Here is a 72,089-nt window from a genome sequence, read left to right on the forward strand (position 1 = left end):
TTTACTAAAATGACCTTCTTATTTTTTATTTTATGTTATTTTTATTTTTATTTTTTTGAGATAGAATGTTGCTCTGTTGCCCAGGCTGGAGTGCAGTGGCACGATTTCGGCTCACTGCAACCTCCACCTCCCAGGTTCAAGTCATTTTCCCACCTCAGCCTCCCGAGTGGCTAGGATTACAGGCGCCCACCACCACGCCTGGCTAATTTTTGTATTTTTAGTAGAGACGGGGTTTCACCATGCTAACCGGGCTGGTCTCAAACTCCTGACCTCAGGTGATCCGCCTGCCTCGGCCTCCCAAAGTGTTAGGATTACAGGCATGAGCCACCACTCTCAGCCCTTTTTTATTTTAGAATAATTTTAGTTTTACAGAACAATTAAGATACTACAGCATACCCATTTACCCTGCATCCAGTTTCTCCTATTATTAACATTTACATTAGCATGGCACATTAGTCATTACTAATTAACCAAATTTGATACGTTTATCATTTTAAAAGTTCATACTTTCTTCTTCTTCTTTTTTTTTTTTTTTTTTTTTTTTTGAGACAGAGTTTCGCTCTTGTTGCCCAGGCTGGAGTGCAATGGCGTGATCTTGGTTCACCACAACCTCCACCTCCTGGTTTCAAGCAATTCTCCCGCCTCAGCCCCCGGAGTAGCTGGGATTAGAGGCATGCACCACCACGCCTGGCTAATTTTGTATTTTTAGTAAAGATGAGGTTTCTCCATGTTGGTCAGGCTGGTCTTGAACTCCCAACTTCTGGTGAAAGTTCATACTTTCTTTAGATATACTTGGTTTCCCCCTAATGTCCTTTTTCTGTTCTGGGATCCCATGTAGATATTATATGATATTTAGTTGGCATGTCTCCTTACGCTCCTCTTGGGAGTGACAGCTTCTCAGACTTCCCTTGGTTTTGATGACCTTGACAGTCTTAAGGGGCACTAGTCAGGTCTTTCATAGACTATCACTCAATTGAGGTTTGGTCTAGTGTTTTTCTCATGATTAGATACCAAGGGTATATACTATAATCTGATTTATGACCATGATGTTAACCTTGATCACCTGGCTCTGGCTGAGGTTGCATTTATCATGTTTCTCCACTATAAAGTTACTCCTTTTTTCTCCTTTCTGTACCATAGTTTTTAAAAAGTCGCTATACACAGCCTATAGTTAAGGAGCAAGGATTCGTGCTCCACCTCTTTAAGGGTGGAGAATCTAGATAACTTATTTGGAATTCTTGGAATCTTGGAATAGATTTGTGTATTCTCTCTTATTTACTCAATCATAAATTTATTTATTTTTAGACTTTGGCTATAATCCAATACTATTTTCTTTATTTTCTTGCTCCAAATTTTCTAGCTTTGGCCACTAGGAGTTCATTCAGTTGGCTCTTGGGTCCCTTTGATCACCATCATGGTTTCAGTCTTTTGTGTTTTTAGCTAAACATTTTTAGCACTTTCTTACTTTCTGGTACTGCAGGATGCTTCGGGGTCATCTTTTACATTTCCTGCTGAAATCTTAGAGCCATCTATTTCTCCAAGGACCTCTCATTCCTTTTATTGGAGAATCGTATTAGTAATCAAGATCTGGGAGCTAGATGTGCTTGACACTACCAGGTTGTTGTTGCTTCTAGGCCTTCTCCGCTAACAGAGCAAGGAAATGTATGTGTGAAAGTGCTTTCTTTTGAGCAAGTGGGTATGTATATGTTCACACTTTTATATATTCTTAAATCATTTCCTTATGAATTTGTGTATCTGTTGAAAGGGGATTACTCAGACTGTGGGCTCAGCTCCCTCTCTTGAACTGGAAGCCCATTGGGCACCAACTAGATATTCTCTAATATGTTTAAGTGAATTAGACAACTTAATGGTTTCTTTTTGTTGGGAGAAAGTTCTCCATGGGTCTTTTGTGTATATATACAACTTGCAAGCAGAGGCACTCTATTTTATGGATGCTTGTACAGTGAACAACAGCTTTGAAGATAGAGGTTGTCTCCTTCCAGAGTAAAGGGCAGATTCACTTACTGTCCAGTATAATAAAGATACGGTCTACCTCTGAGACAAAGTTTGGGCAGGTTTGCTTGCAGCGCATTACAAAAGATTCATGTTCCCTAAGCTCTGGGTCCTCAGTTATGATGCAAACCCTCCGTATGTGCAGCATCCATCTAGGCTGCTCCACTTTGTCCTTGGTAGACTTAGGGCCAACAAGCATCAAGACCAATATGGAGCTCATTCTGTTTACTGTGCTATGAGTAGCAAAGTCCTTTGTCTTACCCCAAACCCCAGAAGTCTTGTGTCTTCTGTGAGCATCCCTGAAACAGGCAGGCTGACTTGTTAGCTTACAAGTAGGGTAACATCTCAGACTCTTCTCACAGGTTTTGACACCTTTTACTTAATTTGTATTTAGCTCTAGAGGTGGTCTGATATTTCTCAGCTAAATTTAATGTCTCTTTTGAATTACCAATGCTAAAGAATAACTTTTAAAAAGATAAAACTATGACTCTTACATATAATAGAATGAAAACATGTCAAAATTTTATTTAACTCATGAATTAAAGGCGAAACTAGCCAGAGGTCACAACCGATTCAAAGGAAAGGTCAAAGGCCAATTTATATAGAGTAAAGCAACGTTGAAATTCATTTACCAGTGGACACAAAATTGACTTTTTCCATGGGAGGTGGGGTGGAGCGAGGGTGTGGGGTGAGGTGGAGTCTACTGAACTTCCATCAGTCAGAATTTATTTGCATGTTTATAGACAAGAATTATTCGTATTTATCCACAATCTACAGAGTTCTAAAATAACTCCAAGACAAGAAAAGACACAGACTCCATAGAAACAAATAACTTAGAAAGGTGTGCTGTAAAGAATGCATAGTTTTCCATTGGAGATGCTAAGTAATCATTTTTGCTTATTCAGAAGTCTTAACTTTCCCTTACAGCAATAAAATGTACTACAAGAATAATGTTTCCAAGGTTATTGATCAAATGTGTACAGAAAGAGATCTTAAAAAGTCATTCTAGGCTGGGTGTGGTGGCTCACACCTGTAATCCCAGAACTTTGGGAGGCAGAGGCAGGCAGATCACCTGAGGTCAGGAGTTCAAGACCAGCCTGGCCAACATGGTGAAACGCTACTAAAAATACAAAAATAGCTGTGCATGGTGGCATGTCCCTGTAATTCCAGCTACTCGGGAGGCTGAGGTGGGAGGATCACTTGAACCTGGGAGGCGGAGGTTGCAGTGAGCTGAGATCGGGGCCACGGCACTCCAGCCTGGACGACAGAGCAAGACTCTGTCTCAAAAAAAAAAAAAAAAAAAAAAAAGTCATTCTAGACACACACACTAAGATATTGGAAGAGGTTCTAATGATCTGATCTGGGAGAGGGATCTGACACAGCAGGAGAAAACTTGCTCAAACTCTATTGAGAGCAAGTCCTAAATGGCGTCATTGATTCAGATAGTTCTCTTTATTGACCACTAGGTGTCGCTAAGCAGGCGCGATGACACGTGGCAGGCGGGGGGGGCAAAGGCAGCATCATCTAATCCATCAGTGGTGACGTTCAGCAGATTCACAAATGCGGGAGGTTCCTTGGTGGCAAGACATTTTTACCCCGCACCTATTCAGGCCCCTGGCACATAGTAAGGACTTAATACCACGTTTCTTGAAATGAATTATTCGGAACGCAGGGGTGCTTTTACACGGTAAGCATCCAAAAACACTATGAGGTTTCTAAGTGAGGGTTCTTTAAAGCCTTCCGATCATGCTGGGACAGACGGTGAAGACATTCCAAATTAGAAGTCACTTGGTCAGTTAAACAAAGGGAGATACGTTTAACTATGAAATCAGACTTGGTAAATCTATGAGTGGTTTCCATTGACTGTACAGACGTAGCAAAATACTTGTTTGAGTGCAGATACAGAACATTACCCTTTTATTTGTTCCTGTTTTGCTCAGGTGACATCAAATGTTGATCCCTCTACTCTCAGCCCCCAACACTTTATAGTAATTTCTAATTAATTTTGGTGCGATGAGAAACTGATAAGAAACCATCAACGATTTTATGTAATGGATATTAGCATAAAACGAAAAGTGAGAAATACAGGGGCAGTGACTGTTGGCTGGAAACACAGCTGGAGGGAAGAGGAGAGGGAATCAGGAAGCTCTCAGAAAACCCCAAGAACAGAACTTCTTTCCCCTAACTTTCCTGGCTCCTCAGATGCCCTCCTGGATGTCTGTCAGTTTTGCCTTTCTCGAGGCCATCACTCGTCTATTGTTAATAGCATCTTGGTTTTACTTTAGGGGACACCCTCCCTTCCCCCATTGAGCATGGTCTTGCGAGGGCTGTCGGTTCATATGTTCCCCCTCCAGATACCCAAGAGAGAAGCTGAGTTAGGCCAATCAGAGGCCTGATCCCTGGAGACTACTGCAGAGTCTGAAAACCACTGGCATTCTTTCATCTTGGTGTCTTGCTTCCTGGAACCCTACAACTGCCCTGATTCCTGTCCTTTCAAAGACCCCAGTCTTCATTTTTCCTTCAGTCTGTGGGCCACCCCATTCTCTTCCAGTAAATTCCTATTCGCCTCTATTAGCCAGAGTTGTTATCTGTTGATTGCAGTGAAAGAACACCGACGGGTGTAATGAGGAAATTCTAGCCCTACGATTGCTTTTATCATCTCTGTTGAGGTTATCATTGAAAAGGATCAGCTCTAGGATAACGGAGATTTGCCTTGAAGATGAGGAGTAACTAATATTTATGGATACTAGTTACGTTTCAGACACTCTTCTAAATACTTCCATGTGTATCTTATTTAATCTTCAGAATGACCTCATTGGATAAGTGTTATTATCCCCATTTTACAGATGAGAAAACTGAGGCACAGAGTAATTAATGAATTTGCTCATTTTCACAGGGCCAGATTAACGTATCTCAAAGTTTATTCTATGGAATATTGGTTTTTCAGGATTGTATTGGTTTCCTGGGGCTGCCATAACAAACTACCACAAACTGGTGGCTTAAAACAATGGAAATTTATTCTCACAGTTCTGGAGGCCATTAGTCTGAAATCAAGGTGTCGGGAGCACCATGTTCTCTATAGCAGCTCTAGGAGAATTGTTGCGTGCCTCTTCCAGCTTCTGGGGGTTGCCGGCCATCCTTGGCGTTCCTTGGCTTGTAAATGCATCACTCTGTTGTCACATGGCTGTTTTCTGTGTGCCCTTTTCTTATAAGGACACCAGTCACATTGGATTAAGGGCCCACTTGCTTCAGTATGACCTCATCTTAACTAATTATATCTACAATGACCCTGTTTCCAAACAAGGATGCATTCTGAAGTGCTAAGGGTTAGGACTTCTTTTTTGGGAGATCTAATCCAATCTATGACAAAAAATGTTAATATAAATTGTGCAGAAAAGAATTCTACAGCCAAGTCAGTTTGGGAAACACCATTATAGGATTCTTTGCTATAGTACTTTGGCGGGGTGAGGGTCTTTAGTTTGTTCATCGTTTAGAGGAGTTGCCAACCTGGGATTATTATGTGCAGTTTCTCAAAAACCTGTTTGATGATGAACTTCTTTTTACAGGCTGATTGTGGGATCAGCAGTCAATGTGGAACACCTGTTCGCATGCCTGACGCGAGGCAGTGGCACCCTAGCACGTCCCTCCCTGGTCTTCTGCTTTCCCCTGTGACCTGCAGCATCAACTTGGGACAACTTTTCTTCTCTGAGCCTGTGTTTCCTTATCTCTAAGATAAGGAAAATAATATACTTTCCCTATGGGTTTCACGTGTGGACTCATTTTTGTTGTTGTTTGTTTTGAGACGGAGTCTTGCTCTGTCGCCCAAGCTGGAGTGCAGTGGCACGATCTCGGCTCGCTGCAACCTCTGCCTCCCAGGTTCAAGTGATTCTCCTGCCTCAGCCTCCCGAGTAGCTGGGACTACAGGCGCAAACCACCATGCCTGGCTAATTTTTATGTTTTTAGTAGAGACAAGGTTTCACCATGTTGGCCAGGCTGGTCTTGAACTCCTGATTCCAAGTGATCCATCTGCCTTGGCCTCCCAAAGTGCTGGGAATACAGGCGTGAGCTACCATGCCCGGCCTATGTGCAGACTAATTTAGTTTTAAATAAGTAGGCTGAGAAACACTTGATACAGGGCTTGGCATAGAGAGAAGTAGGCATTCATTTAGTAGTTAACTTTGTTATGCTAACCAGATGGTTCTGAATTTCTTGGCATTTTTATTAAGCATTTCCAGGATCTCAAGACTAATCCCTAATCAGGACAATTTCCACCAACAAGTTTTTCTTATTCATCTTCCTCTTCCTTTCATCACTTCTTTTTCTCTTTAAAAGAGTGAGTTTCTGTATAGTACTAAGAATTTCCCTTAGGTAAATATTCAACCCAACTGTGGTTTTAATAAGTCTCCAGGATTAGCAAGGAATGGGTAGTTTACTCTGCAGTTCCTTGTTCTGATCTTCCACCCCAGTGAGGGGAAGAGGATGTGATCATGCGACCGCCAGCAGAAGGGAAATTGTGAAAGCGACCCACTGTAGAAAAGGCAGCCCACAGCCACCTCAGTATGCAGAGGAAGCCCAGCTGCTGAGAGGAGGTGCCGGAGAGTGACCTTTGCATCTGCCTGTCCAGCCAGCATGGAACCAAAGCGGATCAGAGAGGGCTACCTTGTGAAGAGGGTGAGCAGAGGTGCCACTTACCAGGGTGTCAGTGGACACCGACTGGGGAGGCTTGGGTCCAGCTCCACGGGCTACCTGCTCATTTAGGAGTGTTTCCTGCTCAACCAGTTGGGTTGAAATAGGGGAACATGGTAGCACATAGAATGTTGGAGTGGGGTTAGGGGAGCGGGGATACTCATCCAGCCCCGGCTTCCTTACAGTTTGATTTTATGGGTCTGAGAATTCCAGATGGCAGGGCCTGGAAGGTGGGGGTCTCAGGTAACTCCCTCCAGATTTAGAATATCCTTTTTAAGAGGCACACAGAAGCCGGGCGCGGTGGCTCACGCCTGTAATCCCAGCACTTTGGGAGGCCGAGGCGGGCGGATCACGAGGTCAGGAGATCGAGACCATCCTGGCTAACACGGTGAAACCCCGTCTCTACTAAAAATGCAAAAAACTAGCCGGGCGAGGCGGCGGGCGCCTGTAGTCCCAGCTACTCGGGAGGCTGAGGCAGGAGAATGGCGTGAACCCGGGAGGCGGAGCTTGCAGTGAGCCGAGATCGCGCCACTGCACTCCAGCCTGGGCGACTAAGCGAGACTCTGTCTCAAAAAAAAAAAAAAAAAAAAAAAAAAAAAAAAAAAAAAGAGGCACACAGATGTGTTCTGTCAGAAGATATACTCCTCCTCTATAGAGGTTACTTGGAGAGACTATCCATTTTTTATTGAAATCTCCCTTCCCCTCAGTTCTTTTTTGGGGAGGAAAGGGAGAAAAAGTGATTAAAGAGTTGATATAATGATAGAGTAATTACGGCTTGTTTATTGGGCCGTCTCCTTGGAATTGACAGGTAAAAAATCCTTAGCTTTTTAAAATTGGGCTGAAATCTCTTCACTCACAATTCTTAGTAAATTTGCATAATGTGGCATCGAGGTGGTAGATGCACCATTTTAAAGATTAGTGTACTGAAAAAGGCTTAGCCTCCCTGGCATGCATCAGGAAAATTGAATTTTCTTAGTGTTGGTCTTTCTTCAGATGCTGAGTGTGTGCTGTGTGGTTGTGAAAGCTCCCTGGGATGTGAATTCACACATAGACTTGGCGTCCTGTGGGCAACGCCTGTGTACACAGATATGCTCACACTAACCTTAATGAGTGGATTGTTTCAGAAATGAGCTGAATGTAGTGCCTTCCTTCAGGTGCTTAGCTTTTTAATTGAATGAACAGCGAATGTGTGAGTCTCTTTTAGGCTATTCATTTGTTTCATGTTTTAGCCTACAATGTTCTACCTGTGAGGGGGGTTAAATAGCACACATTGCTGCCTGCTTCCATTTTGACTTCAGGCTGGAGAGACCCTAGGTCATCTGGCCTAGTTCCTTCATTTGCAGAAGAGGAGACAGACCCTGAAGGCTTGGCGATTGCCCAAAGTCACATGGCTATGACAGTTGTGACCAGCCACTCCTCTGATGCTTAGGTTTCTGATTCATGGCACTGAACTTTGTTCATTACTCTAGCATTTTCTTAAAGCAAATTTATTCCAACTTAGGATTTGTGGTGTATTTGTGATGGTGAGAGCTGAGTTGGTACTGGAGAATAAGTGGGTTCTCAGCTGCTAATCTCTCTAGCCAGCTGTACTTTGAAACATCCTTTGGAAAAGACACACATATACATAGAGATGTAAAAGATTCCTTGCAATAGGCACCAATAATAATTGGTGAGACCTAGTAATAATTCATGTTGACTTACTCCTTTCCTGATCACTTGTGCTAGTATCCTGAGAAGAGCAAGTGAATGGAAACATTTCTGCAAGTTTTTGTTTGTTAAACAATTAAAAACATCTTGCAATGAAAATTGCTGTTATAAAGTTTGTATGCTCATATTTTAATCTCCCTAAATTACAAAAATATGAAGACTAAATTTCTAATAAGTGAAGCTGTCTCACTAAAAAGTGGGGATGATAGAGTCAGGGTTGTCAAGCACATGGATTTAAATTAATAAATAGTTATTAATTAGTGAGAGTAGTTCTCTCAGATTGTAAAAGCCAATCTAGAAAATGGGCCTGGAATTAAATAGTGAAATTTTGTATTGATAGTTTTACAATTTATATCTTCCATAATTTTCATGTTTACAAGTTACATCTTCCATAATTACTGCATTTTTCTCTGGAACCTTTTGAACACTCTCTGATATAATGCATTAAGAGTCTCTCTTTTTTTTTATTCTAAAATTTTATTTTAGGTTCAGGGGTATCTGTGCAGGCTTGTTATATAGGTAAACTCCTGTGACAGGCATTTGTTGTACAGATTATTTTGTTACCCAAGCACTAAGCTTAGTATCCAATAGTTATTTTTTCTGATCCTCTCCCTTCTCTAACCCTCCACTCTTACATAGCCCCCAGCATCTCATTTGATATTTTTAAGAAATGTTTGGTTCAGAAATATTCCCTTTGTCAGCTGTAGAACTAAACCTAAAGACAGAATTTCCCAAGAAGATATTGAAGTTCTTAACTTCTGTAGACATTAAGTTTCCTTCAGTTACCTCATGTGTGGGTTAAAAACTGTATATGTCAGGAATCTGACACATAATTGGTGTACACAAGCTGCATGAGACACTGATTATTTGTATCAGCATCAGTATACACTTTAGTAGGTGGTGGGGCCCCTCCTAGATGTTAATGGGGTCATGTACTGGTTCCTGGGTTGGTTGCCAAATTAATTATGAAGGAAGGGCCATAAAAATCTTTGAAAAGGCTCTTAGAAGCCTTGGCTATGGTTTTTGATGTTAAAGCATGAAAAATAATAATAGTGAATATTCCTTCATTCACCTTTTTCTCTTATGCAGTTCAAGATACCTGGGTAGTAACAGAGAACATCTTTGTCCTGTGTCTTGTTTTATGAAATAATTTTATTGCAGATAAGATGTTTTGGGTGGAAAAAATATAGCATTAGGAAATGCTGGTGCAGGAATTTTGTCAAGTTAGAAATCTTGGGGTCAATAGCGTTAACTGTAAAATGTTTCTGCTTTTCTTCTGTGCAAGATAACTGTTGACATTTCACAATCCAGGTTTCCTCTTTTGCCTCCTGAATAAGATCTCCAAATAAAGACAGTGGTTAAGAGGCGGAGGGAAAATACACGATTCTGTCATTTTCCAGCTTTTTCATTCCAAGTAATACCCATGTCTCTTTGCCTCAGACTCTTTCAATTTACTTTTTTTGTTTTAAAAAACAGCCCGTCTAGCCAACCATGGAGCAGCAAGCTGCTATACAAACATGACTTCATTTAATCCTAACCACCCTCTGTGATCCTCATCTTACAGACAAGAAAACTGAGGCTCACAGAGAATAAGTGACTCGCCCACAGTCAAACATGTGGCAAGAGGATGACCTAGGATTCAAACCCAGGCCTGCCTAACAGCAAAGCCTACCATCTCATTAATCCCAGGCAGCATTCTGAAAGGCAGCTTACCCTGGCCCACAGAAGAAAGGTCAGATGAACTCACTAGAGCCAGAGCGAGGCATGAACAAATTGTTTTGTGGGCAAGATTGGGCTTAATAACCTCAGCCTCCCTTTCTCTCTGTTTAGGAGGTTTCTTTCTGGCCAATAAACATGTTTGGAAGGTCCTCGAATACTTGCTACTGAATTAGATATGTTCATCATCATAACTGGAAAAAAATGAGAGAGGAGCAAACTATATGCTCTGCATAACCTAGACTCCTCCAAGTCATGTCTCAAACCAGCCTCGTTCCTAGAGGTTTATGGAGCAAGCTGTTGTTGCCAGGACAACCAAGCTCACAAGCACTTGGTGCAGCGGCACTGACTCAGAAAGTGGCTGAGGGATCTGGATGTCCATTGAGGCTGAGAGAAAGCAGAGGAATCAGGGTGATGGGAAAGGGAAGGGCAAGCGGCAGGGACAGGAAAGGAAAGGGCTGAAGAAAGTTGTGGTAGAAGTGGAAGAGAGCAGGAGAGTCAGGGTCCTGGCCCAGAAGTTCTTTCCTGCATCTACCTTGTCTTCTAGGCAGGATGAAATAATCTCAAGCGATTTGCACCTACTGATTCATCATTGTAATAGCTAATGCATGTGGTGTTTACCCTGAAGCAGGAAGAGTTCCAAGCATTTCATGCCTTAATGCATTTATACAGCATACTTATGACAACTCAACAAAATGGGGACAATTATTATCCTTACTTAACAGATAAGGAGATTGAGGTACAGAGAGGCAAAGGACCTTGTCCAAAGTCACACAGTTAATAAGTGGGAGAGCTGGTTTGCAGTCCAGCAGTGTGGCCTCAGCATTATGCAGAACCTAACCACTTTCTATGTGGCCCTCATGGGCTCGTATTGTAGTGACATTCTTTTCCAAAGCACTGTCAGGATGATGGGGGTACCCAGGGGAACCTTATGCCAGAGCGACTCCACAGTGTTGCCTACAAAACTGTACTATTTTATTTTATTTTATTTTGAGATGGAGTTTCGCTCTTATTGCCCAGGCTGGAGTGCAATGGTGAGATCTCAGTTCACCGCAACCTCCTCCCCCAAAACCATACTCTTACCTGTCTCTGTGGTCGCCATTTTTCAAATGTATACTGCGTGCTGGCCACTGTGGTGAATGCTTTGTATATATTATCTCATTTAATCTTCACAACAATAGGAAGCAGGTACTTTGTTACTTTCATTTTACAGATGAGGAGACTAATGCTTGGAAAAATTAAGTAACTTGCCTAAGATTACAGAGCCTGGAAGAGGCAAAGTTGAGATCTGAACTTAAATCTAAGGCTCCAGAAATCATGCTGCTAAGCACTCTCGGTGCCATTTCTGTATTGCTTATTTAATATGTTTTCACTGATAAATTTTCCAACCTGGAAGAGTTCACTTACGTAAAAAATACGCTACTGAATAGACTAGTTCCTTTGCCTTCAGTGAGTTTATATAGGCACAGCACAACCATTTGTTTGGGGTGCTATGTCAGTGATTTGATGGATCAGATTGGAAAATTAGATGATGTGATTTGTGTTGTAGCCAACATAAGGGCTTAATTGAATGCAACATCAACTTAAAATAACATGTCCCATGGGTGTGCAAGAATAGATAATAGTAACTGACAGTTCTGCTTTAGATATGTAGTTTTGATCACAGTGTAATTTTCCTTTGAATTCCAGCCATACATCAGTATGTGAAAAGAGAAATTTGAGGGAAAGGGAAAGTTAAAAGAGATGTCTTCAGTTTGTAAGGAGTGTCTGAGAGGGGTTCTAAACACAAATATCCGATTGCCCCAACCCTCAGCCATTGGTTGTGGCTTCTTTCTGTGATGCTGGGTGTACACAGGAAGGCACACTTCAATTTGTGCATTCATCACACTGACCTGGAGGTCACTGTCTCCCATGTGAGATTGTGAACTATTTGAGAGCCGAGACAGGGTCTTGTTTATTTTTGTTATTATTTTTATTTTATTTATTTATGTATTTTGAGACAGAGTCTTGCTCTGTAGTCCAGGTTGGAGTGCAATGGTGCAATCTTGCCTCACTGTATCCTCCACCTCCAGGGTTCAAGTGATTCTCTTACCTCAGCCTCCCGAGTAGCTGGGACTATAGGCATGTGCCACCATGCCCGGCTAATTTTTATATTTTTAGAAGAGATGGGGTTTCACCATGTTGGCCAGGCTGCTCTTGAACACTTGACCTCAAGTGATCCACCCACCTTGGCCTCCCAAAGTGCTAGGATTACAGGTGCGAGTCACTGCACCTGGAGTTGCTTAATTTTACACCCCAACAACCAGGCCAGTGTTGAAAGCATAAGAGCCATTCTATCATTATTTGTTGAATGAACATGTCCCAGATAAAGAAATTTGCCTAAAATAGACTTCATAGAGACCAAAGTAACTTCTTAAGTCTTAAGAAAAGTAATTTCAATGGGGGTAGTCAGTTTTAGATGATCATATAGAATATATTTCAAAGATGTATTATTATTTTTTGGCTTTTAAGCAAACCCAAGGATTGGCAGGGACACCTGGAAATAGAAGAATAAAGGGGGAAAAGAGGGACAAAAGGCACCTTGGAATAGATGTGTAGGATCTCAGGGTAGAAATAGATGTTACAGATTTAATCCAACTTCTCATCTGTGGCTTGCATTTCTTTTATTCATCTGTTAAGAAGCACGCTTGAATACTTCTCTTATTAGAGAACTCACTAATTAAATTTTCTCCCTTAAGTTATGCAGAAAACTGTTTTCCTGAAACCTCCACCTGCTGGGACTTCAAAATTATCCAGGCGTTCACACCTGCTCTACCTGTTCCTTTATGGGCTAAAACCTAGTCAGTTTCTCCAACAGTTAGAGAGATGACACCATCTTGGTGTTCTGCTTTGAACAGGCTCTGGTTTCTCTGCAGCTTTGAGGTCCCTTGAACTCAGTGTAGGTCTCCAGGGGCATCTGATAAGCATAGAACTGTAAGGAATAGGTACCATTTAACAAGTGATTACCATATGCCAATTATTGATTTAAGCAATTTACATGGATTGTTTTCATCTCCCAACAATGCTAAGAAGTAGATATCATCATATCTGCTTGCCAGATGGAGAAAATGAGGTTTAAAAACTTGCTCAAGGGCCGCATTACTAGAAAGTGGCAGAGTTGGGATTTGAGCCTGAGCCATCCAGCTCCAGACCCCATGGTCACGTGCAGGCTATGCTTTGTTTAAAGACAGAATTATCATTTTCCTTGCTTTCGATCTTACACTTCTATTTATACAAGCACAATGAGTTTAGATTTTTTTTTGACAGCCCACATCAAACTACTGACTCATAGAGCTCCTTTTTTTCCCACATGCTCATTTCCCACACCTTATAAGTCTTTAAAAAATATTATTAGGGGCCGGGCGCGGTGGCTCAAGCCTGTAATCCCAGCACTTTGGGAGGCCGAGGCGGGCGGATCACGAGGTCAGGAGATCGAGACCATCCTGGCTAACACGGTGAAACCCCGTCTCTACTAAAAATACAAAAAACTAGCCGGGCGCGGTGGCGGGCGCCTGTAGTCCCAGCTACTCGGGAGGCTGAGGCAGGAGAATGGCGTAAACCCGGGAGGCGAAGCTTGCAGTGAGCTGAGATCCGGCCACTGCACTCCAGCTTGGGTGACAGAGCAAGACTCCGTCTCAAAAAAAAAAAAAAAAAATATTATTAAAGACTGTATCTTATTTAATTTCAATTTGCATTTCTTTGATTGCTGTTGAAGCAATCAATTATATTTTACTGGACCCAGGTATTTGTTCGTTTGAGAATGCCTTATTTATATTATTTGCCCATTTAAAAAATTGGAAGTGCTTTTATATTTCTTACTGGTTCTAAAGAGTTTAAAAAATTAAGGATATTAATTTTTAATCATATGATGATACAAATATCTATGCATTTTCATTTCCTTTTCAGTAGTTGCAGTTTTTTAAATACAGAGAAGTTCATTTTTTTTTTTTTTTCTTGAGACGAAGTATCACTCTATTGCCCAGGCTGGAGTGCAGTGGTGTGATCTAGGCTCACCCCGATCTCCACCTCCTGGGTTCAAGTGATTCTCCTGCCTCAGCCTCTCAAGTAGCTGGGACTATAGGTGTGTATCACCACACCCAGCTACTTCCTGTATATTTTTAGTAGAGACTGGCTTTCACCATGTTGGCCAGGCTGGTCTCAAACTCCTGGCCTCAAGTAATCCACCCACCTCAGCCTCTTAAAGTGCTGGGATTACAGGCATGAGTCACTGTGCCCAGCCGAGTTTATTTTTAATATGGTTAAATCTCCCATTCTTTATGATTTCTTCTTTTGGTGTCATGCAATGTCAGACTCTTAGGTGCTAAATTATACCAGTCCCATGATGATGAACAACTATTTACCAGAAAACTTTAAATCTGACTCAGCATCCCATTGTGGAGATGCACAAGTTTTGGCATATAATGGGTGAAAACACACATATGCTACACACACACACACACACACACACACACACACAGCATATGGATATCTCTATCTCTATCTCTGTCTATATCTATATCTGTATCTGTATCTCCATTAAAGTGAAATAACTAGCTAAGTGGTCTAAAGAAATCGATTCAGATTCCAGAATGCCTCAATGTTATGCAAGAACCAAAATGAAAATGACATCTGAGGGGAAGGGAAAGAGCATAAAACTGAGAATCAGGAGACCTGGATTCTACGTTAACTGGTCAGATGTACTAGGTCAATCACTTAACATTAATTGGTCAGATGTACTAGGCCAATCACTTAACTGGGCCTCCACTTTTTTTTTTATCAATATGGTGACAGTGTTGGTAGATGATCCTAAATTCCTCTATCATTTGGACATTCCATAATCACACTTCCAGGTTTGCCCTTGGGTGAGCATCAAGTGGGTCGGGGCCAGAAAAGGGAAAATTTAGGGATGGTCAGGGAGAGGTGCTGCCAGGTTACCCGAGTGAGAAACTGTAGCTGCAGTAGTGGTGAAGAGGAGAGAGAAACTTCCTCAAACTCCATCATCCTGACCTAAATCAGCACTATCAGGCGTGGAAGAATGTTTAAGCTTTATAAGTGGTCAGATTTCTCTTGTTTCATAAAGTATCGGCCTCTTCATTATGCCTAATGACCCTGAATCCCAAACAACACATCCTCCTCGGAGTCAGACCCCTGAGGCTGCACTTGGATTAGAAAAGCACAGACTCATTTTGGACAGTTGACTCTGGAAGCTTTGTCTACTGAAGGAATGCAATGCTGGCTTGTTGCTGCTGATGCATCCCAATGTCAAGGTCAAAAGCCCTGAGTGATGATGGCAGTTAATAATCTCAGTGAGTCCTGAGGTTGAATATTAAATATTAGGTTTAAAAGGGATTCTGGCAATCATCTAGTGCAACTTTTCGTTTCTAGCTCTGAGAACATGTCTTTCTTTTCTTGTTTCCAGGTATTTTTAAAATTTTATTAAGTAGATTTGTCTATCCATTTCCCTGAAAGTATATTCTAAATTTTAATACATAGCAGAGTCATATGCTATTCATTCATTTAATACTTTTCCCAAATTATTTTAAAAAGTCAAACCCACAGAAAACTGAGGAAACTAGTACCATTATTCATATACCCTTTGCCTAGATTAATCAATTGATAATGGATGGGCGCATTTGCTTTGTCTCTCCCTATCTCTATATTTTTATGTAAATATACACACGTATCATTTTAGGTTGAGATAGTTGAGAGCAATTTGCAGACATCATGCTATGCTACGTCACCCCAAAATGCTTCAACATACATCTTCTAAGAAAAAGGACATTTTCCTGTATAATCACAATGCCATTATGACACCTAAGAAATTTATTACTGATAAAACGCCATTATCTAATACACATTTTACGTTCAAATGATGCCAGATCACTCAATAATATTCTGCATAGTGACTTTGAAAAGAATCCACAATTCAATCAAGGACAATTCATTGCATGAATATGCTGTTTTTCTAGTGATTAAGTGAGAAAAGTAACTAATGCGGAATAGTTTCCTTCTATAGAAGCAACTTGAAGGGTGGTGTTACTATAATCACTGTATACCCCTCCATGGAGTTAATTAACAGGACCTGGAGTTAACAATTTTGTTTTTTAATTGAAGGGTAACTTACATACAATAAGGTACACAAAGTGTGTCATAATTTTTTACATACCTATACCTCATGTAAACAACACACAGATAAAGATGGAGACATTTCTAATATGCCATAAAGTTCCATTGTTCCTTTCCTAGTCTATACTCCCATCCTCGGTAACCATTACTGTAACATTTTCTCATAAGCTATGCCTGTTGTTGAACTTCATGTGAATGCACTCATACTCTGAGTACATGTTTTGCCTGTTTGCTTTTCACTCAACATCTATGATATTTATTTATAATATTCCAGGTACTAGCGATTCATTTTTTAAAAATTGCTAAGTTTTTTTCCATAGTATACATTTACTGTGTTAATAATGGGTTCGTATATTATATTATACAGTTTACTTATTCATTCTGTTGATGAGTATTTGGGTTAGTCTTTGTTTCTGGCTATGATGAATAAAGGTGTCATGAACATTCTTGCATGTAACCTTTGTGGCAATATGCATTCATTTCTCTCAGATCTTTGCCCAGGAGTGAAATTGCTGGTGCAAAGGACATATATGTGTTTAGCTTTAGCATAAAACCACCAGATATTTTTTCTGAATTGGATGTGATAATTCTGCACTCCTGCCAGCTATATTTGGGACTTCCAGTTATTCTACCTCCTTGTCAAGTCTTATTCTTCTCTGTCTTTTAAAATGTTAGGTACTCCAGCAGGTGCGTACAGGTATCTCATTGTGATTTGAATCTGCATTTTCCTGATAAATAATGATGTTGAACAACTTTTCATAAGTTTTGGATGTTTTCTTTACCAAAGTGCCTCCTTGATAATTTTTGCCCACTTAAAAATAGGGTTGTTTGTATTTTTCTTATTGATTTGCAGGAGCTCTTTGTATTCTAAGATATGTTTCCTTCAGATGCAAAACAGAAAGACATTTGACTGGAATTATTTCATGTGTTGGCACAGTGTCTGATCTTGCTCATTTTTAAAAGGGGAAATAATCCAGTGTTGGTCTGGAATAGTTATTCTGCCCAGGCAGAAAAGAGATAGGGTATTTTAATTTAGAAAATTATTTTAGTAACTAGAGCAAAGGAAATGTTTGGACAAGCAAAGTGATAGTCCCACAAGTATTTATCTTTGCATAAATAGTCTTCCTTTTGGGCAACTGGACCTTTATATAGAGGCCCTTTGTATTTTGAGATAAGCAGTAGGGTCTCTTGGGAACTGGATGATAATTCTATTTTGTGGTAGTCATGACAGGGTGACACCATGGGTTAAAGAATAGGCCTTTGCCAAAATTCTCCCAAAATATAGACCAGAAATAGAGACTTCCCTGTTTTAATCAGGATGGTCAATTTATTGCTAAAGGGGCATGAACCCAAACTGAAAACATTTTCATTAAGGATTTTCTTAGGGGCTACATTGATGTGGAGATCCTCATTCTGGCATTATAGACCTTTTGCAAGTGATTTTCATACGACTAAGGCATGCCTGCCCACAAGGCTGCTGTCTGAGTTTCTTTTTGGCATTCATATTCAGATAAAATCTGATTAGCCCAAGAAATGGAAGCAACTGCAGGGTGCATGCCACCACTTATGGCTGCTTTGCCCATGGGAGACACGGCTGTTGGATCACGACACTTTTCCACTGAGTCCAGCCTCAAGCATCCACTACTACTCAGTCTGAATTGACAATTGAGATAGATTCTGCTTGCCACTCTTGAGTTGAACTGAACTCAATGGACAGGTTTGGGAGCAGAAAACAAACCACAGAAAGCCAGCCTGAAATGCACCAGATGGAAAGTAGAGATCCATGAGGAGCTTATGGTCGACTGTCAATGTATATACATTTTATCTTAATTTTAAAAAAAATTCCGGTAGAATGACAGTCCTCCTCTCCCCTGAAGGCATCTTTCCTGCACAGCCTTGTTGTGCAAATGTGAACCACCTGCCTCCACACTGGCCAAAGCTGCACTACATATTGTCCTGCAGAGGTCTATAGGATCATTTTAGGAAATATTGTCAGACTTATTGTGTCTATTCTTATGTTAATCATATCATTATGCCTTCTTTATTCAGTCCTATCTATTAATTAATACATAACGTGATCTTATTTTTTATTTTTAAGTTTTTTAAATTTTTAAAATGTAAATTTTTCTGGGTGCATAGTAGGTATATATATTTTTACGGTACATGAGATGTTTTGATACCGGCATGCAATGCGTCATAATCACATTATGGAGAATGCAGTATCCATCCCCACTAAGCATTTATCCTTTGTATTACTAACAATCCAATTACCCTCTTTTAGTTATTTTAAAATGTGCAATTAAGTTGGCAATAGTCACACTGTTGTGTTATGAAATCGTAGGTCTCATTTATTCTTTCTGTTGGCTTGTTTTTGATACCCATTAACCATCCACACTTCCCCTCAACTCCTCTACTTCCCTTCCTGGCCTCTGGTAACCATGCTTCTACTCTCTGTGTCCATGAGTTCAGTTGTTTTGATTTTTAGATCCCACAGATAAGTGAGAACATGTGATGTCTGTCTTTTTGTGCCTGGCTTATTTCACTCAACATAATGATCTTTGGGTCCATCCATGCTGTTGCAAATGACAGGATCTCATTCTTTTTTATGGCTAAGTAGCACTCCATTGTGTATATGTACTACACTTTCTTTACCCATTTATCTGTTGAGGGACACTTAGGTTGCTTCCAAATCTTATCTATTGTGAACAGTGCTGCAACCAACATGGGAGTGCAGATATCTCTTCCATATACTGATTTCCTTTCTTCTCAGGATATACCCCCCAGTGAGATTGCCGGGTCAAATAGTAGTTTTGTTTTTAGTTTTTTGAGGAACCTCCAAACTGTTCTTCATAGTGGTTTTACTAATTTACATTCCCACTGACAGTGTACAAGTATTGCCTTTTCTCCACATCCTCGTCAACATTTCTTATTGCCTGTCTTTTGGTTAAAAGCCATTTTAACTGAGATAAGCTAATATCTCATTGTAGTTTTGATTTGCATTTCTCTGATGATCAGTGATGATGAACACTTTTTCATATGCCCATTTGCCATTTGTATGTCTGCTTTTGCCCATGTTTTGAATGGATTATTAGAGTTTTTTCCTCTAGAGTTGTTTGAGCCCCTGATATATTCTGGCTATCAATCCTTTGTCAGATGGGTAGTTTGCAAATATTTTCTGTCATTCTGTGAGTTGTCTCTTCACTTTCTTGACTGTTTCCTTTGCTGTGCAAAAACTTTTTACCTTGATGTGATCCTATTTGCTTATTTTTGCTTTGGTTGTCTGTGCTTGTAGGGTATTGCTCAAGAAATTTTTGGCCAGACCAATGTCTTGTAGATTTTCCCCAATATTTTCTTATGGTCATAATGTGATTTTAATTACAACCATTCATTCCACAAATTATTGATTGAACACCTGGCAATATCATGGTGAAGTAAGTTCTTGCCCTCCTGGAACATATAGTTGGGTGGCAATAGTTGACAGAGTGATTTTACACACTTTATATATAAAACATATGTATACATATGTATTTAAAAATATATATAGTATAATGCATATGTACATTGTTCACATATAAGCATATCACATGCATTATATACTTATATATATATTTTATACATGATCTAAATCTAATACTTATTTTGCTTTAAGATGGAATTATTGTCTCCTTCTTAGAAAATAAAAAAACTATGGCTCAGAAATACTAAACATTTTACCCAAAGACATGTATAACTAATAAGTGATTGACATGAGGCTCAAATGTGGTTCAAGGTTTGACCCCAAATCATAGCATACATTGAAGCATCCTAAATACTTCAAGCATCATTGTATGACTTGTCATACAATAACGGAGGAGGCCTGCAAGTCTGAGGCAGGCTGGATTATTCACAACCCCAAACCTTATTCCACCAGAAGAGAAACCAAAGGGAGGTGTGTTTCCTCACAAATACATTCATGCAGATCCTCAGAGCCTTCAGCTTTCCCATTCATTACTCCACATGGCAACTGGCTAAATATTTTTGACTCTTCCTCATTGGGATGATAGTGATACCAGTTCATTATCATTTTTCTGAGAATAGGGAGGATGAAGGAGCAGCTGTTCATTGTGTTGGAAACTCAAAGCATGGAAGACATTCATACATGGCCATCTGTGAAGATATTTAATAATACAACCTCTCATTTGTAGAGCACATTTGAACTTATAAAGTCTTATCCAAATTATTTCATTTCATATGTGCTAGAAATCTCGGAGGTAGTCATTCTTATCATTTTAGTGCTGGGAACTGAGCCTTAGAGAGGGCAAGTGGCTTACACAAGTGTGGGCAGTAAGAAAGCAATAGAGCCAGCTGGGCGCGGTGGCTCACACTTGTAATCCCAGCACTCTGGGAGGCCGAGGCAGAAGCATCACTTGAGATCAGGAGTTCAAGACCAGCCTGGCCAAGATGGTGAAACCTTGTCTCTACTAAAAAAATTAACACAAATATTAGCTGGGTGTGGTCATGCATACCTGTAATCCCAGCTACCTGGGAGGCCGAGGTGGGAGAATCGCTTGAACCTGAGAGGCAGAGGTTGCAGTGAGCTGAGATTGTGCAATTGCACTCCAGCCTGGGTGACACAGAGAGGACATGTCTCAATAAAATAAAATAAAATAAAATAAAATAAAATAAAATAAAATAAAATAAAATAAAATAAAACAAAATAACAGAGAGACAGAGAGAGAGACAGTGCTTGAGCTAGATCATCTAAGATTCAACCAGCCATCTCAGCAGCGTTGCCAGAGCTTATAAGTGAAGGCAGATTTGGGGTAAAACCAACTTTTATTTATACCTGTCTTCAGTGAGTCAGATTAGTTGGTTTGCAGGCCATATTTTGAAAACCACTAGGCTTTAGGATATTTAATTCTTTCTCCAATTCTGACTAACCCTCCCAAGAATTGAAATGTTCTAAAACCCTTAAAAATAAAACCCTTCCAACCGAACACCAATAATTATCATTTTTGTGTTTTTTCTCCTCAAAATAGGCAGTTAAACATGTAAAAATACATGATATAGTTCGAAAAAAGAACTATACTCTAAGATCATGTGTAAGATGTAGTTTCAGAAGCAAGATCTGCCGGCAGTTCTTACACATAGCGGGGGTGAGAATGTTACTATGAGGTGGCTCTTTTGTGGTTCTTAATGGTGTGAACCAGGCATGAAAAGGAAGGTGCAGGGGAAATCATAGCAGGAAAGGGTTTGGTTGGGGATGAAGTAGACAATAAGAAGGACTGGTTGCTCTTTTCAATGAAATGTGATAGCTGCTAGCATTTGGCAGTTTCGGAAATGATCTTCTTTTGTATTATTTTAATGAACATCCCCTGTGTGATCAGTATCATGAGCCAAGGAAAGTACCTGATAGTGCAATTGCCACGGAGAAGGAAAGATCACCATACTGAAGACAACTGAAGAACTATATGAGGAAGTATATAACCAAGTTCCAGGACGTGTGGCACATTCAGTGAGAAAAGCGGGAGGCGCCCCTGAGATCAGGGTCGGTCTGTGCAGTTTGGGAAGCCTCATCCATGAGGTGGCTAAGCTGAGCCCTGAAGGATGGGGAGAGGTTAGGCAAGGGGAGAAAGAGGAGATGGCAGAGTTGGGAAGGAGTATTCCAGAGAGCGGGGTCAGCTTGGGCAAAGAACTGGGAGTAGAAATGAGAATGGCTCCCCAAGAAGCCACTGATTTCAGAGGATTTGTGTTGAAGGAACAGAGATGACGTCACAAAACATTTTAAAAACCAACTGTAAGTAAATATAGAATCTTTCCTGTTAGGAAGAAAATACAGTTTGCAAAGAGCCCTGCCCATCTCAGCTATTTTGGTTGTCATTACAGGGGAGCGTGTTCAATACGTGGAAACCCATGTGGGTTGTACTGTTAGAAGATGGAATTGAATTCTATAAGAAGAAAAGTGACAACAGCCCCAAAGGAATGATCCCACTGAAAGGGAGCACTCTGACTAGCCCTTGTCAGGACTTTGGCAAAAGGATGGTGAGTTGACATCAAGAGCTGCCTGAACCCCTGGTCAGGCACTCACCTTTTGGTGCAAGCATCGCCTACAATGTGGGTGGTGCTCCTTGGGCTGGTCCCTCTCACCACCACCCACACCCCACCCTGGCATTTGGGTTTCTCTTGACCAGAACCGTTTTAGGCCAATGGCCTCTGCTTCATGAGGGGCCCCAAGCCCTTGAAATAAGTCATTCCTAATGGGACATGTTTTGATTTTCAGTTTGTGTTTAAGATCACTACGACCAAACAGCAGGACCACTTCTTCCAGGCAGCCTTCCTGGAGGAGAGAGACGCCTGGGTTCGGGATATCAAGAAGGCCATTAAATGCATTGAAGGAGGCCAGAAGTTTGCCAGGAAATCTACCAGGAGGTCCATTCGACTGCCAGAAACCATTGACTTAGGGTGATTTTCTGTGTTTACTTCTCTTTACCCGTTCCTTCTGATAGACACAAACATAGCAGATCCCGCTCCAAGGCTTGCTCTGGCTGCCTCTGATGTTGTATCCACTCTGCCAGGTCAATACTGGCACTTGGTGTACTAAAATGTTTACCTGGGTCTGAAGGAGTGATCCAAGGCCTACCAGCTGAGGAGAGGAAGCTAATGGAGTACAAATTCCCTCACACTGGGTATGAGAGAGAGAGAGAGAGAGAGAAACATAATCATTGCATTTATAAAGTAGCCATAAGAAGTTAGTCTTGAAATAAAGCTTTAGGATCTTCAGGTAGAAAGGAAAAGGCAGGGGCTATGCATCCAAGCAAGCAAGGTTTCAAGTTCAAGTTCACGCATTTACACACTCAGGAAAGGCCAACCAGGGTAAACAGCCATCCTGGTGGAAGCCATTTATGTCCTGACCTGGTTTAATGGCCTCTGATGTTGGCTGACTTGGAATTGCAGGTGATAGTTGTAGCCTAAAGGTGGTCAGAGGCCAACAGGAAGATCTAGCCCCTGACAGAGGTTGGGAATGGGATTTCTTCCTTCCTGGATATCTCACATCTTTGTCACATGAGCCCCTTTCTTTAGGAATCCTTTTCTTCTAGGTGGTTTTGCTTTTTTGTTGAGCATTCCCTGAAACAGGAGACCTGTCGGGAAGAATCCCATGCTGGCTGCTTAAAATGTCCAACAAGAATTTTGTTTCTATGGAGGGCGGGGTGGGGAGAGGCACTGAGAGGAGCCTAAAGACACCCCTTCTGCACTTCTGCATGACGAACACAAGACTTGGCATGGCACAGGAGTTTGACAGAGTTTGTGAACTGAGCTGAATAAGACTCAGCAGCCCCCCTCATCACAAAAGTTTTTTGGCAAAGAGCTCCAAGGAGGCACCCAGTATAGCTGCAGCTGCTGACGGGGGCCATCGAGTGACCACAGTCCTGGCCAGGGCTGTCAGAACTAAGTGGGAAAAATGCTGGGACTACAGGGAGCCACAGGCTACACGGAAGGGGCCTTCTGTTTTGTTGCTTAGAACTTCTCTCGTTAGGCTATCTTTGATGTATTACTTCAAGGACAAAAACGAGAACTTCTCACCGTTTTGCCTTATATCTCATCATTTTAAAGATAAGACATATGCTTAGTGGAAGCATTCGCTTTCTTAAAGGCAAATGTCTACCACAGATGGTCCCTTGAAGAGCATTAAAGAATTGGGATATGAGGTGAAGGGGTGGCCTGCCCCTCCACACCTGTGGGCGTTTCTTGTTAGGTGGAACGAGAGACTTGAGAAAAGAAATGAGACACGGAGACAAAGTATAGAGAAAGAAAAAGTGGGCCCAGGGGACCAGTGCTCAGCATACAGAGGACCCACGCTGGCACCGGTCTCTGAGTTCCCTCAGTATTTATTGATCATTATCTTTCCCATCTTAGAAAAAGGGAAGTGGCAGGATAATAGGATCATCGTAGGGAGAAGGTCAGCAGTAAGACATATGAATAAAGATCTCTGGACATGAATAAGTTTAAGGAAAAGTGCTGTGCCTTGATATGCATATGCAAACATCTCCACAAACCTTTTTAGTGCATAAAGAGCAGCATTGCGGCTAGCACATCCCACCTTCAGCCCTAAGGCGGTTTTCTCCTTTCTCAGTAAACAGAACATACAATTGGGTTTTACATCGAGATGTTCCATTGCCCAGGGATGGGCAGGAGACAGATGCTTTTCTCTATCTCAATTGCCAAGAGGCCTTCTTTCCTCTTATACTAGTCCTCCTCAGCACAAACCCTTCACGGGTGTCAGGCTGGGGGACGATCAGGTCTTTCCCTTCCCACAAAGCCATATTTCAGACTATCACATGGGGAGAAACCTTGGACGATATCGAGCTTTCCTAGGCAGAGGTCCCTGTGACCTTTGGCAGTGTACGTGTCCCTGGGTACCTGAGATTAAGAGAATGGTGATGACTTTTCACAAGCATACTGCCTTCAGGCACTTGTTTAACAAAGCACACCCTGCATAGCCCAAAATCCGTTAAACCTTGAGTCACCACAGCGCATGTCTCTTTCAAGGACAAGGTTGAGGGTAGGGTCACAGATTAACAGCATCTCAAATACAGAACAAAATGGAGTCTCTTATGTCTACTTCTTTCTGTATAGACACAGTAACAGTCTGATCTCTCTTTCTTTTCCCCACATGAGGATTGTGGGACATTAAAGATCTAGAATGTATAGAAAATGGACCCTGAGAACCTTTCATCTTTGACCTCTAAATTGGGGCAACTTTCCATCCCAGGCGCCAATAATTAAATCAACAAAGAGCTGAATGAATTTAAGAGAATTTAGGAGTCGTTAAGTACCTCCCAGCATTGCTAAACACCGTGCAGGCTACAGAGTCGTGCAGATATGAATGCTGCCCCTCCACTATTTATGATCTGATGGAGGGAGACTAAGCTCAGGGGATACCTGGGGATGGGGAGCTTGTGTTCACCTCCCAGACAGAACTTACCATTCTGAAATGTTCCCCACTCATCCAACTGGGTTTTCTTTTCTTTCTTTTTTTTTTTTAATCTCTGTGCAGTGCCTTATATTTGTCCATGAAAGACACTGAAAAAGGAATAAAAGAAATGAATCTAGAGAAGGACAAGAAGATTTTTAATCACTGCTTCACAGGTAAAAGCACTTGCGGGCCTGAAATAGGGCAACTGGGAAGGCGATATGGAGTCCTCCTTTGGCCTCGTCTGTGAGGTGGGGGTATGAGGTATGGGGGTTGGAAGGGGTCCCAGAATGCAGCCTGGTGAGCCTGAGAATGAAGCTCCTGCAGAGTGAAATAGAAAGTTGTTGTTCAAGCTAACGATTTTGTTCAAGCTTTATTTGTTCAAGTTAACATTTGTTCAAGCTAACGTTCCGATCAAAGGATTCTTTTCCTCAATAAATGGCATTATGTTGAGGCTTACTAAAAATAGACACAGAATTGGATAAGATGCAACCCTTACTACGATAAACAGGGATTAAAGCATACAATGTAAGTTGTAAATGACAATATTAGGGCTATCAGAGGCTGCACAGGGTCAGGTATTAGGTGCTATGAGTTTAGGTAGTATGGTGTAGTGGTTAAAAACATGTCCTTTAGAGCCAGACTACCTGGGTTCAAATCCTGGCTCTGCAACTTACTAGTTACAAAACCTTGGCTCAATGACTTAGCCTCTCTGTGCTTCACTTTCTCTGTCTATTTAGTGGGGATAATCACAGTGCACCTACCTCACAGGCTTGCCATTATGTGTGTAGAGCAGTTCCTGGCACACACTCAGTGCTATATGGTGCAAGCTCAAGCGGTTATTGTGTTTTAAGGGGTCACATGTCTGTACAACCAATTCCAGGGGTTCAGAAAAAGAGAAAGAACTCAGGGGTTGATGGGATGAATAGGATGTGGCACCCAAATTTGACCCTGAAAAATGGGTAGAATTTCATTAAATACTTTTGAAAGGATTTTTGATGAGGTGGCAGGGCAGAGGATGGGCAGAGGATGGTGAGGACAAAGTTATGAGACAGACATGTGCGGAATATGCATCTAGAAAAAGAAACTGACCAGCCTAGTAGGGCTGATGGTTCATCAGGGGGAGCAAAATGGGATGTATAATTTGGTACTGAGTTTGTCAGATACCAGGCCTGGCTTTCTTATGGTGACAAGAGAGATCAAAGGAAGAAAACTCTGAGCTGATACAGCAAATGTGGAATCTAAGAGGATGTGCCGTCAACAGATAATCCATGAAATTGGTCCAGGTCAGGATTGGCAAGGCTAAGGAGAAAAGGCTATGATCAGTCCTCCGGGGGAATGAGCCTCAGAGTTAAGGCAGCAGCCCACGAGCATCAGACAAGGCAGGGCTGAGATTTGGGATCAAGACACCAAGCTGTGGGTGGTGGTATGAGAAAGTGACAAGAGCAAGGCAAGGTCCTAACTCTAGCAGGACCGAGGTCACTGCAACCACTTTGGGCAAAGGGAACAGGAGGGGATCTCAGTGTCACCTCGGGCATACAATCCAGGTCAGATTGATTTCCTGTGTAATGTGTTACTGAGTCCCAGAGTATTGGGTGGTTTCTGCTGCTGCTGCTTCTTCTTCTGCTTCTTCTTCTTCTTCTTCTTCTTCTTCTTCTTCTTCTTCTTCTTCTTCTTCTTCTTCTTCTTCTTCTTCTCCTTCTCCTTCTCCTTCTCCTTCTCCTTCTCCTTCTTCTTCTTCTTCTTCTTCTTCTTCTTCTTCTTCTTCTTCTTCTTCTTCTTCTTCTTCTTCTTCTTCTTCCTCCTTCCTTCCTTCCTTCCTCTTCCTCTTCTTTTTCTTTCTTCTTCTTCCTCTTCCTCTTCTTTTTTTTTTGAGGTGGAGTTTCACTTTTGTTGTTCAGGCTGGTGTGCAGTGGCGCAATCTTGGCTCACTGCAACCTCTGCTGCCCAAGTTCAAGCGTGATTCTCGTGCCTCAGCCTCCTGAATAGTGGGATTACAGATGTGCACCACATCTGTAATTTTTGTGGCTAATTTTTGTATTTTTAGTAGAGATGGGGTTTCACCATGTTGGCCAGACTGGTCTCAAACTCGCAACCTCAGGTGATCTGCCCTCCTTGGCCTCTGAAAGTGGCCTGTAATTCCTAAGATTCCAGGTGGGCTAGTACCTCTTAAATCCCTCTTGTTGAAGATCAGGGTGGATTCTGGACATTTCTATGGGTGGAGCCTTCATGGGGGAGTCAGGTGGCCTCGGCTGGGAGATGAAGGCTGCAGCAGAGCCTGGGACCCAGCAGTGCTGACACGTGATGGGAGACCTTAAATGTCCGACGACTGGGAGACTAGACCAAACTTATCTTTCAGGCTTCAGCATGCCTCACCGAGTGGGCATGGATGCAAGGGTTGGAACACTTAAAAGTGACAGCCCAGGGTAGTTGTGACTTTGGTCTAACTTGATCACTCAAATTCCTTGAGCCTTAGTTTTCTCATCCTTAAAATGAGGACTGCACTTACTGCCCTGCCTCTTTACAGGCTGCTATGAAGATAGAAAGAAGATAGAAAGAAGAAATGCAGTGTCACTTAGTTTATCCTTGTACAGAAAGAAAAGCGAGCAAAAGCCTTTCATATATGAAATTCACGGAAGGCTCGCTATCCAACTGCTGTCACTCCTGTTCTGAGGGCGGCATCCCTACTGCTTTTGCCTGGATGACAGGACAGGCAGGCTGTCATGCTGACTCCCTTGTTGGCTACATTTGTAAGGAACACACTGCTTTTTATTTTTTAGTTTTTAAATTGACACATAATGGTACATGTTTATGGGGCACAATTATGTTCTGATACACATATACATTGTGCAATGATCAAATCATGGTAATTAGTGTATCCATCACCTCAAATATTTATCGTTTTTTTGTTGTAAGAACAAACATGCTGTTTTTAATAGAAAGCTTCATTGTAACCTGCTAATAATCCAAAGTATGGGTCAATTTCATTTTCTTCTCTTTGCAATCATCTCTTGAGGCAGAAGGTTGCTTAAATGATTTCTCAAGGTCCCTGCTAGACTCTGCAAAGGCATGACAATCAGTGCAGGTGATGTCATCAAATTTTAATTTAGGACATATAGCCATCACATTATTTCCTATTTAAAAACTTGCAATGATTTCCCATTAGTCAAATTTCTTACTGTGCCATCAAAGCTCTCCCCACCCACCCTTCACCTCCCTCCTCCTCTTGTTTCCTTTTGCCTTCTTTCCACCAACTCCTCCCCAGCCCCGTGGGGCTGCTTTGTGCCTGAGTGCATCTGTTCACACTGCTGCCCCCTCAGCCTGTGTTGGTCCCTCTGCATCTTGCCTCACATGCTTGGCAAACGCCTACTCATGTTTTAAGCCTCTGCCCAGTGTCACTTCCTGTATGAATCTTTTCCTGATGGTGCATGCACAACCCTCTTCTCTCACCTCCTCCACCTCTTTCACACCTTCAGATTAGACCCAGTAGTCTCGCAACTGACTTATAGCAGAGTACTTGTTACAAGACTTATTTATTACACCCATCATGCCCTTTTACAGTCCTTGAGGGAATTTCTCCAACATCCAGTAGAGTACCTAGCATCTAGTAGGTACTCAGTAAATGTTTGTCCATTAATGGGATAAGTGAGTGGGTTAGTAAAACCCATTTCCTTGATGCATGTGTTGCTTTTTTTTTTTGACAAAGACTTTTTTATTTTTTTATTTTTAAAGTTATTATATTTTGAGATGGAGTCTTGTTATGTTGCCTGGGCTGGTCTTGAACTCCTGGGCTCAAGTGATCCTCCTGCCTCAACTTCCAGAGTAGCTGGGACAACAGGTGTGCCACCATACCTGGTCGTGTGTTTCTTCTTAAGCAGCATGTAGATGTTCTTAAAAACCCTTTACAAAGTTTTGTTTGCTTGTTTGTTTGTTTGTTTGTTTCTAGTGGGTATCTATCCCACTGATTTTGTTTTCTCTTTCTTGAAATAACAGGGGAGACAAGACAAGTCAGACCTGTGGGTGCGCTGGAGTCAGTTCAGGGGTGATTGTCAGGGGCTTGTTCTTCCGTAAGGAAGAGTTAACCTTCCCTGTGCTTGTCCCATGTAGGTAACTGCGTCATTGATTGGCTAGTATCCAACCAGTCTGTTAGGAATCGCCAGGAAGGCCTCATGATCGCTTCATCACTGCTCAATGAGGGGTATCTGCAGCCTGCTGGAGACATGTCCAAGAGTGCAGTGGATGGAACTGCTGAAAACCCTTTCCTGGACAACCCTGATGCCTTCTACTACTTTGTAAGAAAAGCTCCCCATCTCTTCTTCCTGTTAAGGGAGGCTGCCCTGAGCAGATTCTAGATTGATTTCAGGTCGTAGACGTCTACAGAGCGCTGTTAGGCAGCGGGTAGGGACGTCAGCCAGGAAGAACAAGGAAATACCTGAAGTTTCCAGGCCCATTTAGAGCTTCTGTTATACCAGCATTTCCCAACTCAACAGCTGCCCTCTCCACAACACTCGCCCTGTCCAAGTGAATTTGTTATTATAAAAGGATACTACTGTTTACTTGAAAAAAAAATTTTTGATGGATATTTTAAAGTTTATTATTTCCTATCTATTTATTTATTTATTTTAGACATAGTCTCACCCAGGCTGGAGTGCAGTGGTGTCATCTCGGCTCACTGCAACCTCCGCCTCCCGGGTTCCAGCGATTCTCCTGTCTCAGCTTCCGGAGTAGCTAGGATTACAGGCATGCACCATCACACCCAGCTAATTTTCCTATTTTTAGTAAAGACAGGGTTTCACCATGTTGGCCAGGCTGGTCTCGAACTCCTGACCTCAAGTGATCCACCCGCCTCTGCCTCCCAGCTATCTATTCTTATTCTAAGCAGTAATTCATTTATAAAACTGTCTTAGACCCTAGTCCATGGCAAGCATTCTCTAAGACAAGAAGATACAGCCATATAGACAAGCGTGCTGGGGGGACAGGCAAAAATCCCACCCTCCTGCAACTTCCTTTCCAGAGGGGAAGCTATAAATCACAGGTTTGATGTGTTAGGTGCATTGTTCCAAATGTACATTAAAACATGTGACTCTTAATTCAAAATGTGTCCATAGATGTCACTTCCTGCAGTCATCTTGTGTACCTCCCACAGTATGCTTACCCAGGATTGGGAAACACTGTATTATACAATGTCAACCTATTCTTAGGCCACCTGAGAAATTCAGCAATGGTGGATTTCTTGGGGGATTTTGGCAGTTTTGTTTCTATTTTGGATCAGAGCACAGAAGTTAGGAAGTTGCCTAAGAGAACCATCCTTCTTATAAACATGAAGTGAACACCCTAGAGAGTTTCATTTCACTTTAGGGGAAGTTCCACAGTCTGTTTCTGTTTTTTTTTCTTCGGTCCTTTGATCTGGCCATTTACAGCCATTTCAATGCAGGATTCTAAAAATACCCATCACAGTGGCTCCTCTTCCTCGGTCTGATTCATCATCCACTTTTGCTGAGCGAGTCCCAATTCCCTCATAACCTCAGGGGAAGAGGCTGGACACGTGCTTTCACTTTTCTCCAAGAGGGGCCTCAGTGGCTAATGTTGAGCTGGTGATAGTATTGTGAATGAGAAATTAGCCTGTCCTGCTTTCAAGGATGTGACTGTGATATCCCAAGAGAAGGAAGGCTTTGAAGGCAGACATGTGCCTGGTTAGGAAGATGGAGCTAAAGTTAGTATACAGCTTGGGAAACGCTCCAGAATAAAAGGATATTGACAAAATCACACCTGAGTGGAGGCAAGAAAGGAACAACCCCTGAAACAAGTAAAAGGAGGAGGAGAAACTCGCTTATCAAGGACCTTTGAAGTTCAGATTGGGATGTACACAGGAATGGAGGAAAATGAGGAGGCTGCCCTTATGGCTGGAGGGGAGGGGGGAAATGGAGATGGCACAAGTCGCAATGTGCCAAAGACTGGCGACGTCAGCTTGCTGTTTGATTTCCCAACAGCCAGACAGTGGGTTCTTCTGTGAAGAGAATTCCAGTGATGATGACGTGATTCTGAAAGAAGAATTCAGAGGGGTCATTATCAAGCAGGGATGTTTACTGAAGCAGGTGAGTGGCCACCACTGCTCCCGTCTAGCCTTCTCCCTTTACAAGGTCCTTTTTGTTTCTAAGTTACCCAGTGACTTTTGGTTTGTTTGGTTAATAGTCAAGCAGAAAATGAAACTCATGGAGTGAAAGACGGATGAGTAGCTCTGTAGATATGAAAGTGGCTTTAGGTGAGGAAGATTGAGTTTGACAGGGCAGAAGATGTCCCTGCAAGTAGGAAAATGCCTCTTTTATCCATATCATAGTGAAAAAAAGATGTTTCAAGAAAAATATGGCCGGAGGAGATAAATTGTCTAAGAGAAGGCATCCAAAAGACAAAGCTGTCCCATGGCAAAAGTACTTCCATTTTACCTGTCCCTCCTCCCTTCAAAACAACCAGGAAAACAGGAACAGGCCACGCCCAGAAGAGGAACAGAGTACACCACTGAGAGCAGAGAAGAGTCATTCCAGTCTGTGGGCAGGGCACGGCAAGACCGAAACCTGGGCGTGCAGAGGCCAGTTCACAGGAACAGCAGGCAAAAGTCAAATGCAGATTGAGGGAATGCACAGAGTCCTGGGGGGATGTCCAGGTGTCCAAAGGTACAGGCCACCATCAGTCTTGGAGGCAAGGGCTGGGGAGTGCTGAGGAGCCCCAGTCGGTTACCAGGTGCCAGAGCCTATGATGCCAAGAGGTAAGAGATAGACAGGGGCCGAGATGACTGAGGAAGCCAGGGCCAGCACCTGGTGGAGGAAGTCGCAGGAAGACATGAGAATATTCAGGGGGAAGCTAGTTGATACTAGTACAAGGCATCTTAGAGGCCAAGGCTGCTTTGCAGGACCAAGGTCTTGCCTTCCTGGCTGCACTGTGAGCTGCCTTAAAAGCGCTGCTCAGTATATAATGGAGAGAATCGGTTACCATCAGGAGATTTCCACGTACTGTCTATAGGCTCCATGGGACTCGGGGATTTGATTTACTTCATGTTAGGACCCTGAATGTCCATCTTAGTGATTAATGGAATGGGCAAGGAGGGAAGAACCAGAGAAGAGCCCATATTTACATTTATAAAGAGGGACTCTGGGCTGGGCTAGCTGAAAGGAGGTGTAGGTATGGATTTTGAGTTTCACTGGGGAAGTGGGACATTCGAATGGAAAAATTACCTTCACATCAGGTTTTAAGAGAACAGTATCCTAAGAAATATATGGCAAGGATTTATAAAGAATTCATGGACTATTGTAATATTTTTGATGACAGGGTGACCAGCGGGCTAGATTAAAGGAAAGGCGTGGGGCAGGGCCAGCCTTACACCGGGAAGGCTCGGGCAGTTGCCCATGGACAGTTTGCCTGCTGTTGCTTTCTCGTTGGTTCTGACAAACATTCCTATGTTCCTGGTTCTTTGATTGCAGGTGCTGGAATGTGGCTATTAAGCAAGAACAGTAACTTGGGAGAAAGCAAGAACAGTAACTTGGGAGGGAATTTCCTTATTTTGTTGATTTCTTCCATCATTCTATATTGTTATCAGCTATTTCTTGAATTAGTTGATTGGACAAGCCCTAATCTAGAATGGGGCTCTTGGAAAGCCAAGGAAGAAGGTTAATAAAGAGTAGATAAAGTTGGACTGGAGCCATGTCTCAGTGAAGCAGCCCAGTAGGAGACCTGGGATGGTCAAAACTTGTGTGTAGGTAATGGTGGCTCGAGGTATTTTGAAGACAATAGGGACAAGGATTGAACTTACGTGTTTTCCTTTGCCTTCCTTTGCCTGGCCTTTGATAGGTACAATTTTGCCTTAGCTAGCTTAGTTGGTGCACATTTGAATATCCCAGGGAACTGTTAAAACTGCATGCCAGGCCAATTAAATCAGAGCCTCTGGATTTTTACAGCTCCCAGTTGATTCTGATGTGCAGCCAAGGCTGAGAACCACTGAGCCAGCCTTTTTCTTAAAAGCGAATTTATTCTATTATCAGTATACAAGTTAAATAGTCTTTCTTAGAAGCTTCCTTTTTATGTGAAGAAAACAGATATCTATGTGCATTCAGGAATTTTGTTCTTTTCCAATATTCTTTCCTCTGAATTTTTTTTTTTTTTTCAGGGAATGGGGAGCAAAAACCTTTTCAATTTGAATTGACACTTCCCCTTGATGTTTCTAATCTCTTAGCTCAGTGGTTAGTAACCATGGTTTACATCAAAATCACCCAAGGGAATTCTCAGAATTTTAAAACTTTGTTTTAAAATCCAAAAGTAAGCCTCCCTGGTGTTTGCTGCTGGGAGTTAGCCAGGATTAATCTTATAGAAGCCTTGTTATAATGAAAAAGGACACCTGTGCTCCACACCTCACAGATAGGAAGTAGCTGTGGCCTACTGGAGGCCATCACCCCTGCCCCATTATTTCCACTTTTCTCATCCCAGGATAAATAATCTTACTTGGCAACAAGTTTGAGGACGAATGATCTTAGATTACATTCAATATAATCCCTTTTTATGTAATTGCTTCTGCTATAACAATGAATAAAGTTGTTTAATTCTCAACCACATTTAGATTCCTTGAGGGAGAGGAACAATGTGTTATATATGCTTCTCTTGTATCTGCTGCAGAGTTCAGCATCCTTCTTGATTTATCATAGGCAATGAACACGTGGGGAGCTAGTTAAGTCAAATATAAGTAGATGACTTTGACAGTTCAGTGGCAACTCTTGGAAACCCGAGGCATACAAGCATTTCTTAATATTCCTTAGAAAATACTCATTAAGTGAAAGATGACCAGAAATGTACCACTAACATCCAACTCTTCAGTGTGTCACATTGTGATGTCAGTGAGGGCTTAAAGGGAATATGGTGGTTGGGCAACATTGGCTGATTTCACATCCTCTTGTTGCCTTCCTCTTCCATTGACTCATAATAAGTTGGTGATTGTCCAGCAATTGCGCAATACAGCATGATATGTGTGTCTGTCAGTGAAGAGGAAACGGTATGGGGTGGCAACTTTTGTGTCGTTATTCTGAAGGGCAACATTACTTAAGGCAAAGAGCAGCAATGTATACTTTTGGAAGTCGATGCTTTGCAAAAGCCATTTTGGACATGATATAGCAGGTAGGAATATTTTCTGTCCTTGCATATGACTCTGCAGGGGTTCCAGCTCCATCCTTCAGGAAGCAGAAAGTTCTTTGGAAATGAGTTCCTTCACCAAATGTTTCGCTAAAAAACTTAGGCCCATTTCTGAAAGCTTCCTTGAAGCTCCTCTGGATTTATAAAGGAGGCACTGTTTGCTAAAACCACACACGTTTTACTGCTTTCAGCACAAGTACAATGAAAAATGTTGGAAAATTTGTATACATGCTTGCCAATATGTGGTGGTTTAAAAATTACAAACAAGGCCGGGTGCGGCGGCTCACGCCTGTAATCCCAGCACTTTGGGAGGCCGTAGGCGGGTGGATCATGAGGTCAGGAGATCGAGATCATCCTGGCTAACACAGTGAAACCCCGTCTCTGCTAAAAATACAAAAAATTAGCCGGGCGTGGTGGCGGGCGCCTGTAGTCCCAGCTACTCAGGAGGCTGAGACAGGAGAATGGCATGAACCTGGGAGGCGGAGCTTGCAGTGAGCCGAGATCACACCACTGCACTCCAGCCTGGGCGATGAGCAAGACTCCATCTCAAAAAAAAAAAAAAAAAAATTACAAATAATATTCCTTGTATTGGCAAGATAGAAACCATGTATCTTTTAATATAATATTATTTTTGGCTTCTGGAGTTAAGTTATTTGAATTTTCTGTGGGAAATCATAGAGTCAGGTTTACCGTGACAGTTTAAAATCTGCTATGCACTAATGGAAATAACTTGGCAACTCATGGCAAGTACAAACAGATATGAAGCAGCTGCTGTATGCCAGGCACTGTGGCCCTGGGGAGCAAAGATAAGCAAGACACAAATTCCGCCCTTAAAACTCAGTCTAGACAATGTCAGTGTTTAATTCTATTGGGAAAGGACAAGTCGTCACCTTCTTTCTTCTTCTTTCTTCCTTCCTCTTTCCTTCCTCCTACCTTCCTCCCCCTTTTCTCCTCCTCCTCCTCCTCCTTCTTCTTTCTCCTCCTTCTCCTCTTCCTCCTCTTCTTCTTCCTTCTTTGTCATGTCTGTTATAGGAACATGCATTTCCACTCCTACTGCAACTACCTAAGATTTAGTTCCTAATAATTTTACGGCTGGATCGTTGTGATCCTTCCCTAATGAATTCTTTCTTTCTTATTATCTTTTTCCTGGCTTTCCTTTAATCTACCAGCTGATCCATCCTGTGCTTTGTCACCATATTAATCTTCTTAAATATAATTGTCATTCTTTCACTTCCTACTCAAAAGCCATCAACAACAAACCCTGCATTTTATTTCCACTGAATCCCTGTCCACTTTTCCCACCTTGCCTCTGTTGCTCTTCACAAACCCTACATTCTAGCCAGACTGGTCTTATTCAGCAATACCTGAGTATGTCTTTTGCATTCCCACCTCTGCTCTTGTGTTGTCAATTGTCCTCCTACCCACCTTTTCTTGCCCATCTAAATCCTGCATCCCACATGGATAAGTGCAGATCTTTATGAGGCTTTCTTTGATATCCAAAACCCACAATCACACATTTCTTACTTAATGCCTTTGGGATCCATTATCTATACCAATTATTTGATTTGGGCATTTGCTACTTTATATTTCAACATAAGTCATAAACTCTTTAAAGATTTTTTAAATCTTAAAACTTTTTTAAATCTTAAAAAATCATAAACTCATCTTAAGCCTCTTTATTCCCCCTACATTACCTAACATAGTACATTGTACTCAATACTGCCTTATATCATACTAAAGCTGGAAGACAATAATTAGAAATAATTCAATCCACCTCTTTGATCTAATAACATCCAAATTATTAATTGGCTGTAGCACTATCTCCCTGACAAAGACCTAGGCTGGGGTATTGTTATCCTGGAGTTAGTATTTCATTTTCTCTTTCTTTTCTCAATTCAGCAAATAATTATCCTGTAGGTATTGTATGTGCAGAGTGATGCTGGGAATTCACCATCCTTTCTTTTGATGTTGATCCTGGATACAGGGGCATAGGAGGAAAAACTGGAAAGTGAGGAAGTTCATCCTGAGAGAAGACCCTGCCTACCTGCACTACTACGACCCTGCTGGGGTAAGATCCTGTGGTTCCTACATCCATTCAAGTAAATAAATCCACTTCATTTATAATCGGGGCTTCCTATTCCCCCTCTACTCTGTTGATATCCCCTTTTTCTCTTTACTGGCCCACTTTTTTTTTCTCCCATTCTCCTCTACCTTTTTCTATCTACTTTCAATGCAAAGATCTGAGATCTTGGGCCTCTGAGGTCAGTATAAGCTTAGGGATGGAACAAAATATCACTATATTGTAATTTATTTGGTCAACTCAACATATTGTTTCCCCAGTCTGATATTTTCAGGGGAATGAAATCAGTCCATGGTTTAATATGCATAAAGGTGATAATTCCTCATCCAGATCAACTTGGAAGAGGGTATGAAATCCAGCAATTTGGGTTGTTGATTGTTGAAGAGGGCTTTTTCCACCGTAAAATGAACCACTTTGAAAGCATGAAGACAACTCTGGGTAGGGTGCTCAGCCTCTGCTTGTAGCACTGGGCTATTTGACTTCCCCTTGATGGTTATATTGCTGCATCAGGTGCATGGGACCAAAGAGCTCTGGAAACATGTAGCTCTTTTTTGGTGGGATACAGTGACCTGAGCGTCACCACCTCTCCTGTCACTTTTCTCTAGATTGAAGTCCAGATTGACTTGCATTTTCTCATCCAGCCTCCTAGGCCCACTGAAGCAGGGTGTGGAGGATCTGGGAGGACCCTAGATTTGAAAGCAGTTTTCTTTAATCTCCTTCTGCTCTTACTTATTTTGGGGACCCTGATGTATACCAGAGTGAGTCTGGCTTTTTCACCAAGAGGATGAGGTCTGTCTGTATGCTGTATTTTGGAAACATAGCAAACAACTCCTTTCTTCTTTAGGCAGAAGATCCCCTGGGAGCAATTCACTTGAGAGGCTGTGTGGTGACTTCAGTGGAGAGCAACTCGAATGGTAAGATGAATTTCTGTGTGAGAGAGGTGTGTCCGCTCAGACTCCCCTCCCACACCTGGACATCCTGGGCCAACATTAATCAATCAATTAATTAATCAGGATAAGCAGGAATGGGCCAGGCATGGTGGCTCACACCTTTAATCCTAGCACTTTGGGAGGCTGAGGAGGGCAGATCACTTGTAGTCAGGAGTTCGAGACCAGCCTGGCTAACCTGGTGAAACCCTGTCTCTACTAAAAATACAAAAATTAGCTGGGTGTCGTGGCACATGCCTGTGAATCGTTTGAACTTGGCAGGTTGCAGTGAGCTGAGATTGTGCTACTGCAATCCAGCCTGGGTGACAGAGCAGTACTCTGTCCACCTCCCCCACTGCCAGAAAAAAAAAAAAAAAGAAAAAAAAAAAAAGAAAAGAAAAGAAAAAAAAATAGCAGGAATGAATTTCCTGTCTGAAAACCTTGGAGAAACCAAGAGTTATTTTTTGTCTCCAAACTGCTGTCCAGGCTGTCCAGGCCTTGGGGAGTTGGATGGCTTTGTGGATGCCTCAAGCAAGTCCATAAGCAATGCTGGGAAAACTCCATCACTTCACAATGGCTTAGAAGAAGAGCAATGAAGGGGTTGTACTAGAGGACCCCAGACCACAAGGCTATGATTTGGTGCATGGAATAACCACGTGGGTGTAGTTTGACTTCTCAGGTGCTGAGGACAAATGGTATATCTGGGGAGATGTGGTTTTGACATCCCATACCCTGGTTTTGTCCTGACATTTTGGTTTGTAGTATGATAAAGGCTGACAAGAAAACATCATAATTGCAAATGCCTAGAGTTTAACTGTGCCTGAATTTGCTCACCTCCACTCCCACCACCTAGAATTATACTTTGGTTTTGGGGCAGAGAGCATGCTGGTTCTTTATTTGATTTGTGATGTTTTAAGCCTTGTCACAGTATTGACCAGGTTATTGCCTTTTAGTCTTCAGCAGAACTCTGACTTAGCCCTTGATGCAAAACAGTTCAGGTTATACTTGTGGTACTATTGGTAGGTCTGGCTTTGTGTATGTATGTAAACATATATATATACACACACACACATATTATAAATATAAATATATAAATGTATATTATAAATATAAATCTATATTAACAGAAAGACAGGTAGATAGATAGATATCAGGAGCAACCCTTGATTTATATTATGAGCAGAGGGAAGGTACCCATTAGGAACTATTAGAGGTTACTCATTAAACACTGTTGCTATACTAAGGTGAGAAATTTAGTTTGCCTGTAAACTATGAAAGAAAATGTTTCTCCTTAAGTGTTTTACCTGTTTCTTAAAAATACATATACACACACAATCATACTGTGTATCTACTGTATCAATACTATACATATAACTGTGCAATGAATTATTCTATAATCATACCTTGTTTGTATGTTTGAAAGCCACATAGTCAATTTCCTTAGAACACGAAGAAAACAGAGATTTCGTGGCTTGCAGAGAAGGGTGGACCAAGTGGTCTTTCTGATGCCCGTGTGTGCTACCATTCTCCTTCTCTTTCCCCAGGCAGGAAGAGTGAGGAAGAGAACCTTTTTGAGATCATCACAGCAGATGAAGTGCACTATTTCTTGCAAGCGGCCAGCCCCAAAGAGCGCACAGAGTGGATCAAAGCCATCCAGGTGGCCTCCCGAACTGGGAAGTAAAGACACTCCTGCATTCCTCCTCCCCTCCTGCGGGAAGCCCACGGACAAACTCAGTCCAGGACCTGTCCACCTCCGTGACAAATCAACGGGAAAGAGCCCAGGGGTGGGAAGTTTTCATGTGCAGGGGGGCTGAATGTAACTCATCACGTGGCGCACAAGCTTCCCCTGCATCCTATTGCTCACTGCAGCCGCTCCGCCCCTCTCCATGACCCCCAAGCAGATAGAACAAGCTGTGCAGCCTCAGTAGGCTGCTTGCCCTCTCCAGGCCTCAGGGCCTCTTCTGGAAAATGAAGAAATTCAACTAGGAGATTCCTGAGGTTCCCCCAGCTTAAAAAAAAAAAAAAAAAAAAGTCTCCCCTGTGATTCTAACACTCACAGAAGTGAAAGCGTATCTAGTTGATCTGCTGGTGTCCTTCCTTGGCTAAGTCTTGGCCTTCGGTTATCTTGAAATGCACCAGAACCGGAGCCAAGGCTTCCCTCTGAAACTGTTGCTGATCTGTAGTACCAGGAAGAAACCTCTTTTGTTCTCTTCTACTTGCTCTTGGCCTCAAGATCGTGTAACAAAACGAAGGAGAGCTCTCTTCTTTCTTCCTCATCCTACTCAAAAACTTCCCGAGAGCAGTGGTGGCTTTGAGGGTTTTGGCTTCTATTACTTTTCACAGCCTGGAAAGTTGTGTCTTCTGGGAAAGAGACCCGGGGAGGCCAGGAGTAGCTGAGGGTCTTTTCTGTGCCCTGAAGCCGCCCAGAGGAGGCCTATTCCACCCTGGGTTGAGGCTGATCTGAGAGGGTCTCCCTTTGTTCCTTTCTGGAGCATTTCTCTAACGTTTATTACAATTAGGAGGGGGACCCCACATCTGTGAGATTCTGTTTCAGTTGAGGTTTACAGAAAAAAAAAAGTGGTCAGATGGGTTCCCCCCATGGGTGAGAGCCCTGGGCAACTGCCTGGTGAGTGTGTCTTCCGGCAGCTGCAGGAAGTGGAGGGGCTGAACTACCAGCCAGCTCGCTGGATGATGGGTTAATTCAACAACTGCACTGAAAGGACTCAGAGCCACGCAGAACCTCTGAGAGGGACTGTTAGCATTGCGCAGCATCTTCAGTTCTCCAGTTAATGATATTCTGTTTGTGCCTCAGCTTTAAGCACAAGTAGCAGCAGCTCCTGCTTGAGTTCTGAGGGCATCGTGGCCCTATGATTAACCAGAGTGATCTAACCTAGACTAAAATTGGGAACTTGTGTGCAATTTTTGACCTGACCACTAACTAGTGTGATTCTTCTCCAAGACTGAGAAAGGCAGCACCCATTGAAGCAGATATGTGTGTGAAAGTATATTTTTCTTTTTTTTTTTTTTTGAGACGGAGTCTCTCTCTGTAGCCCAGGCTGGAGTGCAGTGGCCGGATCTCGGCTCACTGCAAGCTCTGCCTCCCGGGTTTACGCCATTCTCCTGCCTCAGCCTCCTGAGTAGCTGGGACTACAGGCGCCCGCCACCTCGCCCGGCTAGTTTTTTTTTTGTATTTTTTAGTAGAGATGGGGTTTCACGGTGTTAGCCAGGATGGTCTCGATCTCCTGACCTCGTGATCCGCCCGTCTCGGCCTCCCAAAGTGCTGGGATTACAGGCTTGAGCCACCGCACCTGGCCGAAAGTATATTTTTCAATTCCAGATTTTTAATTTTAAGGCCCCAGGAAAGAAAGGAGAGTAGAACCTTTTTCCTCATTTTATCAACTCTTCTCTTGCCCTCCCTCAATTCCCCTGTAACATTCCTGAGGCTGTTCCTACTCCTAGATGGTTTTATCAATAGCCTAGAGGTAAAGAACTTTTTCTCTGATTCTTTAATAAATTGTCTTTATAGAATGTGCACAAGTTTTTCTACACTCAGTGTTAAAGTATTTATTAATGGGAAGTCAACTTAATGTTTTGAAATAAATATATGACTCTGTTTAATGCATTTTTGGTGTGATGACTCTGTTTTCCCTTCTATTGATAACTCTCCCCTCTGGCCGGGCATGGTGGCTCATGCCTGTAATCCCAACATTTGAGGGGCCAAGGCGGGTGGATCACTTGAGATCAGGAGTTCGAGATCAGCCTGGCCAACATGGTGAAACCCCATCTCTACTAAAAAAACCAAACAAACAAATGACTCTCCTTTCTTACAACTCAGTTTTATTTACTAAGGGTAACACTATCTTTTATTTTTCATCATCACAATAGCTTTATGATTCTTTTTTATTATTATACTTTAAGTTCTGGGGTACATGTGCACAACATGCAGGTTTGTTACATAGGTATACATGTGCCTTGTTGATTTGCTGCACCCATCAACTCATCATTTACATTAGGTATTTCTCCTAATGCTATCCCTCCCCCAGTTCTCCACCCCCAAACAGACCCCAGTGTGTGATGTTCCCCTCCCTATGTCCATGTGTTCTCATTGTTCAGTTCCCACTTATGAGTGAGAACATGTGGTGTTTGTTTTTCTCTTTTTGTATTAGTTTGCTGAGAATGATGGTTTGCAACTTCATCCATGTCCCTGCAAAGGACATGAACTCATCCTTTTTTATGACTACATGGTATTCCATGGTGTATATGCGCCACATTTTCTTTATCCAGTCTATCATTGATGGGCATTTGGGTTGGTTCCAAGACTTTGCTCTTGTGAAGATTGCTGCAATAAACCTACGTGTGCATGTGTCTTTATAGTAGAATTATTTATAATCTTTGGCTATATACCCAGTAATAAGATTGCTGTGTCAAATGGCATTTCTAGTTCTAGATCCGTGAGGAGTCGCCACAGTCTTCCACAATGGTTGAACTAATTTACACTCCCACCAACAGTGTAAAAGTGTTCCTATTTCTCCACATCCTCTCCAGCCTCTGGTGTTTCCTGACTTTTTAATGATCAACCTTCTAACTGGGGTAAGATGGTATCACATTGTGGTTTTGATTTGCTTTTCTCTAATGACCAGTGATGATGAGGATTTTTTCGTAAGTTTGTTGACTGCATAAATGTCTTCTTTTGAGAAGTGTCTCTTCATATCCTTTGCCCATTTTGTGATGGGATTGTTGGTTTTTTTCTTGTACATTTAAGTTCTTTGTAGATTTTGGATATTAGCCCTTTGTCAGATCCATAGATTGCAAAGATTTTCTCCCAATCTGTAGGTTGCCTGTTCACTCTGATGTTAGTTTCTTTTGCTGTGCAGAAGCTCCTTAGTTTAATTAGATCCCATTTGTCTGTTTTGACTTTTGTTGCCATTGCTTTTGGTGTTTTAGTCATGAAGTCTTAGCCCATGCTTATGTCCTGAATGGTATTGCCTAGGTTTTCTTCTAGGGATTTTATGGTTTTATGTCTTGCATTTAAGCCTTTAATCCATCTTGAGTTAATTTTTGTATAAGGTGTAAGGAAGGGATCCAGTTTCAGCTTTCTGCGTATGGCTAGTCAGTTTTCCCAGCACCATTTATAAAATAGGGAATCCTTTTCCCATTGCTTGTTTTTGTCAGGTTTGTCAAAGAGCAGATGGTTGTAGATGTGTGGCATTATTTCTGAGGCCTTTGTTCTGTTCCATTGGTCTATATATCTGCTTTAGTAACAGTACCATGCTGTTTTGGTTACTGTAGCCTCGTAGTGTAGTTTGAAGTCAGGTAGCATGATGCCTCCAGCTTTGTTCTTTTTGCTTAGGATTGTCTTGGCTATGCAGGCCATTTTCTGGTTCCATATGAAATTTAAAGTAGTTATCCATCAAGCTGCTCTTGACTTTCTTCACATAATTAGAAAAACCTACTTTAAATTTCAATGAAACCAAAAAAGAGCCTGTATAGCCAAGACAATCCTAAGCAAAAAGAACAAAGCTGGAGGCATCAGGCTGCCTGACTTCAAGCTATACTACAAGGCTACAGTAACCAAAACAGCATGGTACTGGCACTAAAGCAGATATACAGACCAATGGAACAGAACACAGGCCTCAAAAATAACACCACACATCTACAACCATCTGATCTTTGACAAACTTGATTAAAACAGTGAATGGGGGAAAGGATTCCCTATTTAATAAGTGGTGTTGGGAAAACTGACTAACCATATGCAGAAAGCTGAAACTGGATCCCTTCCTTACACCTTATACAAAAATTAACTCAAGATGGATTAAAGGCTTAAATGTAAGACATAAAACCATAAAAACCCTGGAAGAAAACCTAGGCAATATCATTCAGGACATAGGCATGGGCAAAGACTTCAAGACTAAAACATCAAAAGCAATGGCAACAAAAGCCAAAATAGATAAATGGGATCTAGTTAAACTAAAGAACTTCTACACAGCAAAAGAAACTATCATCAGAGTGAACAGGAAACCTACAGAATGGGAGAAAATTTCTGCAATCTATCCATCGTGACACAGGGCTAATATCCAGAATCTACAAAGAAACAAATTTGGAATAAAAAACCAACAACTTTATCAAAAGTGGGTGAAAGATATGAAGAGACACTTTTCAAAAGAAGACATTTATGTGGCCAACAAACCTATGAAAAAAGGCTCATCCTCACTGGTCATTAGAAAAATGCAAACCAAAACCACAATGTGATACCATCTCACCCCAGTTAGAATGTTGATCACTAAAAAGTCAGGAAACAACAGAGGCTGGAGAGGATGTGGAGAAAGAGGAATGCTTTTACACTGTTGGTGGGAGTGTAAATTAGTTCAACCTTTGTGGAAGACAGTGTGGCGATTCCTCAACGATCTAGAACTAGAAATGCTATTTGACACAGCAATCTTATTACTGTGTATATACCCAAAGGATTATAAATAATTAGACACATGCTAATGTATGTTTATAAAGACACATGCTAATGTATGTTTATGGCAGCACTGTTCACCATAGCAAAGACTTGGAACCAACTCAAATCCCCGTCAATGATAGACTGGATAAAGAAAATGTGGCACATATGCATCATGGAATACTATGCAACCTTTAAAAAAGGATGAGTTCATGTCCTTTGCAGGGACATAGATGAAGCTGGAAACCATCATTCTCAGCAAACACAGGAACAGAAAACCAAACACCACATGTTCTCACTCATAAATGGGAGTTGAACAATGAGGACACATGGACACAGGGAGGGGAACATCACACAACAGAGCCTGTTGAGGAGTTGGGGGCTAGGGAGGGGACAGCATTAGGAGAAATACCTAATGTAGATGACGGGTTGTTGGGTGTAGCAAACCACCGTGGCACTTGTATCACTTGTATACCTATGTAGCAAACCTGCACATTCTGCACATGTATCCCAGAACTTCAAGTATAAGAAAAAAACAGAAAATACATTACTGATTTAAGGAGAGATATTAAGCTTCTCTTGTAGATACACACAGAAATATACACACATACAGTGGCTAAAATTCTACCCACAGAGAATGGTTTCCAAAAGCAGAAAGAGGAACTTCCTTGGGTTAAAATAGCAACAGTGAGCCAGGCGAGGTGGTATACGCTTGTCAGCTTACTTGAGAGACTGAGATAGGAGGATCCCTTGAGACCAGAAGTTCAAGGCTATAGTACGCAATCATCATGCCTATGAATAGTCACTGCACTCCAGCCTGTGGACCATAGTGAGACCTCATCTCTAAAAAACAAGCAGACAAACAAAACCCCAGTCTCTTCATGTTTGTTTGTATCAAGCTAAGCAGAGCGTCATCATCATTTCTTTTGGATGTTGTGTGAAGCCTGATATAGACAGTCCTCATCAGCCTTAGGGTAAAAAGAAAATCACTAAAGTAATTACTTAATATTTTGGATTTCATTGTGTGTTCTGCTTTAAATAAGGAATTTCGGAACTGCGAGGTGTATTGGGAGATGTCACAGAGGAAAGGGTAGAAGAAAGAGAAAGAAAATTATGAGGAAGTTAATTTAGTTTCTTTAAAAAAAATAAACTTAGTGTGAAATTATAGCCCTCGGTGGTTTTGGCTCAGTTTCAGGGTAAACGGAAGGTAAAATTTAGCTGTCACTGAGGGAGAAAAAAGAGGATGGGAGGAGAAGTTTTCTAACACCACATTTGCTATTTAATTTGAGCTGTAGTAAGTTTCAAGGGGAAAATGCACAGGGCCATTAACGGGAGGTCAAGTGATAGAGTGAGAAAGGCAGTGGTCTTCGAGCCTGGAGTCTCAGTTTGAATCCCTGGTTTTACTGCATTTGTGACCTCTCTTGAGTATCAGTTTCTTTGTCTCTAAAATGAAAGTAATATTCCTCTCATAGGGTTGTTAGGACTAAATGAAAGAATACCTGTAAGTCACCTGAAACAGGTGGGCACTCCACAAGTTCTGGTTTCCTTTCCTCTGACCCCTCTGCTGCAGAAGGTACTCGTGGCAATCTACACTCTGTAGCAGTGGCTTTCGACTTTTGGTCTGTGTCAGAATTGCCTGTGGAATTTTTTCATGGAACGTACGCCTGAGGCCCAAATTTAGGAATTCTGATTTCCTAAGCGTGCAGTAGGGTCTATATACTTTCACTACGGCTTTAAAAAAAAAAAATCGGTAATTTTCACCAAAATTAAAGTTAAAAGCTACTGATAAATTGCTTGACTCTCCACTGCTTACAGTTCAGACACTGGTGCAATAGCCTGGCATCTAAGGCCTTCACAAACTGGCCCTGACTTCCCTTTCCAGAAGGATGTCCCCTTTGCCTTCCTTTCACTCCAGACATACCGGCCTCTTCATGGTCCTTGGAGGGTTGTCAGCTTTTGCAACCTTGTCTTGCCTATATAACCCCATGGCCTAGAACATTCTCTGCTCCAGCTCTGTTTCTCTCATTCTTCTTTATTCTTGAAGGCTTAGCCCTTCCTGTTATTCATTGCACTTTTCCCCACTTCCATGGTAGACCCTCTGCCACAGAATTTCTCTATCTATTTGCACCAGGCATTTACAAATAGTCACATACCATGTTGGATGTTTTAGGGTTTGTGTTTTTTGGGGTCAGAAAAGTATTCATGCTTCATAACTGTTTCAATCCTTTCTAATGCTTAATACGGTGCTTATGCATAGTGGGTGCCTATCAATAGCTGTTGGAATGAAGTAATCACCGTCATCATGAGGAGGCTCCTTACGCAGGCATACCGTGTTTTACTGCGTGTTGCTTTATTGCGCTCCTCAGAGATTGCAGTTTTTACAAATGTCAGGTTTCTGGCAACCCTGCATGGAGCAGGTCTATCGGCACCGTTTTTCCAACAGTGTGTGGTCACTTTGTGTCTCTGTGGCACATTTTGGTAATTCTTGCAATATTTCAAACTTTTTCACGCTTATTCTATCTGTTATGGTGATCTTTGAGGTTACTATGTGATCGGTGATCTTTGAGGTTACTATTGTTATTGTGTTGGGACACTATGAACCATGCCCATCTAAGTCTGCAAACTTAATAAACGTCTGCTGACTGTTCCACTGACTGGCTGTTCCCCATCTCTCTCCCTTTCCTCAGGCCTCACTATTCTTTGAAACACAACAATATTGAAATTAGGCCAATTAATAACTCCACAATGGCCTCTAAGTGTTCAAGTCACAGGAAGAGTCCCACATCTGTCACTTAAAATCAGAAGCTAGAGGTGATTACTCTCAGTGAGGAAGGCGTGCTGGCAGCCGAGACAGGCTGAAAGCCAGGACTCGTGTGTCAGACAGTTAGCCAAGTTGGGAGTTCAGAGGAGGAGCTCCTGGAGGAAATTAAAAGTAAGTGTAACTGTGGTGAATGCATTAATGATAAGGAAGTGAAGCAGCCTTATTGCTGCCATGGAGAAAGTTTCAGTGGCCTGAATAGAAAATCAGGCCTGGCGTGGTGGCTCACGCCTGTAATCCCAGCATTTTGGGAGGCCAAGGTGGGCTGATCGCCTGAGCTCAGGAGTTTGAGACCTGTCTGGGCAACATGGTGAAACTCCGTCTCTACCAAAAATACAAAAAATTAGCCGGCATGGTGGCATGAGCCTGTGGTCCTGGCTGCTTGGAAGGCTGAGGTGGGAGGATCTCTTTGGCCCGGAGGTCGAAGCTTCAGTGAGGTGAGATTGTGCCACTGCACTCCAGCCTGGGTGACAGAGGGAGACCCTGTCTCAAAACAGAAAATCAAACCAGTCACGACATTCCCTTCGGCTAAAGCCTAATCCAGAGCAAGGCCCTCAACATTGAGGCAAGACTCTCCACCAGCAAAAAGATTATGACTCGCTAAAGGCTCAGATGATTGTTAGTATTTTTTTTTTTTAGCAATAACGTAATTTTAAATGAAGGTTTGTACATTGTTTTCCTAGACATAATGCTATTGCGTACTTCATAGACTACAGTGTAGTGTAAACATAACTTTTATATACACTGGGAAGCCAGAAAAATTGTGTGACTCCCTTTATTGTGATATTTCAGTAGTTGGAACTGAACCTGTAATATCTCCAAGGTATCCCGTGTATTGATGTGAGCTTAGGAAGATCACTGCAGCTGTGATAGAAAACCTGTCCTGTCTGCTACCGCCGTCCTGCATACTCTATGTTAACTCAGTTAACCTTCATAACAACCTCAGGTTTTACCATATTATTCCCATTTTACAGATGAGGATATTGTGGCACAGAGAGGTGAAGTGACTTGTTCAAGGTCACACAACTAGGAATTGACAGGGTCAGTGTTCTTGCTCATTTTGGCTGATCCCAGAGTTCATGCTTTTAATTCTCATTTTAAAATTCCCCTTCATTATATCAGCTAGAGTTTAGGTAGCACTTACTGTGACCGCCAGGGTCTTTGCTGTATACCATACAAATTTCTCACTTAATTTGCACAGCAATCACCTGAGGCAGCTTCATTCACATTTTACACATGAAGAAAATGAGGTTAATTAGCTTGCTCAAAAGCCCTAGGCCGGTAGTGGAAAGAGATTCAAATCCAGGTCCACCTGGCTTCTGAATCCATGCACTGAAGCACTTGGCTCCGTCATGGGTCTATTTGGTTCATGCCACCCTTTGGCTAGCTATCTTGTTGCCATGGGAACCCCTGGCTTATTGTACCCACCACTCATGTCCTATCAGCTGCGGCAACATTTCCCCTTAGGCCACAGCCAGCCATGACATTGTGTTCTAGGCTTTTCTTTGTTTAAAGGAAAACCTCTATGGTCAGATACAGCTAAGCAAGTAGCTCTGCCCTACTGATACTGGTTTTGAGGCTTCTGGGGATTTTATTCTCTAACATCATGCCACAAAACATTTTCCTGATAGCATGCACGTGTCTATTTATATATACATACTTGTGCATGTGTGTATGTACTTGCAACTTTTTAAGCCTAAGTCTACTGATGATAAGCACTAGGTTTATGCCCTGTGAAGAACAGCTTGATAGTTTCTTGAAAAGTTAAACGCACACCATTCACTTACTCATAGATATACACCCAAGAGAAAAAACTGCTGTGTGAGCAAAAGCCGTGTTTTGTCAATAGCATGAAAACAAAGAACGTAATAAAAAGGAGAGGTGCTTTACCAAATATATGTGATGGCAAATAAATACATGAAAAGACGCTCATTGTCATCAGTCTTTAGGGAAATGCAAATTAAACCTATAATGAGATACTACTGCATGCTGATTAGAATGTCCAAAGTTATAAGGACTGACAACTCCAAGTGTTGACAAGAGTGTGGAGGAATTGAAGCTCTCATACACTGCTGGTGGGAAAGTAAAATGGTACAACCACTTTGGAGAACAGCTTGATAGTTTCTTAAAAAGCTAAACACACAGCACGTACTCTACTCCTAGATATATATCCAAGAGAAACGAATGCCTATGTCCATACAAGACTTGTACATTAATGTTCATTGCAGCCTTCTTTGTAATTATCAAAACAGGAAACAACCTGCATGTCAAACAACAGGTTAACAGAGAAACAAATTCTGTATATTCATACAATGGTATACTTCTCAGCGACGAAAATAAATGAACTATTGCTATGTGCAACATGAATGAATCTCAAAATGAGTATGGTAAGTGAAAAAGGTCAGATAAAAACGAGTACATTCTGTGTATCTTTGATGAAAATTTCTAGAAAATGCAAATAACAGAAAATAGACCAGTGGTTGCCTGGGTGTTACAGGATTCCTTTAGTGCTGCTTTGCCAGCCAGAAATCTCTGTGGCTGCTTTTGCCTCTGCCCAGGCCTTGCTTGGGGTCCGCTGGGCTCACTCTGTCTGCTCAGCCCGGCAAGCTGGGCTCAGCTCATGCTCAGGCTGGGACCCTGCACCCACTGTGGCTCCACTCTCAGCCCATGGTTGAATAGGGTGTGCCACAAGCGGCTTCCACCTTGGACACCAGAATCTAGACAAGGGGAACGTGGTGGTGCCCAAAAACTCAGAGATGGCAGCATTCACGGAGCCCCAAAGGGTGTTACAGCTCTTGCTCGGGGAGTCCCGAGGTCTGAGCCCCTAAGAGATGTTGCAGCTCTTCACTCCCCTAGCTTGGCAAGTGGGAGCATGTCACAGCTCTCTTTCTCCTATAGTCTGGTGAGCAGGTGTGTGTGTTACAAACCCTTTTATTCCCACTGCCTGCATCTCAGTGGGCAGAAGGATGGGTTACAGCTCATTCATTTCTGTCACCTGCAGCTAGGTGAACAGGAGGATTAGCGCCCATTTGCTTCCACTGCCTGCAGCTTGATGAATGGGAGGGTGCAGCACCAGCAGCTGTTTTCACCTTTTTCATTCCATTCATCAGGTTCTGGGTTCTTATCCCACAACCAAGAGGAATGAGGTACATGGACACTGGAGAGTAAGTAAGGCAGAGAAGAATTTTATTGAGTGACAGAAGGAAAGCTCTCAGTTGTGAGGGGATCCTGAGTTGGTAGCTGTCTGTGTGGATAAGTCTGGGGTTTTCATGGCCTTAGAATGGGAGAATGCATGCTGATTGGTCCATGGGTGGTCTTTGGAAAAAGCACCATTCGATTGGTTAAAAAGCATCATGCAGAAGGAACCAATCAAGAAAGACAGGGTAAGATGGGGATAGGAGGTCTCACTCTGGTCATGGACCCTATCTGGAACAGGCGGCTCAGTTTATCAGACTTCAGGCCATCTTTGGCTTGATGGTTGGGTTTCACTGGGGACCTGTCCCTGTTTGCCTAGGAATTTGTCTGTCTCCTGTTGCTATCATGAGGATGAGGGGAGGGCAGTGAGGAATAATTGGTGGAAGGAATTAAAAAGGGAAAATAAAATTTTTGAGAGGAATGGATTTGCCCATTGCAGTAATGGTTTTTACAGGTAGACACATATATCAAAACTTGACAAACTGTATACTTTAAATAGATGTCGTTTACTGTATGTCAGTTATATCCCAATGAAGCCATGCTTTGCACATACAAGGCTGTGAATCTGGGGACTGGCAGACACAGAGCCCTGTAGTGTGAGTAGCTGCCCAGGACTTTCTTTGCTGAGTTGCCCTGCTCTCAGCACTTTTCAGGGGCTGGCCCAGAAGTCAGCAGGATTTAAAGCACCATCCCTCATGTCTGGTGAGGGGAGCAAGATCGTCTGTCAGCAGAGGGAATCTCAGGCAGCTTCACTCCAGTTCTTATGATGGCAGGAGCCTGGCCTTGCAGCTTTAGAAAGATTGTCAAGCTAAAGACTTAATATTAGGAGGGCGCCTGATTAATACTCAAAGAGTGAGAACTCTCAGTTAGCCTGAACTTTGCATCCCCAAAGCATTGTGGTATATCCAAATTTCGCTTGTGCAGGGATGGAGGAGGAAATGGGGGAATGTGGAAGGGAGTGAGGCGTGTCTGAGCAGAGTCAAGACATCACCAGGAAGTTGTTTTCCTAAACACCCCCAACCCCAAATCTCTCACATTGACCTGCTTTGCTGTAACTTGCCTCTTTTCTTTTAAAAATGAAATGTAGCTGAAAATTCCTGTTATTTTGGAGCTCTGATCAGTGGAGTTTTGCTTAGTTAAAAGTTTCTTGTAACTGGAGAAGTTCCCTCTGAATGACAGCTCAGAGGAAATAGAGTTTCTGAAGTGTGCAAACCCGTAAAGCCAAACAGCTTCCCAAACAAGACCAGAGTGACACAGAGGTGGTGAACCTAGCAGTGGAGAGCTCACACTGAGACAGAAGCACTGTTTGCTTTGTGTTCAGCTAGGGAGCCTGTAGAAGACACTAACAGAGGATCATCTGCTGGAGTTGAATGATTTTAAATGATTCTGAATTTTTCTACCACTTCTACAGAAGGGTTTAATATCTCATAATCTGTAGACAGGTTAAATACCAGACCTGCTTCATCGGTTCCTAACTAACCTCTCTGAGCCTTGTATATGCATCTGTGATATGAGGATATTGATACTTAGCTTGCACTGTTGATGTGAGGATTAAATAAGATAATGTAAATAAAGCAACACTAACGTGGATGTTCAATATATGGTAGTTTAACAAGATGTTAACATGAGATTCTTTTTGTCTCTATTCAGTTGAAGCTCTCAAAAGAACCAGAACCAATAGTAGGTGGCAAGTACTCCCACATCAAAGCAATGAGGGACTTGCAAAGGGATGGCCAAAAGCCAGTTCTGCAACTCTTAGCTCTTCTCCCATCTGGAAGATCTAAAAAGACTGAAGAACCTCAAGAGGCTAGGTGAAAATTAGAGAAATAGTTTCTTTGGGGCAAACAGTTGCAGCGCAATGGAATTTTTCTTTCCCCTCCATGGGGTGGTGGGAGGGTGCTACCCTTTACCCCAAGCAGACTGTGAGGTGCTTCAAGAAGCCTCTGACTTTGACCTGTGTCAACCAGAATCTGTGTAGCCCAGAGGCTGGTGGCAGATCATGCCTGGAAACAGCCTAAAGGCCAGAGGCTGTGGCTGACTGGTGCCCTGGTGGTGGAGGAAATGGTTTCACTGGAATCAGCCTGTGCTCCTGTATTGCCAGGGTAAACGATGCCTGAGTGAGTGCTTCCCATTGCAGACAAGCAGAATAAGGCCCTATGGAGCTGGTGAAAATCCTGCCAAAGAGGACTGCCTGAACAGCAGGGGTATGATCTCAACAAAGGGGGTGACCACCCGATTCTCAGAGGTTGAAAGAGAAAATGTAGGCAGCCAGCAACAGGAACACAGGTGGCTGGCCTCATGGGAAGTGCATCTGAATGCTGCTGGGGTGAGGGTGGGGGTGAGGGGTAGAATAAATGTTTCTAAGCCCTCCTCCAAAAGGCAGCTTTGAATACCTACAAGCTGACAGGAGACCAATACTAGGTTAGGTTGGCACCAAGAAAGTATGACCTTTCCTGCCCCTGGCTCCCATTTGCCCCCAGCCTGCCTCATTTCTGGAAGAGCTGAAGAAAGCAGGGACAGGCACAGGACAGGGAAATAGAGAGGACCTTGCCACATTGGCCACCCTGCCCACTACAGGCTTCTCCAGTCTCGCAGTCCCGACTTGAAAAAGGCAGATTTCTTAACCTTATATGCGATTCAGGGTATTGGATGGAATGTTATATTTTAATTACTGAGTCAAGATGGTTTTGGGACTCAAAGTAGCTGAAAGTCTTTTTATTCTCTAAGAGAGATGGGGAATATGATAGAACCTGCCTGAGAGTCCATGCTGGGGTGGGGAAAGAACTGATTTGAGTGGGTTATGGGAGGAAAAAAATTAAAGGCTTATTCTGATGGCCTCCTAGGAACCTGGCTTATTCAACATAATTGTTATAGTAGCTATTGTTATAGGGAGATCTTATTCACAAAGATGAATGTGGCAGTCTTGAAGGTTTGCTCACCGCATATTCCCAGCTCTCTGTCTTCCAGGGACATGATAGGGCTGTACTTCCCAGCCCTTGGGTTTGGGAAGTACAATCAGTTCGCTGTTGAGCATTTCATTGTGGTGTAAGATCCTCTGGAGCTCTCTTTTCTCTATCAATGTACAGACCCACCCTACAGCCACTGTGCAGCCACATGTAGCCACTGAGCACTTGAAACTGGCTAGTCCACATTGAGATGTGCTATAAGTGACGAGGACATACCAGATTTCAAAGACTTAGTACAAAAATGCATGTAAAATATCTCATCAATAATTTTTGTATTTTACAACTTGTTGAAAAGATGTTATTTTGAATATAGTGGGTAAATTAAAAATATTACTGATATTAATTTTGCGTGCTTCTTTTTACAGTTTAAAATATGGCTATTACAAAAGTTAGAATCACACAGGTGACTCACATTCGTGCCTTGTGTTATGTTTTAATTGGACAATGTGGTTCCTGACAGTTATTCCTTTTTCAGTCTGCATGGTTCCTAAAGTGAGGCTGTCAAAAACATGGGTAGATACCACAGACAACCGACAATGGGTGCATAATGGAGCAATGATAAGTGTTTGCTGTTTTAAAGCACTGGGGCTTGAGGTTGCTTGTTATTGCATCATGCATACCCTGGCTATCTCAGTTGATTTAGCGGGGAGGAGAAATGCAGCAGAAGTGAACTCACTCACCATCCTATCCTCTGAAATCTCCACAAATGTCTACTTTTCTTATTTAGATCCCTCATCTCCATGCCCAACAACTGGAAATGTCAGGATCATTTTAGACTTTTCTTCATCCTCTGTATTGGACTCTGGTTGAGTAGTAATTCAGGAGAATGGCAAATCTAATATCACTGTGTGCGTTTTCCTTTATCATCAATGTCTGGACACACAAGGGAGATAACTTTCTGCTTGTCTTGGTTTTGGGTACCAGTGAGGCCATCGTAAGGCCAGAAGACTCACTGCCTTAGTTTGGCCATGTGTTTCCTGTTACAGTGAGTGGTGCTGTTGGATAAAGCAGACACACTCTTTCTGTTGTGCCTCTTTTCCCATTTCCTGCAAAGTTGTAAGGTGCTGGGATTGCCACAGCAGATGTAACTTCATTTGAGGAATTTGAGCTTGTTCATATTTTCTTGAGAACATTCATAGGGAATTTTCCTTTGATTCTTAAGCAAACTGTGTTTCAATAGGGAAACAATGCACATTTGAAGACATTAGGGATGGCAGCATCTAGCCTTTATCTTGCTGCTTCAGGAATTCAGTATAAACAGTCACTTTTGCAATCTTCTGACTGAAAAATCCTTGGTGGATGGTTATGGATAGTATTGGCTGGGTTGGAGTTCTCGGTTGCATTTAAGGCCTGGTGATAGACAATCAGTAGAGTTTCCTACTGTTATTAACCAGTTGTGTGCTCTTGGGCAAGTCTCTGGCTCTTTGGGCCTCTCCATGGCATATTAACATTAGAGTTTTCTAGCTCATTCTGACAACATTGTGGAGACTGTTTGGAGCTAGGCATCCCTGGGAGAATAACGGCAGTCACACCTGTTGTCATAATCCAGGTGAGAGGTGACTAGGTTTGAATCAGAGCAGGGAAGGTAGGGCAGGTGGGAGTTAAGTTTGATTGACAGCTCCACAAATATTTAGAGGTTCCACCCTACATCAGAACTGTGCTAAGATGGGAGGTAACCGAGCCTTGCTGTCTGCCCTCAAGAACCCCTCCTTCTTGGGGAGAGAAGAGCTCCTAGGTTAATGATTTCAGCATCCCCTGGTTGCTAAGTGCTATAATGGGCAGATGAGTGAGGACAAATGCACTGTTCAGAGAGGGCTTCCTAGAAATGATGGTAACAGAGCACAGCTTTAAAGGGTGAATAGGATGAAAAAGGTAAGAGAGATTAAAAAACCACCTAAGAGGAAGAACCAGCAATAGAGGAAAGATTCTAAGATGATTGCCAGTTTAGGACTTAGTGACCAGGATGATGGTCATTTCACTGATGAGTATAACAAATTCAAAAGAACAACTTTGTTAGGGGAAAGCATGATGCGTTTAGATAGGGAAATACTGAATTGAAAGTTCCATTTAGGAATCCAGGAGAGAATGTCCAGTAGCAGTTAGAGATCTACAGGACTGGAGCAAAGGAGAAAGGTCATGATGGAGTTTTACACTAAGGAGTCATTTCTGTGGGTATGAAGTGGTAAGAATGGGGGAAAATGCCCCGGGAAAACAAGAGCCCCTGCATTCATTCCCTCATGCGTTCAGTATACATTGAGAGTCCACTGTGTGGTGACTGAAGAAATGTGAGAGCAACCCGTAGAGTGCATTCCTTAAAGACAAGCAGGAGTGTAGACTCTTTTTTCAAGAAACCTGATTGTGCGGGGAAAGAAACAAATAAAGTGATAGTTAGGTGGAAAAGGAAACCAAGGGAGTACTTAAGGATAAAAGAAGCATGCTGGAATTGAAAATTTAGTTGAATTTTTAATCTACACTTGAAAGAAACTTTTCTGTCAATGAAAGAAAAAACATTTTCAGTTGATCATACACATAACTGTTAATATTGTTAAAATTTGCAGTGATTTCATCGTATTTATGTATTTATATATTTATTTTTTAAGACGAAGTCTTGCTTTGTCACCAGGCTGGAGTGCAGTGGTGTGATCTCAGCTCACTGCAAACTCCGCCTCCCAGGTTCAAGTGATTCTCCTGCCTCAGCCTCCCGAGCAGCTGGGACTACAGGCACCCGCCAACATGCCCAGCTAATTTTTGTATTTTTAGTAGGGACGGGGTTTTACCGTGTTGGCCAGGATGGTCTTGATCTCTTGACCACATGATCCACCCGCCTTGGCCTCCCAAAGTACTGGGATTACAGGCATGATCCATTGTGCCCAGCCCATCATACTTATTAATGTAATTATTCACTTCTATCTATTATCTGATTCTTCTTTTCTGCAAATAATGGATGTAGAAGATTTATGTGTCAAAAGAAATTGATAGAACAAATGTTAATTGAACATCTCCTGAGCTGGATGTGTTACACAGGTGCGGAAAAGTGAAGACCCAATCCTGCCCTCTGGGGCTTAGCAGCTGTTTATAAAGATTAATGCCACGGAACCACATAGATGATCACTGTAATGAAATTATACCTTCACTTCTAGAAAATACCCTAAGAAGTAAGCAAATGGAAATGTTCAGGAAAGTCCAGAAAACTGACTTTAGGTGCTATTTGTGTTGAATGAATAACTAAAGAACTTGAGCTTTGCCTTTTTTCCTTGTAGGCAATGGGGAACCATTTATTAAAGGGGGCCTGGATATAGCCAGCTTGGAGGAAAGTGTATTAGTTCGCTCTCGTGCTGCTATAAAGAACTTCCCAAGACTGGGTAATTTATAAAGAAAAGAGGTTTAAAAGTTCTGCAGGGGTAGATAGGCCTAAGGAAACTTACAATCATGGCAGAAGGGGAGGCAAACACATCCTTCTTCACCTGGTAGCAGGAAGGAGAAGAGTGAGAGCCATGCAAAGGGGGAAGCCCCTCATAAAACCATTAGATCTCACGAGAACTTACTATCATGAGAGTAGCATGGGGAAAACTGCCCCCTTGATTCTATTACCTCTCACCAGGTCCCTCCTATGACATGTGAGGATTATGGGAACTACAGTTCAAGATGAGACTATAGCCAAACCATATCAGAAGGTGACTCAAGAGATGGGGAAATTAATTAGTGGACTACCATAGTATATCTCTATGGGAGGTGAGAAGAATGTCGGTACTAGAAAGAAGGATGAACAGAACCATTTCAAAGGAAGAATCTACAGATTGCAATGAGTAAGATGGTGAGAGTTAAGAGGTGTTCTCCATTCTTTGGGAAGAGCAGTTCCTTAACAGAAAAAGGAAAGTCATAGCGTGAGGATGGGTTTGGAACATGAGTTTGAAGGTAAGGGGAGAGAGTGAGGATGCAGAGATTAACTTAGACTCATGAGCAAAGAAGTAACAGCTGAAGTTCTAGGAGATGTGTTCACCAAAAACGAATATGTAGAATTGAGAAACTGATACAGCTCTGTGTCAGGACACCTGAGAAGACTCATGAGTGGAGATCAGTAGTAGAAAGATGAGCCAGCAAAAGGGTTGGTAAAGATTTGTTCTGCAGAAGAAGTGACTCAGAAGCCTAAGGAGAGGAGAGATTCTTCAAAAAAAGGGAAGGGGTCACAATGTCAAGTGCACAAAGGTTAAGGTGGCCAAGATCTTAAAAAAGACAGTTTGATTTGGTCATTAAAGCACTGTGGTGAGCTTCAGGGCAGAAGTTTCCAAAGAATGGTGAAGGGAGAAGTTACACTACAGAGAAAATGGGGAACAATGGTGAAAAAAGGAAAGCAATGGTCATAGATTATTCATTTCAGAAGTTTGCTACAGTGAATTACATAGTAGAGAACTGGCCTGTAGCTTCCAGGAGTAAGAGGTTAACTCATTCATTTACTTGTTCAAGAGGCCTGTATGTATTAGACCCCACTAGGTGCTTGTTCACTGCTAGGTGAGTAAGGCAGGCAGGATCCCCACTATTATGGAGCTTGCATTCTAGTGTGAGAGAGATAGTCTGTAAATGATGAAGACAATTGCAGATATTAAAAGTGCTCTGATGAAAATGAAACATGGCACACAATAAGCACATTCCAATCTATACAAAGAGAAAGTGCATAGATTGAGCACAGTACGTCTGGTGCTTGATAAACTATGGGGAAAGTGGTAGAAGACATCAGAGAGGCAGAGAAGGAGTTTGTGTTTTACTCTACATGCAAGGGGATGCTGTCAATAGATTTTAAGTAGAGAAGTAACGTGATTAGATTTATAACTTCTAAACTCTCTTAGGCTGCTTTGTGAAGAATGGACTGTATAGGGCAAGGCTTGAAGTTGGAAACATGATGGGAAGATGCTGAATAGTTCATTCAAGGAATAAAAGTGGTTTAGATCCAGTTGGTACACCACAAATGGCGACAAGGGGTCAGCTTTGGACTATATTATGGTGGTAGAAACATTAATAGGATGTGCAAAATGATGTTGAAGGGAGAGGGTCTAAGAAGAAAGCCAAACGAAGGATGACTCATAGGTTTTTGGTCTGAGTGAAAGCTAGGACCATTTCCTGAGTTGGGAAGATGGGGTGAGGTGCAAGGCTATGGCCTGGCAGGGTGAGAAGAATCAGCGGTTTCATTTTGCTTGTGTATCATGCACCTGGGTCATCTAAGTAGTAGTGGGGCTCAGAGAAGTGGTAAGAACCAAGTAAAAGGTGTTTCTCTTAGTGGAGAACTGAACATTTGTAGGTTGCAGATAGAGGATAGGAATATGCTAGAGATGGGAAGAGAAGAGGAAAATGAAGAAGGAGCATTTGGGAGGAGGTGGAGGAGGCAGAGGTGAAGAAGTATTGAACCAATGGCCCAGAGAGTGGATTGACTATGGAAAGCAGGGAGGATACACTCATGTGAACAAGGAAGTAGAGATGGATGTAGAAATAGAGTTCCACAGAGGTTGAGAGGAAGAAAGAGGACACCGCTGTGTCAAATGGCCCCAGACATGGCTCTAAATTAAAATAAAAAATGAGGTCATCTGTTGAGTGAGATTTGGGTGAGAAGAATTGTTGGGAGCTTGAGAAGAGAGGAGGTTTAGAACAGACCTGTGGGGCCCCTCAGCTGAGAATTGAGAGCATTTATCTCTACGCAGTGCAGAGGTAGAAAAGCCCTTGACCTTCGGAAGTCCTTAGTGATCTGAAGACAAGGATGAGGAAGTCAGTGGGAATGGTCTCGGTGCCAGGGGCCAGTGTGGAGTCTTTAGCAGCAGGTTAAGAGTGTGTCGGTAGATTAGGTTAAGGATATGTGTGGGATACCCTCCAGGGAGTCTGGAGGAGCCAGGGGGCTTTAGCATACTGAGTGGGGGTGAGGGGTTGGGCTTGTGGCATAGACAAAATGCTGGGTATCTTTGCCACAACATAGGAGTGTGAAAGTGCTGCTAAAAGCATCACCCACAGACCACCAGCAGCAGCATCCCCTGGGAGTCTATTAGTAACACAGGAGCTGAATCAAAGAGGGCATGTTAGCCAGATTCCTGGATGATGTCATATGCATAGAGTTTAGGATATGCTGCTCTAAGGAATGAAGCTTTAAAAGGTTAAATCCTTTTTATTTTATCTGTTTTGAGACAGTGTCTCACTTTGTCACCCAAGCTGGAGTGCAGTGGTGTGATCTTGGCTCACGGCAGCCTCCATCTCCCAGGGTCAACCAATCGTCCCACCTCAGCTTCCTGAGTAGCTGGGCCTACAAGTGCGCGCCATTACGCCCAGCTAATTTTTGTGTGTTTTGCAGAGACGGGGGTTTTGCCATGTTGGCCAGACTGGTCTCAAACTCCTGAGTTCAAGCTATCCTCCTGCCTTAGCCTCCCAAAGTGCTGGGATTATAGGCATGAGCCACTGCACCCGGTCTTAAATACTTTTTGAAATAAAAAACTGACCAGAAGACCTTTCTTGTAGATTAATTTGATGTATTTTACTTTTTAATATATCTTCATCTTTTTCTGATTTTAAAAAACATTGCACACTTGTTTTAGAAGTAGAAACTAAGGACACGCATGAAAAAGAGACTAACGTTCAGCCACATTCTTAGGGTTTGTTATGATACTAGAAGGAGCAGAATAATGGCTGTGGGTGTCTCCCAGAAGTTTCGTCTCTTCCAGGGAGTGGTCACTGAGAGGCAGTTTAGCAGCAGAGCGGCTCCTTCCTGGTTAGGTGACCTTCAGCCAGTTACTTAAACACAGCCTCCATTTTTTTAATCAGTAAAATGGACATGTGAATAATAGTACATAGGGTTAATATAAGGATTACATTACATTCAATCCTTATGAAAATTTACATATTCAAAACCCTCTGTGAAAATTTACTTATTTCAATTATGTAAATACCTTAGGGCAGTTCCTGGTTCATAATGAAAGCTCAAAAAATGTTACAATTGTATATTAGGACTGTACCAGGGTGAGAAATCACTAAGTTAAGCAAACTTTTAACATAGTGTAAGGATTGCTCCTGCTTGGAGGTCTTTGGGCCGCTTCAGATATAGACTATTGCCGTCAAGGTACTCACCTTTCACGACAGTTTGGGAGGAGAACCCTGGAGGACTGAGGAAACAAGATGCACCCCTCATCTGAAGATGCTCATCAGGGAATGGAAGCTGAGGCCTAGGCAAAGGGGGACAAGATGTGGAGAATTTGATTTGAGATGAGAAGCAACAGAGTAAAGGCCAGGGTATTGGAATGGAATGCAGGCTGTTCTGGGGGACCTCTCATACATTTTACTTCATGTTATACCTTTTCTCTTTGTTACATAAGTTCACAGCACCAATATGGTTGCTGTTGCAATAACACAGCTGCAAATAAAAACCATAAAAACCCGGAAAGAACATCTGAGCTTCCCCTAACTGTCCTTGAATAGCAGTTAAGCAATTTGGAAATCCCCATTTCTGATTGTAGCATATCCGAAAGTTTAAATAAACACTGATGAAACACTATGTTAAGAGTTCAGCACAACCATGAGCAAGGTGATATAAAATGTTTAATGTCACGTGGCACCTGTAGGGTAGAAATTGTACATTATTTCTAATGCATTTGGTAACTAAGTCCTTTTTCAAAGTTCTTGTAACTGCAGGCTCTACTTGAACTACAGCAATACTGTATCTATGAGTGGGAGAATAATAAAAATCCCTGGTCTGGTCTTGCTTCTTTAATACCATCTGCCTTCCCTGGCAGATGTTTCCTAGAATTAGTAAGATAACAACCATTTACAGAATATGTAGTCTAGGTCAGGAACTTGGTTATGTACTTTTCAAGAATTGTTTTATTTCACCCTCACCTTAATCCTTTGAGATAGTTCCTTTTGTTTTGTTATCACCATTTTATAGATGATGACACTGAGGCTCAAAAAGGTGAAGTAAATTGGCCAGGGTGACACAACTAGGTAGGAGAGCAGAGATGGGATTCAAACCCAGAGTTTGCACTTTTAATTAGTGCTGTTTTCTCTCCTTCCTACTCATACTCTTCCCAGGTGTACCATTCTAACCTATTGCTGCATTTAGTATGCACGGTACCAGGAATTCTCTAGCCTTCTGGGTTGCCCTTTGCTTTGGCATTCAAGTAAAGTAACTCCAGTCTTGTGCAACTTTCTGTGGGGAAGCTGGTGACCTCACCAATTTTCCCCCAAATTCTCGAGAGTAGAGGAGAAGACTTATATTCTTTTATCAGTCCTCATTCTAATTTCTTCCTCTTGTATTAGTTCTCATCACCTACCCCATGACATAAAGCAGTTACTCTAATTCTCTGCATACAGCCTCACCCTGCATATGCACATAGCTCTTTTTCCATTCCTCTAAACATCACTCCTCCAAAGGTATGAAGAGGTCGGCTGGTTTCTTTGGAAAGCAGGTGCTGAGACAAGAAGTAAGTGGAGGAGGTTTGATGAGAAGGGGAAGAAGTAACCCCATGACAGATAAAAAAGGAAGGAAGCAGAATTTGGGCAGGAAAATCCTTTGGACTGCAATGCAAATCTGCCACCATGGTTGGCCTTGAAAGACAGTGGCAAAGGGCAGTCTTTCCCGCAGACAGAGTTTGAGTGGAACACCTGGTGATAATATGCGTATGGACTCATACACAGTGACGGATGGTCTGTGCAGTTGTTCAAGGGCCTGTAAGGAAAGGACTGTAAGTTCAGAGACAGGAAGTCCAGTTAACTTTTAAAATGAACTCTATGCTAAATTCCAGTGGTATCCAATCTTTTGGCTTCCCTGGGCCATAATGGAAGATCAAGAATTGTCTTGGACCACACGTAAAATACAAGAACACTAACAATAGCTGGTGAGCTAAAAAAAATTACAAAACACTCTCAATGTTCTAAGAAAGTTTATGAATTTGTGTTGGGTCACATTCAGAGCCATCCTGGGCCGTATATAGCCCAGAGGCTGTGGGTCAGACCTGCTTGGTATACTCCTCTAGCTTTGGCTCAGCTAAACTCAAAATTCCTTTCTTCTCGCAATAAAACCTGGCACTTGATAAGAAAAACATTGGCTTTCACAGCTATTATCTCTAAAGGTGACATCAATTTTTTTGCAGCTGAGTTCTTCACTCTTCTCTGAAGGGGCCAAGGGAGTAAGAAAGATTGCCAGGAATAAAAAGTACTTCTGACTTATTTCAAATTACCGTCTTGCAAAAATTAATCATATGATTTTAATTATGTGAAGTTTAAATTCAGGCAAAATTAATCAACATTTATAAAAGTCAGAATACAGATTACTTTTGGAGGCTGTGATATTGTGACACATTAAGAATATAAGAAACATGTATTAGGTCTTCATCTCCAGTTCCTGGCACATAGCTTCTAAACACTCATAAAATCCTGGGTGATAAAGGTAAGAGGAATGTCTTTTGTTATTTATATTAATTATTGTATATTATTTCATCATAACTGAGTTTGTTTTCATGAGGTGACTCTCAGAGGCTGGTGGTTACCAGAGGAATCAGATGGTTGGTGACAGGCTTGGAACTTTCAGCACTCCCTCCCTCCCTCAACCTCTGGAGAGGGGAGATGGGCAGGAGATTGAGCTCAGTCACCAATGGCCCATGATTTAGTTCAGGGTTCCCCAACCGCCGGGCTGTGGACCAGTACCAGTCTATGGCCTGTTAGGAATGGGACTGCAAAGCAGCAGGTGAGCAAGGATTCCCGCCTGAGCTCCGCCTCCTCTCAGATCAGCAGCAGCATTAGATTCTCGTAGGAGTGTGAACCCTATCGCGAACCGAGTATGCAAGGGATCTAGGTTGCATCGTCCTTGTGAGAGTCGAATGATAAACGTAATGCACTTGAATCATCCTGAAACCACACCCCCCATCTGTGGAAAAATTGTCTTCCACGAAACTGTGTCCCTGGTGCCAAAAAGGTTGGGGACCACGAATTAGTCAATCATGTCTACCTAATAGAACCTCCATAAAACCCCTAACTGACAGGACTTGGCGGACTTCAGGGTGGTGAACACATGGATGTTCTGGGAGGGAGGACCACCTGGAGCAGGATGGAACCTCTCAGCTCCACCCTCATATTTTGTCCTGTGTATCTCTTCATCCAGCTGATCTTAAGTGGTATCCTTTAAAATAAACTGCTAATTACAAATAAAACACTTTCTTGAGTCCTGTGAGACATTCAAGCTAATTATCAAACCTAAGGAGGAGGTCATGGCAACCCCCAATGGATAGCTAGTTAGCCAGATGGACAGGTCACAGTTTGGGACTACTGACTGGTGTCTAAGTTTGTTCAGCCTTGCGAGGCTGAGCCCTCAAACTGTGGGGTCTGCACTAACTCTGGGTAGTTAGTGTCATGAGTGAATTGTAGGACACCCAGATGGTATCTGGAGATTGGAGAATTGCTTAATGTAAGGTAAAACTCCACACATTTGGTGTCAGAAGTATTTTTTGAGTGTATGAATTTTTCTTTCCTTTTATGGGTGCGGTGTACAAACCTGGCAGCTGCAGGAGGGAGTCAGGGGCTGCTGCTGGGATGTGCTATGACTTGATCCACAAGTTAACTACACTCAATATGTGGAAGACAACTCTTCAAGCTGTACACTTCAGATGCGTGTACTTTTTGCATTTAATTGTATATTCTTTCTATAAAAATGATTGTATGAGTTTCCTATTGTTGTAACTGGTAACCACAAATTTAGAAACTTAAAACAACACAAATTTATTGTCTCACAGTTCTGGAGGTTATAAGTCTGAAATGGGTCTCGAGATGTTGGGAGGGCTGCATTCCTTGATGGAGGCTGTAATTTTCTAATTTTACTATTCACTTAATCTTTCAACAGATGCTTAGTGATTGTCGGCCACTAAGATCCTCTAATTACAACGTATCTGCACTTCTAATTCCACCCTATTCTCCCCATGCAGGTAGATGACTAGGTTAGGCTTTTATTTTCAAGATGGCTAAAGAATAAGGCACATTCAGCTTGTTAAGGCATATTCAACTTATTGATACTATCTTGTTGCCTATACATTTACACACATTCATGTGACTATCATCATTGTTAGAGAGAATGTTCAAATAATTCTCTCTCTATGAGATATTTTCTCAGGGCCCACTGTCTTGTTAGAAATTGGAAAAGACCTTCCAGTTTCCTTCACAGATGATTCTCCTCACAGTCTCTCCATTTGCTTTTTAAATATATTTTTTGAGACAGGGTCTTACAATGTTACCCAGTCTGGAATTCAGTGGAGTGATCAAGTCTCACTGCAGCCTCAACCTCCTGGGCTCAAGCAATTCTCCCACCTCAGCCTCCCAAATATCTGGGATTACAGGCATCTTGATATATTGCCCAGGCTGGTCTTGAACTCCTGGGCTCAAATGATTTTCTCATTTCGTCCTCCCAAAGTGTTGAGATTACAGGTGTGAGCCACTGTTCCCGGCCTTCATTCAAATTTGCCTGTGTATTTTTTTATTCTTGACCAATTAGTCAGCAAAGTTGCAAATGTCCCCTTACTTGACTTGGTTCAGTGTTTCAATGTCATTTCGAAACAAAGATGCCAGGGATGCTGTTCCAAAGTCTGTGGTTTCTGTGCATATGGAAGCACTAGTGAGGGCATATTATTTCTCTTTTCTACTCAATCCACACACTGGGATGATGACTGCAAATGCTCATTGTGTTATGGGATCCCTGGGGTGTCGCTTCGCCAGCCGGAAACCTCTGTGGCCAGTGGTGCCTTTGCCCGAGTTTTGCTCTGGCCCTCTGGGCTTGTTTCACCCAGTTGGCCCAGCAGGCTGCACTCAGCTCATGCTACTGACCTGGACCCCATGCCTGCCAAGGGCAAGCCAGGCGTGGAGTAAGGAAGGGTCTGTGAGTGAGCGTAAGGTCCGGCCACTGCGCATAGCCAGGCATGTCAGCTGCTGCTGTGGGCGGGCAGCTCCAGGTGCTGGCGTTGGTGCTGGCTCCCTGCAAGGCTGCATCTGGACTAGGTGCACCACAAGCAGCTTCCAAAGCTGGTACTCGCGAATGCTGTGGGGCCTGGAAGTTTGGAGACTTCAGAAGCTGCAGGGCTCCAAAGAGGGAATCACAGCCCTGGCTCAGGGAACACCCAGGTCTGGGCTCCCCAGAGGGCCACAGCTCTTCTCTCCCTCTTTTTGCCTGCAATGTGGTGAGCAGGGGCATATTTCAGCCTTGTTTGTGTTACAGCTCTTTTAGCCCTGCCATTCAGTGGGTACCGAGTTCTTGACCTATGTCCAGGAAGAATGAGGTATGCAGGCAAGCAGAGGGTGAGCAAGATGAAGAGTTTTATTAAGTATAGAACAGCTCAGAGGAGACCCACAGTGGGTAGCTCCTGTCTGTAGCCAGGGTGTTCCAATGAGTGTTCAGCTCTCACAGAGAGGGCAGCTCATCCTGTCACCTCTTCAGTTCCTGGCACAGAGGTAGCACCTCTCTGCAGGCAGGTCATCCTGTTGTCTCTGCAGCTCTCAGCAGAGAGGAGCCCCTGGAGTGGATGAATCCTCTCTTCAGGCAGGTCATCCTGTCATCTCTTCAGCTCTCAGCACAGAGGTAGTTTCTCTCTGCAGGCAGGTGTCCTGTCGTCTCTGCAGCCCTCAGCAGAGAGGATGCCCTGGAGTGTGTGGGTCCTCTCTGCATGCAGGTCATCCCTTCATCTCTCTGTCATCTCCCCATCATCTCTCCATCCTCTCTTTGACTCTGGCTGAGTCTGGTGTTTTTATGGGGCTCAGAGAGGAGGAAGTGCGTGCTGATTGGTCCATGGGTAGCCATTGGCAAGCCCAAGGAAAAGTGGCACAAGTTCCCCTTTGGGTCCTCGGGACTGGCAGCCCAGCCCTCAGGCTTCAGGCCTTCCCTGGCTTGAAAGTGGGGCTTCACCAGGGACCCACTCCCTTCTACCCAGGAGCCTGTCTGCCTCCTGCCACTGTTCATGGTGCTCAGGATTTTCATGCCAAGGGGCACATGCAGGCCAGCACTGGGCTTTCCTCAACCCCCACTCAGCCTCCCTCCTGTGTTTGTCAATGCCCTAAGTCCAGAGGGGGCCGAGGCAGCAGGGGGCTGGTGTGTCAGTGCTTCCACAAGTATGTGCACACCTGGTTGGGCACCAGAGCTTGGCCCCACCTTTGCTCCAAGATTGGAGCAGTTGCTGACAGCAGGGAGAAGCCAGGCAGTGGAAGCAGGCACTTCCTACCCTGCAGGGGAAGGGGGCGTGCCTTCTCAGGCCTCTGAGAGTGCAGAGATGCCTGGACCTGCAGCTGCAGCTTGGGCAGCTGCCGCTGTGCCTGGGATGGTGGGGCTCCTGCCTGCTTCTGGCTCCTGAGAGCACAGGGGTGCCCTGGTTGTAGCTGCAGCATGGGTGGCTGCAGTTGCCTCTGGGAAGCTCTGCCTTGCCAACTTGCAAAGCGCGGGGCTCTTGCTTGTTCCTAGCTCTCGTGTGCTCCATGGAGTGCACAGCACTGGCCACGCCTCCTTTCTACATTTTCCCTGTAGCAGCAGTGGATGAGGTGCAGGTGGAGCAGCGACCTCAGCCAACCCCTGCACAAATGAACCCGAAGCTCCAGGGGCGGCCCTGTGAGTCCCAGCTGTGCCTATGGCTGGATGCTCATGGGTTCCTGGGATGCAACAGGGAGCAAGGGAGGCTCTGGTGAAGGCTACAGGCCTGGGAGTGGGCCCTGCCCAGCGTGCAGAGTGGGGGTGGTGCAGCTGGCCATCTTGGGAACACAGGGCACAGGGGCCCACTGCTGCCACTGCTGCTCCTGCAGCCACTCCTTGTGCCACCACTGGCACCTCCCCACTGCAGGCAGCATGATGGCAGCAGCCCCTCCAGAAGTTCCACCACCACCATCAACTGGTTGACTGCCTTGCGTACTTTCTCTCACGAAGCCAGAAGATTTTTAAAAGCTGAAATTTCTAAAATCAATAAAAGTGTTAGTTGAACAGTGAAGTCTCAAAATTATGTATACACATAGTTTATTAAAGAGTTAATATAGGCAAATTAAGATTTACAATGGAATAAAATTTAAAGTAATATGTAGGCATTAGTATTGTGTGATTCTTGTATTAATCTGTGTGCAAACAAAAGCTTGTACAGCATATACTTTTTAATTCATTCAAAATAAAGTTAAACACTTTAGAAACAGTTGTTACTACAGGGTATTCAAAAAGGATAAAGTATCTACCCTAGAACTTTGTTTTTTTACTTTCTTTTTCAAGAGTAGAGACAGGTTTCACCATGTTGCTCAGGCTGGTCTCGAACTCCTGGGCTCAAGCCATTCTCCCACCTCAGCCTCCCAAAGTGCTGGGATTACGTGAGCCACCATGCCTGGCCTAACCTAGAACTTTGAAAAGAATGCTCTTAGGTAACCATTTACTTCCTGTTAGATAAAAGGGTTGGGGAGAGTGTTTGCAACACGTTTGTTTTGCAGATTCTAAAAATATGTTCTTTAGTCAAGGTTGGGGTATTCACCCTTCTTGGAAAATTAATAATTACGCTGTATCTAGTTACCATAAACATATTCTTGATCAGCTGTTTTTTTCATTGCATTCAATTAATTGATATACATTCAAAATACTTATTGATTAATCACTACACGCCAGGCAATATTTTAGTTGCTGACCTCCTTGAGTTGATACTCTTACCAAATAGCTTTATCTATTTATAATGTTTATCACATTATAATGATATTATGACATTAATATGTGAGATAATAGGAATAGAGTCAAGGGTCAGTGGCTAGCGGTGTTCTTTCAGCAAGGCTAGACAGGGAAGTCCTTGCTAATGAAATGGCAGTGGAGCAGAAACCTAAAAGAAGAGAGCGAGCCTCGATGCCATCTGGGGAAAAAGCATCCTAGACAGAGGAAACTGCAAGTGCACGGCCCTGAGGCATGAGTCTGCTTGAGGAGCATCCAGGTCAGTATGGCAAAAGCACAGTGGGCGTGGGAGATGGGAGAAGAAGGGCTTGAGGGTGAGATGATGGCAGCCGTGGAGTACCGAGCCATCAGAGCCAATTGGCCTAATGGTTCCGTCCTTTGACCTATGAGCAGCACTTGACGTCACTAGTCCCGCCCTTCCTCCTTACAGCCTTTCACTTTTCTTCCTAGTTTCCCTCCGTCTCACCTGCGTACTTTCTCTCAAAAAGCCAGAAGCTTTTTAAAAGCTCCGTCCCCCTTTGCTGGCTTCGTCTCTGGAGACAGAGTGACTCAGGGCTCAGTCCTTGGGCCTCGTTGTATCTACTTAATCCTGTGTTTCAAGAAGTCTCAAACTTTTTAATACAAACCAATGAAAATGATGATTCTCTGCAATGATTGGTGTTATTGCTGGACATGTTATAAAACTTAAATTCAAAAATGAAATATTTTGCAAGAATATAATGCATCTGAGTGTTACAGTTACCAGGAATGATCTCTCCTTAAAACATGAAGAACACTATGAATGTATCACTATAAAGGAAATATGGCAACTCCTTAATCAATTGACTAAACAAGTGGTAGCAGCAATTGACTTAGTTCTGCCAAATGTCGAAGAGATTTTTTGAAATGTTAATTTTTAAAAATCCATTTTTTTTAAACCTCCCTTGGATAACCAGGAAGATTGGATCAAAGACTTGGTTTTTTGATTTACATTTTAACTCATCACATTTTGACGATACCCTTTCATGGGTATTCATAAGTGGTTATATAAACACATTGTGTAATCCACTCATTCCTAGTGAAATTGTTTCTTGAGGGAAATCAACTGGCAAATAATTTGACCTATTTTGCTACACTGAAGTCAGATTCCAAAAATAGAAATCATGGTATGAATTACATTTGTGAAGCTGAGTATTAAATTTCAAAAAAAAATTGTCTGATTTCAAACTTTATGGAAATGAGTTAAGACTATTCTTTTTACCATCTAACTTAATATTGAGAGTGTGGAAAAATTGCTACAAGTAGAAGTTACTAAACAGTTGTTAAAGGAGATCATAAAAAAGAAACAAAGTTATTTTAGAAGAGCACAATTTTATAAATATCTTAAGAGTGGTTAGCCTAGATATGAAAATCATTGTGCAAAGATTGTATCCATATTTGGAAGTACCTATACTTGTTATCAGCTGTTTTCACTATGTATAAAAATAAATCTGTCTCCTACGTAAAGGATTGAAGGCTAAATTCTGTGTTGTAAACTGAATAAGAAACACAAGACCTGACAGTGATAGCTTGGTGAGAAATAAAATGTGTGAGGTTTTAGCTTCAAATAGAAGAAATAACACATTTTAAAAAGAAAATGTCATTTAACAGGAAGCATTTCTGTGCCTTTCCAGGTACACGACAGTCACCCCTTAGCTTTGGGAGAGATTCAGATCTGTTACAGAAGTCACGTGAGAGTGAGAGGAAGGTAATATTCCAACTCTGACCTTCTTTAAGCTTGACAGCAAGGCTTACAATCCAGCCATTGGTGAGAGGGAAAGGGTTTCCTGTTTCCAGACCTGCAAATTCAGATGGTGGAGCTCATGTAAAGAAGATGCTCCAGCTGGGATGCCAGGTGATGAGGCCTGAAGGGAGTGGTGGTGACGGAAACCTGCCCCTCCCTGTTCTGATGCTGTAGGAAAATCAGGGAGAGAGAATCAGGAGGGACAGAGAAAACCTTAGACCAATCCAATAACAATGTGTCATGCTAGAGCCTCTGAGCCATGGTGTGGAGAGTGGGAGGCTAGATAAATTGGAGACAGAGTGGCTTTCCCTGCTTACAGTTTGAGATTCTGGAGGAGATGAGGCTCCATGCCAATGTAGGGTGAACCAGCCCAGCCAAGACAGCTGCTGGGTGTGACCAGGAAGAGAGTAGCTCTGATTTAAACTCCAAGCCTCTTTGTTTCAGATTGAAAGCAGAGAGTTTGTCATCGCCCCTGCCATTGGGAGGAGCAGGTTGTCCCACAGCAGATATTGGAGGGAGACCGACTGGCTCTGTGGGACTACATGGACTTGGAAGAGACTTGGGTCTATAGTCAGGCAATAGCTAAAGGTAGGCCTGATTAGCATGACATGCCAGTCTCTCCCCCACCCTGCCCCCTCCCCCCACACTTATTGTTTTGTAGAGAAGAGGCCATGCATGCATCACCTGTAAGGCTGGAGTAGATGCCAGAAGAAAGCCCAGGGACACCACCAGCCAATTACACTCCAGCAGGTGTAACACCAGATACTGTGCTGCTTGGGATAGCAATGATGGAAGAATAGATGTTACATGACTTCTCCTGGCACAAAATCACATGAATCCTTTTGTCTCCAGTGCTACTATGAGTGGGAATAGCGTAGAAGGTGGCAGATAAACAAGGTAATGAGCATTTTCCTAAAAAATCTGGTATTTAATCATTGTTATTGGATTGGCCTAAGGTTTGAAATGGATTGAATATTAAATCTTTTTCCCCTGCTGAAACCCAAAGGTTGGGGTCTTGGGAGGAACACATGCTCTCTTATATCAGAAAAGAAACAACGCTTTTCTGTATGTATATAGGTTGTGTAAAAAAATAGCCTCTTGACTGGGTGCGGTGGCTCACACCTGTAATCCCAGCACTTCGGGAGGCTGAGGCGGGCAGATCACCTGAGGTCAGAAGTTCGATACCAGCCTGACCAATATGGTGAAATCCTGTCTCTACTAAAAAAAAAAAAAAAAATTAGTAGGGCATGGTGGTGCATGCCTGTAATCCCAGTTTGATCAGGACTTTCTTGATTTTAAAACTAAACGTCCTGCATCCCCAGAGTCCCTTTAGTCCCAGGCAAACCATGATGTTTGGCCACCCTACTCGAAAGATGAGAAAGAACCAACATTGTACAGAGTAGGGGAGCAAGTACCCCAGAAAGAGGGAGTCATATGTACGAAGGTTTGGGGGTGAGCGACAGCTTGGCGTGGCCAAGGAACCAAAGGATTGGTGTAAGGGAGGAGGCTAAAGGAACACGCTAAGGTGGAAGAGACAGGTGGGGACCATGCCACATGGTGGAGGCTCTAGTGAATATCTCTAATTTTATTTGAGTTGCATTGAGAAACCATTGACAGATTTCGTGTAGGGAGTGACATGATCACATTGGATGCTATATGGAGAATAGATAGAAGGAATCAAGATTAGAAGCAATGTTGGGATGATATGGTAGTAGCCCAGGTGAGAAGTGAAATTGATGAGGAAAGGAAAAATATGGGCCATAGTTTGGAGGTAGAATGCACAGAACTTGTGTGGATATCATGGGTTTCTGGTTCAAGCAGTGGAATTCATGGTTTAAAGCAATGGAGAAAACTGGAGGAAGAAGAGGCACTTTCTGCCCAATCTCCACCCCATCTATAGATGAGTTATACATCAGAGACCATAGGTTTTTAGATGTAACTCTTTATAAAGAGACATTCATTCTAGTATTTCAAATATGCTGCCTGCACAAGTAGGAAGCTTAGGGTCCTGGGAAAGGGTTGTCATTCCTTGGTCTCTGACATAGCCCAGTTACTTATTTTTGGAGGAAAATACTGAAAATGATGAATGATTTGCTAAGCAGTCAGAAAGATAAAAGCAGAGATGGCTAGAAGGAAAAAAGTATCCCATGTTCCATGTGTGTACATTCACCTCAGCTGTGTTTCTTCCAGATCATAAACTGCCCAGCACTATAGCTTGAAAGTTAAAAAATAAAAGAATAAAATATTTTTTAAAGTACTATGGGCAAAAGAGAACACATTTAAAAAGAAAAACATGTGAACAAAAATTTAAGTTAAAATAATAAAAAAGGAACTATAAGTAAAAGGATTGAGGCAAGAATTATTCAGAAATTAAAGTAATAGAGTTGGCTAAAAATAAAAAAAGATCAAAAGAGCTAAAACTAAAAAGTTAAAGTACAGATTAAGGTAGAAAATTATGGTAAAATTAAAAAAAGATTAAGAGATAAAATATACATTGTAAAGTCAAGAATAGATAGGATGAAAAGTAAAAATGCTAGACCCCTAAGATGTAGAAAGGTAAAATCACGACAAAGCTAAAATAAGCTGAAGGATAAACAGAGAGAACAAAAATAGAGGTGACAAAAGACTAAAGGAGGAATTGCATACAATCAAAATGTTAAAACTTGCTAAAATTTAACTCTAAATCCCCAAGTATTTATGGAATAAAGGTTTGGAAAAACAAGCTTCCATTACGTAAGAAGAAACCAAGCTGACAAGCCACATGAGTTACTAAGAGCAGCCTCTGAGCTGATGCAACCCTTAAGGGTTGGGGGCT

General features: G+C 42.5%; 1 protein-coding gene across 2 annotated transcripts; it reads left to right on the forward strand.

Moving 5' to 3' along the window:
- The first annotated feature begins 3,579 nt into the window (after positions 1-3,579).
- On the forward strand, positions 3,580-41,045 carry LOC105465183 (pleckstrin). Of its 2 annotated transcripts, none has more exons than XM_071076834.1 (9): positions 3,580-3,700; positions 22,153-22,308; positions 22,547-22,728; positions 25,322-25,413; positions 29,345-29,529; positions 31,228-31,332; positions 36,393-36,476; positions 37,333-37,402; positions 38,959-41,045. In XM_071076834.1, exons 2-9 carry the CDS (start codon positions 22,180-22,182, stop codon positions 39,093-39,095), a joined length of 984 nt encoding a protein of 327 aa, XP_070932935.1. In that variant the 5' UTR covers positions 3,580-3,700; positions 22,153-22,179; the 3' UTR covers positions 39,096-41,045. The 2 variants fall into 2 exon arrangements, with proteins under 2 accessions (XP_070932935.1, XP_011711758.1); XM_011713456.2 differs by lacking the exon at positions 3,580-3,700 and adding an exon at positions 6,506-6,684.
- Positions 41,046-72,089: the final 31,044 nt, after the last annotated feature.

This window comes from Macaca nemestrina, chromosome 13, assembly GCF_043159975.1.
Source record: "Macaca nemestrina isolate mMacNem1 chromosome 13, mMacNem.hap1, whole genome shotgun sequence".
NCBI lineage: Eukaryota > Metazoa > Chordata > Mammalia > Primates > Cercopithecidae > Macaca > Macaca nemestrina.

Bases quoted from the DNA above. Each gene is read 5' to 3' on its own strand.
- LOC105465183 (XM_011713456.2), top strand. From the start codon at position 6,643: ATGGAACCAAAGCGGATCAGAGAGGGCTACCTTGTGAAGAGG. The intron at 31,333-36,392 runs GTGAGTGGCCAC...TCCTGGATACAG, and splicing joins AGGGATGTTTACTGAAGCAG to GGGCATAGGAGGAAAAACTG. The intron at 36,477-37,332 runs GTAAGATCCTGT...TTTCTTCTTTAG, and splicing joins ACTACTACGACCCTGCTGGG to GCAGAAGATCCCCTGGGAGC.